Genomic DNA, 71,541 nt, shown 5'->3' with positions numbered 1-71,541 from the left:
ACGCCACCACGCCCTCCACGGCTAGCTTCCCACCGCCGCGCCCTCCACAGCTAGCTTCCCACCGTCGTGCTCTCGCTCTCTCGCCGTGGTCAACGCCGTGCTCTCTGTCGCCGTGGTCACCGCCGCTGTCGCCCGCTTATATAGCACACCCGCAACGGCTCTATGCTCAACGGCTCTCTGCTGGGTCCCGCAAGCCGCGCATGCAACGGTCTGAATAAAATTGGCCGTCTCTGCTGCCTGGTCCCACCTGTAAGGGCCGAGTCAAAATGTTGACCTGACGGAGACGCCAGAGTTCACAGAACGAGTCGGTGCGCACGGACTAGGGGCAAAACTGAGCATAATTTGCATCTGAGGGCAAAACTGAGCAGATGGACACCACTGAGGGCAAAAGGATAATTAACCCTATCAGAAATGCTAGAGATCTCCCACTCACTTTCTTGTAAATACAGGCTTCTCCAAAAGTCTGTATAAAACCATATGCTTTGATCACACTATCAAAGCGTTTATTCCAACTCCGAGAGGCTTGCACCAGTCCATAAATGGATCGCTGGAGCTTGCACACTTTGTTAGCACCTTTCGGATTGACAAAACCTTCTGGTTGCATCATATACAACTCTTCTTCCAGAAATCCTTTCAGGAATAAAGTTTTCACATCCATTGCCAAATTTCATAATCATAAAATGCGGTAATTGCTACATGATTCGAACAGACTTAAGCATCGCTACGGATGAGAAAGTCTCATCATAGTCAACCCCTTGAACTTGTCGAAAACCTTTCGCAACAAGTCGAGCTTTGTAGACAGTAACATTACCATCAGTGCCAGTCTTCTTCTTGAAGATCCATTTATTCTCGATGGCTTGCCGATCATCGGGCAAGTCAACCAAAGTCCACACTTTGTTCTCATACATGGATCCCATCTCAGATTTCATGGCCTCAAGCCATTTTTCGAAATCTGGGCTCATCATCGCTTCCTCATAGTTTGTAGGTTCACCATGGTCAAGTAACATAACCTCCAGAATAGGATTACCATACCACTCTAGTGCGGATCTTACTCCAGTTGACCTACGAGGTTCGGTAGTAACTTGATCTGAAGTTTCATGATCAATATCATTAGCTTCCTCACTAATTGGTGTAGGTGTCACAGGAACCGGTTTCTGTGATGAACTACTTTCCAATAAGGGAGCAGGTACAGTTACCTCATCAAGTTCTACTTTCCTCCCAATCACTTCTTTCGATAGAAACTCCTTCTCTAGAAAGGATCCATTCTTAGCAACGAATGTCTTGCCTTCGGATCTATGATAGAAGGTGTACCCAACAGTTTCCTTTGGGTATCCTATGAAGACACATTTCTCCGATTTGGGTTCGAGCTTATCAGGTTTAAGTTTTTTCACATAAGCATCGCAGCCCCAAACTTTAAGAAATGACAACTTTGGTTTCTTGCCAAACCATAGTTCATAAGGCGGCGTCTCAACGGATTTTAATGGTGCCCTATTTAACATGAATGCAGCCGTCTCTAAAGCATAACCCCAAAACGATAGCGGTAAACCAGTAAGAGACATCATAGATCGCACCATATCTAGTAAAGTATGATTACGACGTTCGGACACACCATTACGTTGTGGTGTTCCGGGTGGCTTGAGTTGCGAAACTAGTCCACATTGTTTCAAATGTAGACCAAACTCGTAACTCAAATATTCTCCTCCACGATCAGATCATAGAAAATTTATTTTCTTGTTACGATGATTTTCCACTTCACTCTGAAATTCTTTGAACTTTTCAAATGTTTTCAGACTTATGTTTCATTAAGTAGATATACCCATATCTGCTCAAATCATCTGTGAAGGTGAGAAAATAACGATACCCACCGCAAGCCTCAATATTCATCGGACCACATACATCAGTATGTATGATTTCCAACAAATCTGTTGCTCGCTCCATAGTTCCGGAGAACGGCGTTTTAGTCATCTTGCCCATGAGGCATGGTTCGCAAGTACCAAGATATTCATAATCAAGTGATTCCAAAAGTCCATCAGTATGGAGTTTCTTCATGCGCTTTACACCAATATGACCCAAACGGTAGTGCCACAAATAAGTTGCACTATCATTATCAACTCTGCATCTTTTGGCTTCAACATTATGAATATGTGTATCACTACTATCGAGATTCAACAAAAATAGACCACTCTTCAAGGGTGCATGACCATAAAAGATATTACTCATATAAATAGAACACCATTATTCTCATATTAAAATGAATAACCATCTCGCATCAAACAAGATCCAGATATAATGTTCATGCTCAACGTTGGCACCAAATAACAATTATTTAGGTCTAAAACTAATCTCGAAGGTAGATGTAGAGGTAGTGTGCCGACAGCGATCACATCGACTTTGGAACCATTTCCCACGCGCATCGTCACCTCGTCCTTAGCCAGTCTTCGCTTAATCTGTAGTCCCTGTTTCGAGTTGCAAATATTAGCAACAGAACCAGTATCAAATACCCAGGTGCTACTACGAGCTCTGGTAAGGTACACATCAATAACATGTATATCACATATACCTTTGTTCACCTTGCCATCCTTCTTATCCACCAAATACTTGGGGCAGTTCCGCTTCCAGTGACCAGTCTGCTTGTAGTAGAAGCACTCAGTCTCAGGCTTAGGTCCAGACTTGGGTTTCTTCTCTTGAGCAGCAACTTGTTTGCCGTTCTTCTTGAAGTTCCCCTTCTTCTTCCCTTTACCCTTTTTCTTGAAACTGGTGGTCTTATTGGCCATCAACATGTGATGCTCCTTTTTGATTTCTACCTCCGCAGCCTTTAGCATTGCGAAGAGCTCAGGAATTGTCTTGTTCATCCCTTGCATATTATAGTTCATCATGAAGCTCTTGTAGCTTGGTGGCAGTGATTGAAGAATTCTGTCAATGACACTATCATCCGTAAGGTTAACTCCCAGTTGAATCAAGTAATTGTTATACCCAGACATTTTGAGTATATGTTCACTGACAGAACTATTCTCCTCCATCTTACAGCTGTAGAACTTATTGGAGACTTCATATCTCTCAATCCGGGCATTTGCTTGAAATATTAACTTCAACTCCTGGAACATCTCATATGCTCCATGACGTTCAAAACATCGTTGAAGTCTCGATTCTAAGTCGTAAAGCATGGAACACTGAACTATCGAGTAGTCATCAGCTTTGCTCTGTCAGGCGTTCTTAACGTCGTCAGTTGCATCTACAGCAGGTCTGGCACCTAGCGGTGCTTCCAGGACGTAATTCTTCTGTGCAACAATGAGGATAATCCTCAAGTTACGGACCCAGTCTGTGTAATTGCTATCATCATCTTTCAACTTTGCTTTCTCAAGGAACGCATTAAAATGCAACGAAACAACAGCCACTGGCCACTATCTACACCAACATAGACAAGCAAAATACTATCAGGTACTAAGTTCATGATAAATTCAAGTTCAATTAATATATTACTTAAGAACTCCCACTTAGATAGACATCTCTCTAATCATCTAAGTGATCACGTGATCCAAATCAACTAAACCATAACTGATCATCACGTGAAATGGAGTAGTTTTCAATGGTGAACATCACTATGTTGATCATATCTACTATATGATTCATGCTCGACCTTTCGGTCTCAGTGTTCTAAGGCCATATCTGCATATGCTAGGCTCGTCAAGTTTAACCCGAGTATTCTGCGTGTGCAAAAACTGGCTGCACCCGTTGTAGATGAATGTAGTGCTTATCACACCCGATCATCACGTGGTGTCTTGGCACGACGAACTTTGGCAACAGTGCATACTCAGGGAGAACACTTTTTATCTTGAAATTTAGTGAGAGATCATCTTATAATGCTACCGTCAATCAAAGCAAAATAAGACGCATAAAAGATAAACATCACATGCAATCAATATAAGTGATATGATATGGCCATCATCATCGTGTGCTTGTGATCTCCATCTCCGAAGCACCGTCATGATCACCATCGTCACCGGCGCGACACCTTGATCTCCATCGTAGCATCATTGTCGTCTCGCCAACTATTGCTTCTACGACTATCGCTACCGCTTAGTGATAAAGTAAAGCAATTACAGGGCGATTGCATTGCATACAATAAAGCGACAACCATATGGCTCCTGCCAGTTGCCGATAACTTTGTTACAAAACATGATCATCTCATACAACAAAATTTAGAATCATATCTTGACCATATCACATCACAAACATGCCCTGCAAAAACAAGTTAGACGTCCTCTACTTTGTTGTTGCAAGTTTTACGTGGCTGCTATGGGCTGAGCAAGAACCGTTCTTACCTACGCATCAAAACCACAACGATAGTTCGTCAAGTTAGTGCTGTTTTAACCTTCTCAAGGACCGGGCCTAGGCACACTCGGTTCAACTAAAGTTGGAGAAACTAACACCCGCTAGCCACCTATGTGCAAAGCACGTCGGTAGAACCAGTCTCGCGTAAGCGTACGCGTAATGTCGGTCCGGGCCGCTTCATCCAACAATACCGCCGAACCAAAGTATGACATGTTGGTAAGAAGTATGACTTGTATTGCCCATAACTCACTTGTGTTCTACTCGTGCATATAACATCTACGCATAAAACCTGGCTCTGATACCACTATTGGCGAACATAGTAATTTCAAAAAAAATCCTACGCACATGCAAGATCATGGTGATGAATAGCAACGAGAGGGGAGAGTGTTGTCCATGTACCCTCGTAGACCGAAAGCGGAAGCGTTAGCACAATGCGGTTGATGTAGTCGTACGTCTTCATGATCCGACTGATCCAAGTACCGAACGTACGGCACCTCCGAGTTCAGCACACATTCAGCTCGATGACGTCCCACGAACTCTGATCCAGCAGAGCTTTGCGGGAGAGTTTCGTCAACACGACATCGTGATGATGGTGTCGATGATGCTACCAACGCAGGGCTTCGCCTAAGCACTACTACGATATTACCGAGGCGGAATATGGTGGAGGGGGGCACCACACACGGCTGGGAGAGATCAACAAATCAACTTGTGTCTAGAGGTACCCCCCCCCCTCCCCCGTATATAAAGGAGCAAGGGGGGAGGCGGTCGGCCAAGAGGAGGGAGCGCCAAGGGGGAGTCCTACTCCCACCGGGAGTAGGACTCCACCTTTCCTTGTTGGAGTAGGAGAGGGGAAGGAAGGGAGAGAGAGAGAGAGGAAGGAAAGGGGGCGCCCCCCCCCTCCTTGTCCAATTCGGACTAGAGGGGGAGGGGGCGCGCGGCCTGCCCTAGCCGCCCCTCCTCTTCTCCAGTAGGGCCCATGAGGTGGGGTTCCGGTAACCCCCCCCCCCCCCCCCCCGAGTACTCCGGTATATGTCTGAAACCTTCCGAAACCATTCCGGTGTCCGACATAGTCATCCAATATATCGATCTTTACGTCTCGACCATTTCGAGACTCCTCGTCATGTCCGTGATCATATCCGGGACTCCGAATGACCTTAGGTACATCAAAACACAAAAACTCATAATACGGATCGTCACCAAACTTTAAGCGTGCGGACCCTACGGGTTCGAGAACTATGTAGACATGATCGAGACACATCTCCGGTCAATAACCAATAGCGGAACCTGGATGCTCATATTAGTTCCCACATATTCTACGAAGATCTTTATCGGTCAAACCGCATAACTACATACGTTGTTCCCTTTGTCATCGGTATGTTACTTGCCCGAGATTCGATCGTCGGTATCTCAATACCTAGTTCAATCTTGTTACCAGAAAGTCTCTTTACTCGTTATGTAATGCATCATCCCGCAACTAACTCATTAGTCACATTGCTTGCAAGGCTTATAGTGATGTGCATTACCGAGAGGGCCCAGAGATACCTCTCCGACAATCAGAGTGACAAATCCTAATCTCGAAATACGTCAAATCAACAAGTACCTTCGGAGACACCTGTAGAGCACCTTTATAATTACCCAGTTACGTTGTGATGTTTGGTAGCACACAAAGTGTTCCTCCGATAAGCGGGAGTTACATAATCTCATAGTCATAGAAACATGTATAAGTCATGAAGAAAGCAATAGCAACATACTAAACGATGAAGTGCTAAGCTAATGGAATGGGTCAAGTCAATCACATCATTCTTCTAATTATGTGATCCCTTTGATCAAATGATAACTCATATCTATGGTTAGGAAACTCAACCATCTTTGATCAATGAGCTAGTCAAGTAGAGGCATACTATTGACACTATGTTTGTTTATGTATTCACACATGTATTATGTTTCAGGTTAATAGAATTCTAGCATGAATAATAAACATTTATCATGATATGAGGAAATAAATAATAACTTTACTATTGCCTCTAGGGCATATTTCCTTCAAGAAGTAGGTCGGTTGACGCTCGAGGGGCCCACGAGGGTGGGGGCGCGTCCACCCCTAGGGGGCGCCGGGCACCCTCGTGGTTGCCTCGTTTGTTGCTTGACGTCCACTCCAAGTCTCCAGGTTTGCATTTGTTCCAAAAAGATTGCTCTCGAAGGTTTCATCCCGTTTGGACTCCGTTTGATATTCCTTTTCTTTGAAACACTAAAATAGGCAAAAAAAATACTGCAATTCAGGCTGGGCCTCCGGTTAGTAGGTTAGTCCCAAAAATGATATATAAGTGTAAAGTAAAGCCCATAAACATCCAAAACGGGTAATATAATAGCATGGAACAATCAAAAATTATAGATACGTTGGAGACGTATCAAGCATCCCCAAGCGTAATTCCTGCTCGTCCTCGAGTAGGTAAATGATAAAAATAGAATTTTTGATGTGGAATGCTACCTAGCATAATTATCAATGTAATTTTCTTTATTGTGGCATGAATGTTCAGATCTAAATGATTCAAAATATAAGTTCATATTGACATAAGAAATAGTAACACTTCAAGCATACTAATAAAGCAATCATGTCTTCTCAAAATAGCATGGCTAAAGAAAGTTATCCCTACAAAATCATATAGTATGGCTATGCTCTATCTTCCTCACACAAAGTATTTAATCATGCACAACCCCGATGACAAGCCAAGCAATTGTTTCATACTTTAGTAATCTCAAACTTTTCAACTTTCACGCAATACATGAGCGTGAGCCATGGACATAGCACTGTATGTGGAATAGAATGGTGGTTGTGGAGAAGACAAAAAAGAGGAGAAGATAGTCTCACATCAACTAGGCGTATCAATGGGCTATGGAGATGCCCTTTAATAGATATCAATGTGAGTGAGTAGGGATTTCCATGCAACGGATGCACTAGAGCTATAAATGTATGAAAGCTCAACAAAAAACTAAGTGGGTGTGCATCCAACTTGCTTGCTCACGAAGACCTAGGGCATTTTGAGGAAGCCCATCATTGGAATATACAAGCCAAGTTCTATAATGAAAAATTCCCACTAGTATATGAAAGTGACAACATAGGAACTCTCTATCATGAAGACCATGGTGCTACTTTGAAGCACAAGTGTGGTAAAAAGGATAGTATCATTGTCCCTTCTCTCTTTTTCTCTCATTTTTTTATTTGGCCTTTCTCTTTTTTTGTAAAGTCCGAAGTCTGATCCCGACTTGCGGGGGAATCATAGTCTCCATCATCCTTTCCTCACTTGGGACAATGCTCTAATGATGAAGATCATCACACTTTTATTTATTTACAACTCAAGATTACAACTCTATACTTAGAACAAAATATGACTCTATATGAATGCCTCCGGCGGTGTACCGGGATATGCAATGAATCAAGAGTGACATGTATGGAATAATGAAGGTGGCTTTGCCACAAATACGATGTCAACTACATGATCATGCAAGAGCAATATGACAATGATGATGCATGTCATAATAAATGAAACGGTGGAAAGTTGCATGGCAATATATCTCGGAATGGCTATGGAAATGCCATAATAGGTAGGTATGGTGGTTGTTTTGAGGAAGGTATATGGTGGGTGTATGGTACCGGCGAAAGTTGCGCGGCACAAGAGAGGCTAGCAATGGTGGAAGGGTGAGAGTGCGTATAATCCATGGACTCAGCATTAGTCATAAAGAACTCATATACTTATTGCAAAAATCTACAAGTCATTGAAAACAAAGTATTACGTGCATGCTCCTAGGGGGATAGATTGGTAGGAAAAGACCATCGCTTGTGCCCGAGCGCCACTCATAAGGAAGACAATCAATAAATAAATTGTGCTCCGACTTCATCACAAAGCGGTTCACCATACGTGCATGCTACGGGAATCACAAACTTCAACACAAGTATTCTTCAAATTCATAATTACCCAACTAGCATGACTCTAATATCACCACCTCCATATCTCAAAACAATTATCAAGTATCAAATTGATCATAGCATCCAGTTCACTTCCTATGATAGTTTTTATTATACCCAACTTGGATGCCCATCATTCTAGGACAAATTTTATAACCATAGCAAATACCATGTTTTTCTAAAAGACTCTCAATATAATATAAGTGAAGCATGAGAGATCAACAATTTCTACAAAATTAAGCCACCGCCATGCTCTAAAAGATATAAGTGAAGCACTAGAGCAAAAATTATCTAGCTCAAAAGATATAAGTGAAGCACATAGAGTATTCTAATAAATTATAAATCATGTGGGCCTCTCCCAAAAGGTGTGTACAGCAAGGATGATTGTGGTAATAAAAAAATCAATGACTCATATCATACAAAACGCTCCAAACAAAACACATATCATGTGGCGAATAAAAATATAGCTCCAACTAAAGTTACCGATAGACGAAGACGAAAGAGGGCATGCCTTCCGGGGCATCCCCAAGCTTAGGCTTTTGGTTATCCTTGAATATCTTGGGGTGCCATGGGCATCCCCAAGCTTAGGCTCTTTCCACTCCTTATTCCATAGTCCATCAAATCTTTACCCAAAACTTGAAAACTTCACAACACAAAACTCAACAGGAAATCTCATAAGCTCCGTTAGTGCAAGAAAGAAAAACCACCACATAAGGTATTGTAATGAACTCATTCTTTATTTATATTGGTGTTAAACCTACTGTGTTCCAACTTCTCTATGGTTCATACCCCCCCCCCATACTAGCCATAGATGCATCAAAATAAGCAAACAACACACGAAAAACAGAATCTGTCAAAAATAGAACAGTCTATAGCAATCTGCAACTTTCGAATACTTTTGGAACTCTAAAAATCCTACCAAAATAGGAAGTCCTGGGAAATTTGTCTATTGATCTACATAAAAAATAATCAACGTGAAATCAGGTTTCTGTGGTTTACTAAAATTATTTTCATGCGCACAAAAGTTTATATTTTTCAGCAGAATCAAATTAACTATCACTGTAGGTTATCCTATAGGTTCTACTTGGCACAAACACTAATTAAAACATGAACACACATCTAAACATAAGCTAGATGAAATATTTATTACTATACAGAAGCAAAAAGTAAGAAACAAAAATAAAATTGGGTTGCCTCCCAACTAGCGATATCGTTTAACGCCCCTAGCTAGGCATAAAAGCGAGGATAGATCTAAGTAGTGCCATCTTTGGCATTCAATTCTTCAATAGAACACTTATAGCCCTTAGGAGTCTCTTTCTTTTTCGTAATGATTAAACTCCTCGGAAAGAAATCAAGAGATTCGTTTGCTGCAAAAGGTTCCTTAATGAAAGAGAAAAAGTTGGGATCAACACTTATTGATTTGAGATCCGCATTTCCTTTACTAGAAGATTCACCCTTATTTTTAGGAACATACATTAATTTGGAAATTTTAGTAGGCGGAGTGGGAGTATCTTTCATGGATGAAAAGGTAGCCCCTAAGTTGGTAATGATATCCTCAAGTTTACCGATTCTTGAAGAATTTTGATCTATTCTTTCGTTAACTATAGGTTCTTTATCCTTAAAACTTTTCAGAGTAACTCCAACCTTAGATCCAAATTGGGTGATTTGATTGTGGATCTTTTTATCCAAATTTTCAATTAACTCAACTGTGGCAACTTTATTTTCAATAATTTCAAGCCTTTGCATCACATGTTCTAGAGTTAAGATAGTTCCATTAACCAAGAGAGGTGGTGGACCAAACAAATCTAACATAGCGTTATAGGCATCGAAAGTGTGGCTACCCAAGAAATTCCTTCCGGTAATGGCATCAAGAATACATCTATTCCAAGGAGTAATGCCTACATAAAAATTGTGAAGAAGAACGGAAGTAGATTGCTTCCTAGTAGATCTATTTTGAGCATTGCAAATTCTATGCCAAGCATCTTTTAAATTTTCTCCCTCCCTTTGTTTAAAATTGAGAACTTCATGATCGGGAGTATTAACAATAATAGTAGGACTAGCCATAACAACAAAATAAACAATCTAACACACGAACACACAAAAGAGTCAAGAGAAAGAGAGAGGAGATTGGGAAAGAGAGGGCGAATAAAACGGCAAGGGTGAAGTGGGGGAGAGGAAAATGAGAGGCAAATGGCAAATAATGTAATGCGAGGGAGATGAGTTTGTGATGGGTACTTGGTATGTCTTGACTTGAGTGAAGACGTCCCCGGCAACGGCGCCAGAAATCCTCCTTGCTACCTCTTGAGCACTGCGTTGATTTTCCCTTGAAGAGGAAAGGGTGATGCAGCAAAGTAGCGTAAGTATTTCCCTTAGTTTTTGAGAACCAAGGTATCAATCCAGTAGGAGGCTCCTCAAAAGTCCCTCGTACATACACAAACAAACAAGAACCTCGCAACCAACGCGATAAAGGGGTTGTCAATCCCTTCACGGTAACTTGCGAAAGTGAGATTTGATAGAGATAATAAGATAAGATAAATATTTTTAGTATTTTCATGATATAGATTGGAAAGTAAAGATGCAAATAAAAGTAGATGGGAAACTTATATGATAAAAGATAGACCCGGGGGCCATAGGTTTCACTAGTGGCTTCTCTCAAGATAGCATAAGTATTATAGTGGGTGAACAAATTACTGTCGAGTAATTGATAGAAAAGTGCATAGTTATGAGATTATCTAGGCATGATCATGTATATAGGCATCACGTCCGTGACAAGTAGATTGAAACGATTCTGCATCTACTACTATTACTCCACACATCGACCGACTCCTGCCTGCATCTAGAGTATTAAGTTCATGAAGAACATAGTAACGCATTAAGAAAGATGACATGATGTAGAGGGATAAACTCATGCAATTGAAGGAAATATGCCCTAGAGGCAATAATAAAGTTATTATTTATTTCCTTATTTCATGATAATTGTTTATTATTCATGCTAGAATTGTATTAATCGGAAACATGATACATGTGTGAATACACAGACAAACAGAGTGTCACTAGTATGCCTCTACTTGACTAGCTCGTTAATCAAAGATGGTTATGTTTCCTAGCCATAGACATGAGTTGTCATTTGATTAACAGGATCACATTATTAGGAGAATGATGTGATTGACATGACCCATTCAGTTATCTTAGCACTCGATCGTTTAGTATGTTGCTATTGCTTTCTTCATGACTTATACATGTTCCTATGACTATGAGATTATGCAACTCCCGTTTACCGGAGGAACACTTTGTGTGCTATCAAACGTCACAACGTAACTGGGTGATTATAAAGGTGCTCTACAGGTGTCTCCGAAGGTACTTGTTGGGTTGGCATATTTCGAGATTAGGATTTGTCACTCCGAATGTCGGAGAGGTATCTCTGGGCCCTCTCGGTAATGCACATCACATAAGCCTTGCAAGCAATGCAACTAATGAGTTAGTTGCGAGATGATGTATTACGGAACGAGTAAAGAGACTTGCCGTTAACGAGATTGAACTAGGTATTGGATACCGACGATCGAATCTCGGGCAAGTAACATACCGATGACAAAGGGAACAACGTATGTTGTTATGCGGTCTGACCGATAAAGATCTTTATAGAATATGTAGGAACCAATATGAGCATCCAGGTTCCGCTATTGGTTATTGACCGGAGACGTGTCTCAGTCATGTATACATTGTTCTCGAACCGTAGGGTCCGCACGCTTAAGGTTTCGATGACAGTTATATTATGAGTTTATGAGTTTTGATGTACCGAAGGAGTTTGGAGTCCCGGATGAGATCGGGCACATTACGAGGAGTCTCGAAATGGTCGAGACGTAAAGATCGATATATTGGACGACTATATTCGGAGTTCGGAAAGGTTCCCAGTGATTCGGGTATTTTTCGGAGTACCGGAGAGTTACGGGAATTCGCCGGGGAGTATATGGGCCTTATTGGGCCATACGGGAATAGAGAAGAGAGGCCGAAAGGAAGGAGGCGCGCAGCCCCCCTCTGGTCCGAATTGGACAAGGCACTACTAGAAAAAGGCCTACTAATGGCGCACCGGTTTTGCCTACTAATGGCGCACTACCGGTGCGCCATTACTAGCACGCCACTAGTATTTTTTACTAATGGCGCACCACTGGTGCGTCATTAGTATCTGGTATACTAATGGCGCACCATGTAGTGCGCCATTAGTATAGCCCACGGTGCGCCATTAGTATCTGGTATACTAATGGTGCACCACATAGAAGTGCGCCATTAGTAACATTTTTTTCAAAAAAAAAAATTAAAACTTTTTTCAGAAATTTAAAAAAAAATCAATTTTTTTCAAAAAAAAAATTCAAATTTTTCTTAATCTCAGTTCACTATGGCTTAATCTCAGGTCAAATCGCACTCCATGGTCAAACTTCCCAAAAGGTCACCCATCCTCACACTACTCCCAGCCCAAGCACGCTTAACTTCAAAGTTCTATCCAACCCAAGCAACAGCTCACTTCACAGGCACTTGTTGATATATCTAGCATATCAATCCTGTTATACCTTGTTGATGTCTAGGACTTTGTTCATGTTCATGACTATGATGAAATTTTGAAAAATATTTCAAACTTCCCGATCATATTACGTATCATTTTTTGAAAAAAAATTCAAAAAAAAATTCAAAACCATTTTTTTTTCTGTTACTAGTGGTGCACCACATCCACGGTGCGCCACTAGTAAGTTTGAAATTTTTTGAATTTTTTTGCCGCTAGATCTTGAAAGCCCCATAACTTTTTTTCTGTTAGGTTTTTGGGGATTTTGAAAATGTTTAACGGGGTTCCCCCGATTAAATTTGGATGTAACTTTTCGAGTAGATGATTTTCATATAAAAAACTTTTTCATCCGAGTTAGTATGCAAAAGTTATGCCCATTTTACAAATTTCCAGAGAGATTTTGCAAAGAAAGTCGAAATTCATATTTGTAAATTTTCCTAAAAACTAGAGCACATATCACATGGGAAACATATTATCTTTTATTTTTTTGACATTTCCATCATTTTCTTTTATTTTTTTAAAACTGAAAAGGCGATCCACGGGGGGGGGGTGCATTCGGTGTTGGGGCAAGTTAGTAATGGCGCACCGTGGGGTGGTGCGCCATTACTAGTTTAACTAGTAATGGCGCACCACACCCACGGTGCGCCATTACTAGTTTTGAAAAAAAATTGATATTTTTTTTGATTTTTTTTTGAAAAAAACTTAGTAATGGCGCACCAGTGGAAAGTGCGCCATTACTAGTTAAAACTAGTAATGGCGCACCGAGACATGATGCGCCATTAGTAACAAAAAAAAATTATTTTTTTTTACTTTTTTTTTTAAACTACTAATGGCGCACGACGGATGTGGTGCGCCATTACTATGTCAATTAGTAATGGCGCACTATGCAACGGTGCGCCATTAGTAACAAAAAAAATTCTATGTTTTTTTTCAAAACTACTGATGGCGCACCACACACCAGGTGCGCCATTAGTAATATATTACTAATGGCGCACCGAGACATGGTGCGCCATTAGAATATAGTAATGGCGCACCACATCACAGGTGCGCCATTAGTGGCCATTCCATCTATAGCCCTTTTTGTAGTAGTGAGGGGTGCGGCCCCCCTTTCCTTCCTCCTCTCCCCCTCTTTCCCCCTTCTCCTACTCCAACAAGGAAGGAGGGAGGACTCCCCTTGGCGCGCCCCTCCTAGGCCGGCCGCCCCCTCCCCCCTTGCTCCTTTATATATGGGGGCAGTGGGGCACCTCTAGGCACAAGAACACAAGTTGATCTTCGTGATCGTTCCTTAGCCGTGTGCGGTGCCCCCCTCCATGATATTACACCTCGGTCATATTGTAGCGGTGCTTAGGCGAAGCCCTGCGACGGTTGAACATCAAGATCGTCACCACACCGTCGTGCTAACGGAACTCCTCCCTGAAGCTCTGCTGGATCGGAGCCCGGGGTGCGTCATCGAGTTGTACGTGTGTCAAGAACTCGGAGGTGCCGGAGTAACGGTGCTTGGATCAGTTGGACCGGGAAGACGTACGACTACTTCCTCTACATTGCGTCAACGCTTCCGCTTCGGTCTACGAGGGTACGTAGACAACACTCTCCCCTCTCGTTGCTATGCATCACCATGATCTTGCGTGTGCGTAGGAAATTTTTTGAAATTACTACGTTCCCCAACAGCAATATGATATAAACCCCATCTATTTATCCTCGACGGCAACAATACAATACGTGCCTTGTTGCCCCTGCTGTCACTGGGAAAGGACACCGCAAGATTGAACCCAAAGCTAAGCACTTCTCCCATTGCAAGAAAGATCAATCTAGTAGGCCAAACCAAACTGATAATTCGAAGAGACTTGCAAAGATAACAAATCATACATAAAAGAATTCAGAGGAGATTCAAATATTTCTCATAGATAAACTTGATCATAAACCCACAATTCATCGGATCTTGACAAACACACCGCAAAAAAGAGTTACATCAAATAGATCTCCAAGAAGATCGAGGAGAACTTTGTATTGAGATTCAAAGAGAGAGAAGCCATCTAGCTAATAACTATGGACCCAAAGGTCTGTGGTAAACTACTCACAACTCATCGGAGAGGCCTTGGAGATGATGTAGAGGCCCTCCATGGTCGGTTCCCCCTCCGGCGGAGCGCCGGCGAAGGCTCCAAGATGGGATCTCGCGGATACAGAAGGTTGCGGCGATGGAATTAGGTTTTCGTGGTGCTATACAATGTTTTCAGGGTACGGGAGTATATATAGGAGGAAGAAGTAGGTCGGTTGACGCTCGAGGGGCCCACGAGGGTGGGGGCGCGCCCACCCCCAGGGGGCGCGCCGGGCACCCTCGTGGCCGCCTCGTTTGTTGCTTGACGTCCACTCTAAGTCTCCAGGTTTGCATTTGTTCCAAAAAGATCGCTCCCGAAGGTTTCATCCCGTTTGGACTCCGTTTGATATTCCTTTTCTTCGAAACACTGAAATAGGCAAAAAAACAGCAATTCGGGCTGGGCCTCCAGTTAGTAGGTTAGTCCCAAAAATGATATAAAAGTGTAAAGTAAAGCCCATAAACATCCAAAATGGGTAATATAATAGCATGGAACAATCAAAAATTATAGATACGTTGGAGACGTATCAGTTCCAAACGCCATCGCGGAAAGGGGTTAAAAACCATTTGTATAGCACGTCGTTGTACCAATGTCTCTAGCTAGGGAAACGAGAACGACCCCAGCCCCCTCGCCCTGCCTGGGGAAGGCACCATCAAAGTGCATGACACAGCCGGTATGCGCCTCATCTCCAGGCAGGAGGGACTTGCTCTCCCGAGGCTCTTCCTCATAAGTATCCGTCCACTCTGCCATGAAATCGGCGAGGTCCGCACCCTTGATGACCCTGATGGTACAGAACTCCAGCTAGAAGGCATGCAACTCGATGTTCCACTTGGCTACTCGGCCAGTGGCATTGGGGCAACGCAGAACCTTTTCCAGGGGATACGCGGAGATGACCTTGATGGGGTGGCCTTGAAAGTAGTGGTGCAGCTTTCTGGAGGCAACCAGAAGGGTGAGGAGTAGTTTTGGTTGCATAGGGTAGCGCGCGCATCTCTCAGCACCGTGTTGACAAAGTACACGGGGTGCTCAACGAGGTGCGTGGTCGCGGTGGCGGCCTACTTTTGGAGTGGCACATGGGGCTCGGGAGGCTTGCGTGGCGCAGGAAGAGAGGTGGGCTCGGAGGCGCCGGCCTGGAGTGTGGGAGGCTCGCAAGGATCGGGGGGCTCGTGAGACTCGGACGGCTTGCGATGCTTGGAAGGCTCGGGGAGCTCAGGAGGCTCACGAGACTCAGAAAGTTGTCCTTTGGTATCAATTCGCTCGTCTCGAACTGCCACAAGTGCGGCGCTGCCTGTCTGCAGGGTGGCTGCCAAGTAGAGGAAGGGCTCGCTGGAGCGCAACGCAACCATGATGGGCGGGGTCATGAGGTATCTCTTGAGGTCTTCGAAGGTTGTGTCCACTTATGAGGTCCACTTGAAGGGGCCAGTTCTCTTCATGAGCTTGAAGAAGGGCAAGGCGCTCTCGCCGAACTTGGAGATGAAGCACCTTAGGGAAGCCATGCACCCTGCCAGCCGCTGCATTTCCTTGAGGGTCCGGGGAGCGCATCTTCTCGATGGCCTTGATCTTTTCGGGGTTGGCCTCGATCCCCCAACGGGAAACAAGGAAGCCGAGAAGCTTGCCAGAGGGAACTCCAAAGACACACTTGTCGGGGTTGAGCTTAAAGCTGACCTTTCATAGGTTGGTGAGTGTTTATTGCAAGTCCTCGATAAGTGTTCTGGCCTCGTGCGACTTGACCACAATGTCGTTGATGTAGGCCTCAATGTTCCACCCCAGCTGTGGCCCTAGCATGATGCGCATCAACTGTTGGAAGGTAGCGTCGGCACTCCAAAAGGCATGCAGGTGTAGCAGAACACACCACACGGGGAGATGAAGGTTGTCCTCTCCACATCTTCCACCGCCATCTTGATCTGGTGATAGCCCGACAAGGCATCCAGGAAGCACAGTAGGTCGCACTCGGCGGTGGAATCCATGATATGGTCGATGCACAGCAGCGGGAAGGGGTCCTGGGGGCAGGCCTTATTAAGGCTCGTGAAGTCGATGCACATGCACTCCTTCCCGCCTTTCATGGGCACGACGACTGGGTTGGTGAGCCACTCGGGATGGCGCACCTCTTGAATGACCCCAGCTTCCTGCAACTTGTGCACCCCCTGTATAATGCACGCCTGCTTATCCGGCGCTTGTCATCGCGCCTTCTGCTTGACGGGGCGGGCGTTGGGATGCACCGCCAGGTGGTGCTCGATCACCTCCCTTGGAATCCCGGAGAGGTCGAATGCCTTCCAAGCAAAGACGTCCGAGTTCGCCCGAAGGAAGGCGATGAGCGCGCCCTCCTACTCTGAAGGGAGCCCATCGTCGATGGTGAAGGTAGGGTCGGTGCCGCTACCATCAATTGATACTTTCTTCGTTTTTGCACAGTCCTGGGAGAATAATTGCTTCTTCCTGGCACGCACGGCCTTTGGGAACTCCGCCATGTCTTCGGTACCTGGGCGTGCGCCTGCCGCGGCCTTGTAGGCGCGCTTGAGGGCGCAGATCGCGTCCTCCCTGTGGTCGAAGATGGTGATAACGTCACTGCTGTCGGGCATCTTGATGACGTTCTAGCCAAGATGAGTCGTTGTCATGAACTTGGCGAGCGCGGGGTACCCCAGGATGGCGTTATACGGGAAGGAAATGTGGGCCATGTCAAAGTTGATGAGCTCAGTGTGGTAGTTGTTGAAGGAAATATGCCCTAGAGGCAATAATAAAGTTGTTATTTTATATTTCCTTATTCATGATAAAGGTTTATTATTCATGCTAGAATTGTATTGATCGGAAACCTAAATACATGTGTGAATACATAAACAAACACCGTGTCCCTAGTGAGCCTCTACTTGACTAGCTCGTTGATCAAAGATGGTTAAGGTTTCCTAACCATGGACATGAGTTGTCATTTGATAACGGGATCACATTATTAGGAGAATTATGTGATGGACAAGACCTATCCGTTAGCTTAGCATAATGATCGTTCAGTTTTATTGCTATTGCTTTCTTCATGTGAAATACATATTCCTTCCACTATGAGATTATGCAACTCCCGGATACCAGAGGAATGCCTTGTGTTCTATCAAACGTCACAACGTAACTAGGTGATTATAAAGATGCTCTACATGTATCTTTGAAGGTGTTTGTTGAGTTGACAAAGATCAAGATTAGGATTTGTCACTCCAAGTATCTGAGAGGTATCTCTGGGCCCTCTCGGTAATACACATCATAAGAAGCCTTGCATGCAAAGTGACTAATGAGTTAGTTGCAGAATGATGTATTACGGAACGAGTAAAGAGACTTGCCAGTAACGAGATTGAACTACGTATGAAGATACTGACAATTGAATCTCGGGCAAGTAACATACCGATGGACAAAGGGGACTACGTATGTTGTCATAAGGTTCAACCGATAAAGATCTTCGTAGAATATGTAGGAGCCAATAAGGGCAACCAGGTTCCGCTATTGGTTATTGACCGAAGAGGCATCTTAGTCATGTCTACATAGTTCTCGAACCCATAGGGTCTAGTATTATATGAGTTGTGTATGTTGGTGACCAAATGTTGTTCGGAGTCCCGAATGAGATCACGGACATGACGATGAGCTCCGGAATGGTCCGGAGGTAAAGATTGATATATAGGATAATAGTGTTTGGTCTCCGGAAGGGTTCCGGAGTTCACCGGAAGGGGTTCCGGATGTTTCCCGAAATGTTTGGGTATGAGAACACTTTATTTGGGCCAAAGGGCCCATGAGGCTTTTGGAAAGTGCAAAAGGGAGTTTTGCGGAGACCAGTGGCCAGACGCCAGGAACCCTGGTATCTAGTGGGTAGACGTCGAGAACCCTGGTGTCTAGCCCTGGAGTCCGAGAAGGACTCTTACCTTTTGGGAAAAACCGACTTTGAGGAGGCTTTTACTCCAAGTTTCGACCCCAGGGCTCAACATATAAATAGATGGGCAGGGCTAGCACCCAAGACACATCAAGATTCACCAAGCCGTGTGCCGGCAACCCCGTCCCCTCTAGTTTATCCTTCGCCTAGTTCCTGTAGTGCTTGGTCAAGCCCTCGGAGATAGTTCTTCATCACCAACCGTCACCACGCGGTCGTGCTGCCGGAATTCATCGACTACTTCGCCCGTCTTGCTGGATCAAGAAGGCGAGGACGTCATCGAGTTGAACGTGTGTTGAACGCGGAGGTACCGTACGTTTGGTACTTGATCAGGACAGATCGTGAAGTTGTACGACTACATCAACCGCGTTGATAAACGCTTTCGCTTTGCGATCTTCAAGGGTATGAAGATGCTCTCCCCCTCTCGTAGCTATGCATCTCCATGGATAGATCTTGCGTGTGCATAGAAAAAAATTTGTTTTCCATGCAACATTTCCCAACAGTTGTCGCAGGTGCTGAAGGTGACAGGGAGGCGCACCTACCCCAGGGGGATGGTAGACCCATCCGTCACCCCAGAGAAGGGCCTGGTCGGCACCAGCTGGTCATAGGGAACTTAGAGCATCTTGAATGTCGTGATGGTGATCACGTTGAGGCTAGCACCCCCATCAATGAAGGTCTTGGTGACAGCGATGTTGCTGATGGTGGGGGTGCACAGCATGGGAAGCGTGCCGGCAGCAGCTGCGGACTTGGGGTGGTCTCTGGAATCGAAGGTGATGGTGCACTAAGGCCACGCGCGGGCCCGCGGGGCCTCCGGCCTGGGCTGCGCGGTGTTCGCCCCATGGAAAAGCTGCTTGGAATGGCGGCTGGACGCGGGGGCCTGAGATCCGCTAAGGATGCATGCGACGGCATGGAGCCCCTGGAGGCCCCCGGCGCCAGCGCCAAGGGGCGTGAAACGCGCAATGAACCGGTCAAGGAGCTCACCCTAGGAGGAGACTAAAGCCTCAGAAGGCTGAAGAGCCAAGAGCGCGGGACACCTGTGAGAGCCATGGGTAGCCAATTCGCCATGGCATTGTGGTCATCGCCCGCCGCTAAAATGCTCTGATGTAGAGTAGGAGGAATCCTGTGGGGCCCGGAATGCCATCATAGCACGAGGGTAGTTCTGGCCTGAACTTCACCAACCAATCTACCCGACGCGGCTCGTCGGTGAAGGCTTGGCAACCTACGACACTCAGGGAGGCGCCGCTCGCATGGGGAGTCCATGCCAGCCATTACTGCTCAATGGGCCTCAGGCCGCGACTGAGGAGCTGGGGGAAGAAGCAGCAGTGGCACGGCCGCCCGCTCGCCTAAACGGGTGCCAGGAGGTGTCTTACCGCTTGTGGGCAGTGGGGTTGGTGGCAGCTGTTGCGGCCTCGGTGGAGTGGCGGCGGTTGCGGCGGCCTGCAGGCTCCGTCTGGGCGACGCGAGACGCATGACACTCAGCACAAACACGGTGAGCATCAGCCATGGAGTTGATGGAGCAGAGATCGGAGTGAGGCGGAAGAACAACAGCGCTCCCCTACCTAGCACGCCAAATGTAGAATCGGGGCTCCAACGACCCAAGAGGTTCAAACTCCGGGGTGCGCTCGCTGCCCCCGCCCTACTCTGTCTCACCACCTCACGGCGACGCCCGGCGAGCACGAACTAGATAATAAGAACAATAGACACAGGTGTTTACCCAGGTTTGGACCACCTTGCGGTGTAAAACCCTACTCCTGCTTTGTGGTTGGATTGCACTCGCGAGGGAGGATGTGAGTACAAGAGTTGTGGGGAGATGGAGTCGATCCTCTTATACGGCGGCACCCTGCCCTCTTTAATACTAGCCTTGGTCCTCTTCCCTTGAAAACACTTGGCGGGGAGGGTTGCCACAACGGCCATTTTGAAGGAGGACAGGGCTGCAACTTATCCTGACTAAAGGCAGTCTTCACCTGCAAAGCTACCGCCCATGATGCGCCGGTGGGCTCGGTGATGACCTCTGCCCTGGCGCGCCCATCGTCCCGGTCTTCTTACACCAAACTAGAAACCTTTGGGGATTGCCTCGGGAACTGGTGGATGGCATTCCTCCCTTAGCACAAAAGAGGAAAGCCTCCTCATCCGAGCCTATTGCCGCTCCTCTGGCCTCGCTTGTCGCCGCGCACGTCACCCACGTGAAGGCGCAGGGCAACACGACTCTACTGAACTTCTCTTGACTTGTACGCCTCCGCGAGGGGCCTCGTGAGGCAGCCTCGGGAAGATGCCTCACGAGAGGGCCTCGCGAGGCTCCTGGTGGCGCTTGTCGACATGTGCCTCACAAGGCAAGGGTCTCGCGAGGGTCTTCTCGTGAAGTCCTGGTGGTGGGCTAGCTTTGGGCTTCCTCGCAGGGCCGCACACTGGGCCGCAGGCAGACGGGCCTGGGTACCCCCAGTCCCACGGGCCCGATAGATAGGAGTACTCAGATGGTTTTTATCAGGTATGAGTCGAGATCAAAGGCATACCGCTTATATGATCCAGAGAACAAAAAACTAGTCGTGTCTCAGGATGTTGTGTTTGAAGAAAACAGACCTTGGGATTGGAACTCCTCGGGGTCAGTGGAAGATGATGATCGAGGTCCCTTTGTAGTTTACTATCCATAGCAGTAAGGTCGGGTGGAAACAGAAAGCATAGTAGAAAGTGCTGCAAAGGACAGGGATTCCGCTGCCATAGCACAGATGCGGGAAGAAATGCTACCATGGAAGAGAACACACCTAGCAAAACACCTGCCGTGGCACAAAAATTGACTTTCAGGGCATCGAATTCCGCTGCCATGGCAGAACCTCGGCAAGGCGGCAGAACCCGACACGCAAATGATGGGGCGATTATCCTGTGTGACCTAGAGGACTCTCTGGCGACACCTGGTCTAAGTTCTACAGCACTTGACACACCATACACTAAGCCATCATAGGGGCCACAAGATAAGCGCTTGCTCGAAGAGATCTACGAAGAAACTGTGGAGACCAAGAGGTCGAGGCTGGTTTGTGTCTATTCGGGTTGGAGGAACCCACGAACCACATTGAGGTAATAAGAGATTCATGTTGGCAGAAGGCAATGAAAGAAGAGCTGACATCGATTGAGGAGAACAAAACTTGGGAACTAGTTGACTTGCCAAGTGGACACCGGTCGATTGGACTGAAGTGGGTGTACAAGATCAAAAGGGACGCAATTGGGGAGATTGTCGAACACAAGGCGAGGCTAGTTGCAAAAGAGTATGTGCAGCGGCGGGGCATTGATTTCAATGAAGTTTTTGCCCCTGTTTCCCGCCTTGAGTCTGTTCTATTGCTCATTGCACTTGCAGCCCAATTCAGTTGGAAGATTCACCAAATGGATGTTAAATCTGTGTTCCTCAATGGGGATTTGAGTGAGTAGGTGTATGTCAGTCAACCTCCAGGCCACGATATATAAGGAAAGAGCAGCAAGGTCTATAGGCTGACAAAAGCATTATATGGTCTTCGACAAGCTCCTGGGGCTTGGAACTACAAGTTGGACTCAACCCTTGTAGAATTGGATTTTGAGAAGTGCCCTTATGAATCTGGTCTGTACAGGAAAAAGGAAAGGGATTCGGTTCTGATCGTTGGAGTATATGTGGACGATTTGGTTATAATCAGTGGCAGCAGACAACCTATTGTGGATTTCAAAAAGCAAATGAAGTCGAAATTTAGCATGTCTGATCTGGATATGTTGTCTTAGTATCTCAGCATTGAGGTGAAACAAGGATAGGAAGGGATCACCCTCTGCCAATCTGGTTATGCTCCCGTATACTTGAAAGAATGAGGATGTCAAACTACAATCCAACACACACTCCAATGGAACCTAGGCTGAAACTAAGCAAAGAAAGTAAGGCCGAGGAAGTTGATCCAACTGAATAACAAAGCGTGGTTGGAGGCTTGAGGTACCTACTGCACACAAGGCCTGATCTTAGCTTCTCTATCGGCTATGTCAGCAGGTTTATGGAGAGACCTACCAGGGAACATATGACAGCAGTGAAACACATTCTTAGTTATGTGAAACGGACTGTTAATCTTGGCTGCAGGTATAAAAGGGTCACAAGCAAGAGGGTTGTATGGATACTATGACAGTGATCATGCAGGTGATATTGATGATCGCAAAAGTACCACTTGAGTGTTGTACTAATTTGGTCATTGCCTTGTGTCCTGGACCTCACAAAAGTAGAAAATTGTGGCACAATCTTCATGCGAAACAGAGTAGGTGGCTACTGCCGCAGCAGCCTGTCAAGGGGTATGGTTGCCAAGGCTTATTGAGGAATTATTGGGCTGTGATGGTGACAAGTTCACAATCTGTATAGATAACCAGTCAGTAATTCAGTTATACAAGAATCATGTGTTTCATGAGAGGAGCAAACACATTGACGTGTGCTATCATTTTTTCAGAAATTACGTTGAAGAGGGCAAGATAGAAGTGGAGCATGTCAGAACTGATGAGCAGCATGCGGACATCCTGACGAGGCCAGTGGCTAGGCTTCGTTTTGAGTCACTGAAAGGGAAGATCGGCATGCAGGAGGTGGGCTCGGTTCATCAAGCTTAAGGAGGTGAAGTGTTGTGTTAATCTTACTGAACCTGAACCCGCCATGCTAGTGTTTTGTTTCCTGAACTTTCTGAATATAACGCCAGAGGCACGTTGTGTTCGTGTTGCGGCTGAGTAGGGCTAGCATTTACTTTTCCTATGAATCATGTAATCATTAGCTACGATCTCGTCTGTGGGATGGCGCGGGTAAAACGGATCGAGGCCGGCTTGTTAGGATCAGAAGGAATAAAAGGAAGAAACAGAAAAGACACAAACTTTACGCATCGCAAAATCTTTGTCTTTGTGTTCGCGTTCGCTCACTGAAACTCCACCGTGTGTGTGTCCACCTCACGTGTGTGTTCCTGTATTTGATCTAACAAGGCCATATTTTCGTCAAAAAGAAAAGAGAGTGTTGTAGTTATAAGAAGGGACTTACAGAACCCTAGAAGCCCGTATGCAAGTAAATTATACCGGTGATGCTTGAACTTGGCGCAAACGATCACTTCAGTGTTAGAATTTACGTTAACTATGGTAATGTGCCACCGCGTTTCCGGTTACACTACCAACATCATGTGGGTACATCATGTTAGGGTTGAAGTTATGGGGATGGTGCATCCCGGTTGTGCCGTATATTTGCAGCACCTAGAGCCATTTTATTGGGCTGCCCAAACAAAATCTATATCTATACCTAATAATAAAGGGGATATTCCGTCTAAGTCCCACAAGCGTAGAGCGACGGTTCCCAGAGGCGAAAAACAGGCGACGCGAGAGGGGTGGTTTCGGTGGGCCGTCGCCGCCGGTCTCCCTCGCCTCCGGCGGCCTCTTGGTGCCGGGAGGTGGGGGAGACCGTCGTCGACCGCACGGCCGTTGTACATTGGGTTGTTAGGGTAGTTTCTCCAAGCATTGGTGCTTGAGCGGGGACGACGCCAATGAGGTGGAATAAATTCCTCCAGCCTACTCTCCATCGTGGTGGCGCTTGCTCTGGCGACGCTGCGGGGCTTAGAGGCGGGGTATCACCGGGCCGGTGGTGTCAGTTGCGCGGTGGCAGTGTATAGGAGTCTGCGGCATCTGGATCGGTGATTCCAGATTCGTTTGTTGTAGGCTATTTGTGGCTGTGGTGATGTGGTGGGCGTGGTGGCTGGTGATGCTGCTCCTCATCGACGAAGGTCGATGGCTGTGGCGGATCTAAGGTGAGGGGAGCACAGTAATGTTTCCGGCCGATGCACCGGAACCCGACACTGGTTCCCGTCCACTGGGATGGGACCTATATGCGGCTCACAAAGCCTTTGTGGTGATGGTGCTCCTGCCCTTGCTTCTCGGCCGGCAACCCTCCTTTGCTCCGGCGACGACGAAGATTACGGCGGTTCATTGAAGGTTGAGGATGAACATGGACCCAATGACTTTTATGCGATTTTGGTGTTTATTTGGGTGCTCTTTGTGATGTGGTGAGACAACTGTATTGGTTGTACCTATGATGTATGTTTGCGTCTTTGTACTCGTATTTGTACAATCTTGCTTGTAGTTGAATGGAATACGAGTGCTTTTTCAATCAATCAAAAAAATAAAGGGACTATTGCTTCTTGTGATACGTCAAGGAAATTGCCCCTAAAGTTGCAAAATATTACCCACCAATGCCACTTATAAGTGATAAAAAGTGTTTAACACAGGAGAATCCCCCGTCTGGGCTGGCCCAGCAGTAGAGACCTCCTATATTGCACTCTGCATGCTGGGTGAAGACGCGGCTCGCCCGTTTGAGCCGGCCCATGTCCACGCGACCAGTTTTTTAAATTTCATTTTTTTATTCTTTCTTTTTCTTTTCCAATTTTTCATTTTTTTCTACTTTAAAAAATTTGAGACTTCAAAAAAATCCAGAAATTATAAACATAAAATCTTTGATAAAACATAAAATGTTTGTGTATTCAAAACATATTTGCGATTTTGCAAAAAATTGTTTGCTTATTTAAAAAATGTTTGACATTTTCAAAACAAATGTTTGGCAAATCAAAAAAAGTTCATGTATTAAAAGATATTAATGAAATTGAACAAAGTTTCGTCAATTCTAAAAAAGTTCAGGAATGGATAAAATTCCTAAAAATTCAAAAACAGTTGGTGACTTAGAAAATTGTTTATTCATTCATAAAATGTTCACTGATTTGAAAAATGATCATGTGTTTCAAAAAATGTTTGTTAAACCAAAAAAATCTTCGTTGAATCAGAAAAATGTTCATGAATTTCAAAAAGAATCCACCAATTTCCAAAACAATGTTCGTCCATTTTGGAAATGTTTGCCGATTCAACAAAATTGTTTAAAAAATGCACAACTTAAAAAAATGTTTGCAAATAGCATAAAATGTTCATGAATTCAAAAAAATGTTCTTGATTTTAGAAAGTGTTCAAAAATTTGTCAAAATTATCATGAATTTGAAAAATATTCACGATTTCAAATATGTTCATGAGTTTAAAAAATTCTTCATGATTTCACGAATTTGAGAATGGTAGTGTATCTCGGTGATGCAGCAAAATGTGATTGTGGTCATTGGAGATTATGGTTTATTTTTCTCCCATTGCAACGCAAGGGCCCTTTTGCTAGTTGTAGAAAAAATAGGATAGGGCCGCTGTTGAAAACCATTTTTCGCTCTCAAATGCCTAAAGAACATATACTACCCTTTTTTAGGGCTGCTATTGGAGATGCTCTTAGAGCATGTCTAGCAGACCCTGTAAATCTAGCAAACCCGCATAAGTCCGGCGAGTATACAGGCTCGGCCCAATTTTCTGGCCAGAACAGAGCCCGTATATCGTCCGGCCAGTAAAAAGATTTACTGTGGCCCGCAAACCGCCCACCAGAAGCGGTATGTCTACGGGTTTGCGGGAGGGGGGATATGGGTCGAAACCCTATCCCTCTGCCGCCGCGTTCCACCACGATTCCCTACTGCCCCCTCGCATTTCTCGCCGCCGACGAGCCCACATCTGCCTCGAAACGCCATGTGAAGCTCCGGCCGCAGCTTCGGCGGTCGCCGCGACCTCGAGCGCGATCGTTGTGTCTGCTCGGACGGCACGAGAAAGCGCGGGGCCAAGAAGTGGACAGACCGGGGCCTCTCGCCACCGTTGAGGTTCCTCCGTCGCGAGACGGAGGATCACGACCGTCAGCAGGTTGCGGGGTCCTCTATTGCGGGCTCCTCCGTCACGGGCTCGAGGTCTGCCGTGTGGCTCACCCGTGCAGTGAGCTCTTCCTCTTCCGGCGCGAGGCTTCTCCCCGTGAAGAGGGAGTGGTCGGAGGAGCCGCAGGAGCCCGAGGAGATCGTGCGCTGCGGCGGCGTCGGGCCCGAGGACTTCGTCGCCGTTGTCGATGCGGTCGTGGCCGCCATTGCCGACGCAGCTTGCGCAAGGAGGCGGAGCGCCGACGCCATGACAAGGAGCTCGAAGCCCTTGTGCTCCAGCAGGCGGTCGCGGCGAACCTTGCCCCCAAAGAGAAGGACGACGGGTGGCGGTGCATCCACGAGGAGCATAAGGAGAAGTACATCGACCTCGGTAGCTCTGACGAGGAGGATTGAGCTCCTCCACCGCGTCGTCCATGGCCGCGAGCTCGCCGCCGTGAGATCCCCCCCCCCCCTTCCCTAGTACTAGTAGTGAATGTAGTATGGTCGGTGTATGTGTTTGTAATGAATTAGTGTTTGATCATGTAGTATATGTAGTATGTGATGAACTATATGGTTGCAATTTCTCCCGTAAAACTTTTTTTCAAATTATGCAATTTCATATACGATTTTTGTTCTGCCGCGCACGTTTTCGACCCGCAAACGAGATCTTCGTCGAACTGTAAATGGCTTATGCGGGTTGGGATTTTGCGGGGTCTGCTAAAGATGCTTTTAGTTGTGCCTTGCTAGTACTGCGTTCAGGCTTCTGGCCTCGAAGCTGCTATGTAGCTTCGCCCACTTGACCCCTGGCGGCCGATCTTATTTGCTGCCCCCTGCCCCACTCTCTCCTTGGGCTCGGCCCATTAATTTTTTTTCCTTTTTGGGTCGCAAACATTTTGGCGCACATCGGCTAGTTTTCTGTTCAACGTTTTGTCATGCGCGTGTTTTTTTGGGAAGCGAACCCAGCCGGTTTTATGAAGTTTCTGACGATTTTTTTCTCTTTTCTTTTGAAGGTTTTCATGACGGTTTTATTTGTTTATTTATTTATTTTTCATTTTTTTAGATGCGTGAACTTTTTCTTTAATTCATGAACTTTTAGAAAAAATATTGTGAACATTTCTTCCTTGAATTCATGAACTTTTTCCAATTTTATGTAACTCTTTCCCTCAAAATCGTGAAGTTTTTCCCAAATCCCTGATACACGCGACCTTTTTCCAAATTTGTGAACTTTATTTTCACATTCATGAACTTTTTTAAATCCGCAAACTTTTTCTGAACTTGTGAATTTTTTTCAAGGTCGTGAACTTTTTATCAAATGTATGAACTTTTTCTGAATCCTGTGAACTTTTTTTAAACACATGAACTTTTTCAAGTTCTTGAACTTTTTTCAAATTCATTAACTTTTTTGAATCCCATAAAAAAATTGAACTCGTGAACTTTTTTGAGTTCGTGAATTATTATTTTTGAACCATGATTTTTTAAAATTTTCACAAACATTTTTTTGAATTCCTGATTTAAAAAAAAAACTTGAAAAGTCAATAGTGGACTGGTCAACCATGCCCAGCAAGCCAGGAAAACCGGAGCGTCCCAATCGAAATGCTCGCATCCTTGTGTGTGCCGGCCTGAATGTCAGAATGGAGAGTGCATGATTTGTTCTGCATATCACATCCCTCTTAATAATACATTTTCTCTCGCATCTAAAACTTTATAATTAATGAATTCAGTCTATGTTGGAAATGTCAATGCAAATTCTAATGCACGTCAACGGTCAGCTACATGCATGGTTATTTTCTTTATGAAGCTCATTCTTCATAGTGGAAAGGGTAGAGAAAATGGAATTGAGAAATGTTTTTATGGTGATAGCTCATAGTATATCGCAAGGCCGAACATTTGTGTCCCCCAAAAATTATGAAGCTCATTCCAATATGATTTCGCAGTTTCAGTCATTTATCTTAAAGTGTCAGGGTTTGAGGTCTTCAAGGCTGCAACTTTGCAAACCACAAGAGACTAGATCATTGAACAAATCATCAGATGCCAACAAAAGAACTATATTTGCTCCAAAGAAAACAAATACAAATCTACAAGTTTTCAAGATCTTGCATTTCATGCTAATGTCAAGAAAATGGTAGTATTATCTTCAGTTTACTGATCCTCTAAGAGGGCCTCTTCACAAGTTTAAGTATGCTACTGCTGCGCCTATGATGATCTGTATAACAGATTCCAAAACGACACATGGTAACACAGGTACATCGAATGGTTAGTGGAGAACTCGTTTATCTCAAACACAAACTGCATTCCCCGCTCGAGACTGCCAAAATCATCTCTACATGTTCAGATCAAGTCCAATGTTCATCCCGTTGTACGCAATCCGCGCGTACATCCACATTTCATCAGAGCTGAGGACCTGAAAATTGACAAGAGAAATTCGTCAGTCGCAATGTCCGCCATGGAACAATTTGTCTGATGTCGAAGCGAACTAAATTGAGCAACTGCTCACCTTGATCTGGAGTTGCAGGAATTTGACATGCTGGACTGCCTCTTCAAGCATGGTGCTCATATCTACCTGCAAGATCAATACAACAATATTGTTGATTTAGCCATTGGATCTTAGCATTTTTATTCATGTAGGCTATCAGTAGCATGAATGTTCAGAAGCATACTTTGGTTCCATTGGGCACAAGGGTCTGCAGTGTCTTCAGCCTCTCGTTGATCCTTTTCCTCCTTTTCTGCTCAAGCAAAGAACAGAGAATTAGTATTCACATTCAGTTGCAAAAGATAATTCCTTGAGATGCGAAAGAGATGATTATTGGCAGTACCCTTGCATAGAGGCTCTGGGGATCGGTTGCCGCCCCGCGTCCAGCCCGGGCCTTGCCTTTTGGAGTAACACCAGCATCTGCAGACTCTTGAGAAGCATTCGAGTCATTGTCAGAGGTGCAGCAGCTCGCTTCGGTTTGCTTCGCGTTCTTTGCTCGCTTTGGTGCAGCCTTCCTTGCGCATTTCCGACCCTGCAATTAATCAATTACAGTCAGTATCCACACTAACAGCATGAACATATATCATTCTAAAAGACATAGCCGGTGAACAGAATGATCAGTCATCCTCAGGACTTACTCTCGCTTGGCCATTGATTTCTTCTTCCACCGAATGCTTCCTCTTGTTAGTAGCACTGACCGAGTCGAGACCCTCGCAGCTTGACTCGCCCTTCCCGAACAAATCATGGGAAATGGTTGGGATCATATTCAGAAACTCGGTAGCACCTTGCTCCTGGACCAAGTTCAAGTCCTGTGGTACAGTGCAGGAGCTGATGCCCAGGGCCTCACTTGAATCACCCAAATAGTAGCCCATGCACTCGGATGGAACAGCAAAGCTACCATCATTGCTGTCACTACACGCACTTGTATGAACATCACTGTCATAGTAGGATGGATGGGAAGCCTGATACCAAGGCAGATCCTGCTGGGCTTCCTCGGCATGGGAGGGGAAGGTGCCAAGCAGCTGCGCCATGATATCGGACTCCTCGCCCTGCGGCGGGAAGTCAAACATGGTCCAGCCAGCCTCCGAAATCAGGCCTCCAGCCTCCATTTAGATGTGAATTTGGGACTTGGGAGCCTTGGAGGCGAAGGGTGGCCTGGGGAGTGTGGTTGGAGGCACTTGCTGTTGAGAGGGGTGAAGACAAATGCACAACAGTTCAGGTGCTTTTATACTGTTCAGAATTCTGAGAGGTTGCAGGGGACAACATCTGCAGAATAAAGAAAATGTGAGCATGAGTGAACAAAGGACAGTCAATGGGTGGCATGAAGTGTGTGGTGATAGGCTAGCGATTAGCAACAACCATGGTAATGTTGTGGTGATGTGGAGAGCTGAAGACGACAAGTTTAGAGAATTTCAACTGCTGGTTGGTGAGCAAGACAGTGACTTGTCCAAGATTACGGTTATGCGGCCTGTCTCCGAAGAAACCGCACAATGATTAGAGACATTTTACTAATCATTGGTCCATGATTCATCGAGGACAGGCAAAGGAAGTCTATGAGCTCTGAACCGGAATAGCAAGAGTTTACCTTGGAATAGAATAGAATAAGATCAAGACAACTATGTGCTCATGCTTTCTTTCTTGCAAAAATATGTGTACTGCTGTTGGTTAGAGATGGAATAAACAAAAGTAGGATATGCAAAGACATGCCTGCACGAACATGGTGGAAGGAATCTGAACATTCTTAAGAACTCAAAAAGAGGATATATGAAAGCACACCTCTATGGATATCAAGGTCTGGATCTGCAAATAATTCTCACACCCTGTGCCCGCAGCAGCAGCAGCATTGATGTTCAATACTTGCATGATTTTGGAGGTTGGTATCCTGAAAGATTTACCACATTGACATTTTACACACGATAACCGACATCAATCTAGTTAAACTTTCTATCCTGAACTAACATAGAAATAAGTTTCTGTCAACAGCATCAAACCAGAGAAATGCAGTGATGATGGACCAGCAAAATGTACTGAAAAAATGAACAGATCTGTATCATTCATTGTCATCAGTTGGTTTCTTCATTCTAACGTATCCGAAGGTCAACATGGTAACATTACAGCAACATTCCCAAAAAAACTGTGCTGAAACCCCAGTTAGATCTTAAATTCAGATTATGGCACGTTTCAACAATCAATGAGCATGTGCATCATCAGAATGGGTGCCACAATGTAGGTCTCCCTTTAAGGTGTCAAGTTTGTGCGACATCCGACATGGAGATCTGATCCTGCTATCCTCATGGGTAGGAAGTGATCTGCGTATATATCTAGTAATCAATAGCTGCACATGACTCAGATCCACCACAATGCATAAATCAGCTGTACTTCTGTCATGTTCTGAAAAAAGATTGCATGCCCCTCTTTGGTAAACAAGAACAGCTAAGATGCTGGCAAGGAGAATGATTCAAAGGAAACAATACGAGGTTAGTTTATGGCCCATGATCCCTACCCTTTAGCTGTATCAAAGAAGCAACGATGCCTCCGATGTTACGCGGCAAAATTGCATGCATATGCAATTATGCATTACAGAAGACCTAAACAGGCAAGCAGATATCATTAACAGAGTAGAATGAATAGCCTGACATGAGATCATTACTAAATATGCGGTTACGTTTATTTTCTGCTTCCTGGAAGGTCAACTAATAGCATGGGAAAGCCAAAATTGCTTGTGAGATTACTCCCTTTCGAATATCCTAAAAGACATTCTCTTGTTAGTGTTTCTTAGCTTTTAAATTATGTGCACAAACTGGCACGAATAAACTATGTTAGGAATAGTCTTCCCCTGCTATGATTTCTGTGAAGAACAATAGTTTTTTAAGATGAACATGGTAGCTTGAAAAGATAGCTAAACTTACAGATCTAAGAATATTTCTACATGTTCCTTTTTCACTTCCTCAAAGTCATATCATAATTTTAAGTTTCTGACATTATGATAAAATGGGAGGGTATTTTTATAAACAAATATTGTTTGTATAAATAGGAGTCCAATATTTTACAAAATATGTCAGTTAGTTTGTCTACCCGCTCATAGTAAATATCTGAACAATGAATTATGGGGACAAATATTGTTTGTATAAATAGGAATCAAATATTTTACAAAACATGTCAGTTAGTTTGTCTAATTGCTCATAGTAAATATCCGAGTAATGATTGTGGGGAGGCAGGAGCAATTTACCATGTCAACATTAAGTGATCACAATCGATGGGATTCTAAATCACTGAATATATTAGTACTAAATAAAGGCAGAAGTAAGAATATAAGAGTTGTGATATTTCTCTCATTTTCAGTTGACAAAAGTAATGCAATATTGTTTACGATTTCATTATTTGTGTTGATCGCACAAAACTCAATACGATAGTTTACTAAGAAACCAAGATCCTCAATGTATTTTCATAAGCTAATAGCAAAGGGGAAATTACGGCACTAACCAGTAAAACTTGTTCACATTGCCATCTAAACTACTCAAACACAGATATTGTGCTATGACTGAACTATGTAGGTTCCAAAAGAATTCATGCATCAATACCACAACATCAGATACAATTTCCATTCAGCTTAAACATATTCAATGAGAAAACATTTTATCAAATCATATACATATACATATGAAACTAAATTCAAAGGGAAAACAACATGCATATAAACTTCAGACCTGTGGAGTTTTCACTAGTGCCCTACTGCTAATAGCAACATACTGCTTGGTAATATTAGTTTCTATGTTAATGACAGAAGTATCTCTTGATCCATCCTCTATTTTAACTCAAACCGGAAAAGTGGCCATTTTTTGTCCAGTCAGCATGCTGAACTCCAAGAAAATAGAAGAGAAAAACAATCATATGTAAAGGGAGGTTACACAGCGATATATATAGGAGCCCCAGTACCATTAAAGCAAAGATGTATCAGGACTTGACCAAATTATAGCAACCTAAAAAGTATGCAGTCACCAATGTCAAAGTAATATATTTCTTTCTTCAGATATGAAGATTGATAGTAGTTACACAGCCCCTATCCCCAGAAACCACAAAGAAGAATTTTGGCATTCATCAGTTAATGCCAGGCAAGAGAAGTCAAAGTAAACAGATGAAACTTCAAAGAGCATGAAACAAAATAGAAGTCAGAGATTATACATAATAGTTCAACGTCAAAAGGTAATCATGAAACTATTCCCTGAATACATAAATAACTTGGAAGTCAAACAATACTCTAGCATCTTCGATTAGGACATCAGTGAAGGAAGCATCAGAATTAATTCACAAATTGTTGACTAAGGCTGCAAAAAAAGAAACACCCTAGCAAAACATTTTGGCCCTATAGTTTCGAGTTTCAACTTTCAAAAGCATAGCTCGGTTAAGCAATATTCCTATTCCTACTTAGTTAACAGAAATAGACCATGATACATGCTCAAAAAGAAATGAAATTCCAACTAGATGCATAACTACTGAAGTTCCCGTATCCTTTAAAAGTACCTTCTCAAAGTTAGGTAGGACAGTTCAATTAACAGAAATAGACCATGATACATGCTCAGAAAGAAATGAAATTCCAACTGGATGCATAACTACTTTAGTTCCGGTATCCTTTAAAATTACCTTCTCACAGTTATGTAGGACAGTTCAATTATAGCATGATGGTAACCCAAAAAATTCAAACAAGAACAGAATTATTGTTGGCAAAGATTCAAGATCCTGATCGACCTGAGCAACTAACTTTTATTCAAAGTGCAATTCTGTCGGGGGACTTTCCAACCATACAAGTGCATGGCCAGATGCAACATAATTTGACCGACACAAAGATGGTAAAATGTACATTTGAGTAGACACACATCAAACTACAAAAGCATAACCATAACCAAACATGGCGAATGGTCATGGAGGAAACACATCCATGAGTATACCAAGTACAGACACCACAAAAATCTCAGATAAATGCAGGAGATCTGCATACATCAACAAAAAATGGGTCGGCAATTTTCAGTCATGACAAGCACTAACAAAGCATGAAAGTAAATAATGCTAGCAAGTAGCAACAGAAACAAACTTCAGTACAGACTATCATCCTTCATTGACATGAATAATTTGCACTGTTTTTGACAGAAATAAGCCACGTATTACAGGGAACAACAATCAAGTCTCCATTCCCAAACAGTTCCAGAAGGACAAATTTAAAAATGAAACTTTTATTGAGCAGCTCCAGATAGGAACTAGCTAAGATTGTAACGGATATCTTTGCTGCTTCCAGTATAGTTCCAGAAGGGGAACATCATTGGAACAACTCAAGAGTCACAACTTGTTTCATACTGATTCGTCTGCCTGCACTAGGACAAAAACTGGCATGTCCCCCAACTTGTCCCGGCCCTGAAATACATGCCATGGTTAGGACATACATGCTGAAGGGAAACATCGTTGGAACAAAGCAAAGTTCTCATGATAAGCAACTATAAGTCATATCTAACTAGAATTCAGTTTTGCTCATAGATGAGAATTATGATTTATTAAGCTGTAAAATTCATGACCTTAGGCAGTTAATCAATTATTATTTCAAAAACTGTAGAAAAGAGTAGTCTAAGTGTTTCGTTGGTGAACTTCTGATAATGGCTTGCACATCTTTCCTTCCTTGTAGCGAGCCGCAAGTCATAAGGTGCATTCTCAGTCTGCTTATACCGATAGTGGACGGACCCCCTCCCCTCTCGCATCGCCCCCGCTGGATCTGGCCGCCGGGCGACGAGGGCTGCGGTGGCGCGGGTTGGAGGCCGTCGTTTGGCCGGCTGGCGGCGGCGGCTGAAGGTGGCGGTGGGTCCTGCTCGCTGGTGGTCACCCCTTTGGCCGCAGTGGGTGCGGACGGAGGTGCGGGCTGGTCCAGATCCGATGATGCAGCAGTTGTGGTCTGGCTGGTGGCGCGGGGCAGCGGCGTGGGGAACTTCCTTCTCCTGGGTTGGAGCCGGCGGCGTGCGGGGCTGTTGGCTGCGCGCACAACGGCGGCTCCCCTGACCTAGGGTTTGTGCTCGGGCGGGCTGGATTTGGGCCCGAGGCGGACCGGGGTGCTCTCCGGGTAGATGAGGTTTGGGACCGGCCCGGGATGTACCCGTGAGTGTGTCCTTGCGGGTGCGGTGTGCCGTGGTGGGTCCTGGCTCTGCGTTCTTGTCTTGCCGTGTGGCACTAATGATCTCGGATTTGGCGGCGGCCGTCGGCAGTCCTAGGGTCATGTCCCTGGGTCCACCGGGACTGGCTGGGGATGCAGGAGTCGGCGCCTCCTACGATGGAGGTGCTGACCCAGATCCGGGGATTGATGCCGGGCTAGGTGTTGAAGGACGGCCTTCCATCCTACCTGCTGGGTTTGGTGTGCCGTGTGGTGGATGGGTGGCGGGGACTTGGGGTAGGGATGCCGGGGCGGTGGTCCCCATGTTTGGCTCTCCGGCGGGCCTCATGGCGGCGGCGGTGGCTTTTCTTCTTGGTCGTGTGGGCGGCAAGAGGGCTAGCAGCTGGTGGCTCGGGTCCGTCATTGTTGGTGATGGCCGGATCCAAATATGGGAGCCGAAACACGTCGCGTATGCCCTGGGTATCTCCGTGTGACATGGGTGAGTTGCCGAGTGAAAGCTCCGCGCTTTGGCGCCGATGACGGCGACGCTTGCGGGCGCCGCTATCTTCCTGAAGACGTCATTGTGGTTCTTCTCTCTATGTCCGGGCTCCGGGTGAAGACCCTTGTCCATTCCGGACTCGGCAGCGGTGACGCTCTGCGCCGTTCCCCCTCCTGAGGGCGTTGTCGTGGAGTCTAGGTGTGCTAGGACGTGGCGTGGCGTTGTACTCTGACCTCCCCCTTGTTCTTCTCTGGTAGCGTAGTCTCTGCGTAGTACCGATATCCGAGGATCTGCTTTGTAAGAGGGCCACCCCTCCACTTTGTATCGTTCGGCCGTGTACTTTGGTTGTTGCTTTATCTATAAAGCAGGGCGCGAGCCTGTTTCGAGAGAGTCTGCTTATACCAATGGCAGTGTGGATGAGGCATTGCGTTATTCAACTGCACGAGGATAAAAGCACAGAGTACGAAACTGTCTAATCCTAGTATATTTAGGTGGATAACAAGTGGTATAATCCTCGATAGAACACATCAATGTGAAGTTCCTTTGTCCTTTATTCATGCAACTAATTCTCATAGTTGCATGCATTAACTACATGGAAGCAAAACCTCCCAATGATTACTTATCAAAAGCTAACCAAACAAAAAATACATGAATCGAAAATTGCTAATAAGAGCATGACAATAATTCTAACAATTAAGTATGAACAATGTTTTGTTCACATAAACAGTGAGATATGCATTGGAAGTAAAATGTACCTTCAGCTCTGGCAGTTCAATAACACAGGCACACTCAACCACCTTTGCTCCAACACGCTCTACAACATAGGACATCATTAAGATAAATGAATCAGCATATGATAAACAATAGGAAAGAAATGTAATAAGTGCAAATGGGGTAACCTTTAGGGAAACCCTCTTTAGTTCAAACAAATGAACTAGTTTTCTCTTTAGTTCAAACAAATGAACTGGTTTTCCAAAAGTGATGTGAGCAACCTAAGGGTTACCAATTCACACCTCTGCTATATGAGCATAATTGGACAGCATTCCATTCAGAACTTGGGAGGTATGTTACCATTTGAAACTGCATTCCATCCCAGTGGGTTTTGGTGACAAATAACAAGCCATTAAGGGGCTAACAATTTTCATGAGTGAAAGCTCCGATTTAGTCCCACGAAAGTGAAGTGAAACAGTATTAGTGTATCCCCGAACGGAGAAGTTAAAAGATGACAGCAAAACCAAGTAACCAACAGAACATTAGTTTCCCTAGGCTTAAGTGATCAAACTTACATTGGGTGTACATATGTAAGTCATACTGTGAAGGGGGGTTCCATGGAACGCTCACAAAATAGCTCAATGCACATTACTCGAACCTTGTCACCCAAAGACAAAATTCTTACCTATATGCAAACCAAATCTATACAAGTCATAGTATTTTGGTTGGAGCCAGACAGATCAAGCTTGTTTTCATCAAGCCAATACGAACCCCTCGGCCGAGAATGGACACGTTTGGGCTCCCCATAGAAGCCTTTGTGGCTCCCTATGATGAGCAGCCAAAGTGTCCCGGGTGGAAACCGAAGTCTCTAGATCTGACCCTGACTGTCCGGGTCTGGATTGATTGACCCAGTGTGAACATCTCGGCTGACCCTACACATACCTGCGCTACCTCGGGAAGCTTTTGTGGCTACCTATATTGGGCATACAGAGTTTCCGGGTGGAAGTCGAGTTGTCTAGAAACCAAGAGTCCATGTGAGAAGCAGTTGGTCGGTTGTGCGTGGTAGCTGCCACATCGGCCAAAGTGGTTGTTGGTTATTGAATCCAGAGTGCTGGATACGAGTTGGACAGTTAACTGTCAAGGTTTTCGCAGAAAAACCCTGACGGCTAGTTTTAGAAGGAACTATTTAAATACTTTTGGTGCATATGCAAGAATGTGGACATTTAATCTATGAAGGATTTTTGGTTTTATTTCAGATCAAAGTTCAAAGATGTCGGCTAGAGAGGAGGGTGAATAGGCAACTACCAAATTTTATTCCAAATTAGATATTTTCTTAGAACTGTGGAACTGAAATATTTTATGAATATGAATTGATTTTTCTTAAAAAGTTGAACCTTTTCAAATAATAGAAGAATTAAAAGGTCCTCTCACGCAAATCTAGGTAGAATAAACTAGGAGCTAAGGAACTAGTGGCCCTAGCAACCGAGGTAACAAGCTAGTAAAGTAGGCGGAAAGAGTAAACCAACGAGACAACAATTTGTTGTCGAAGTTTGGATCCTTGGGGGATCTTACGTGTTGAGGTGTCCGATGACATAGGTCCGGTCTGGCTCTCTATCTCTCAAGCTTATTCCTCTCGAGGGAGCCACATGCGTCTCCCTGATTTCCTTTCAAAGGTGAACCATAGCCTTTACAAACTTGGCGAGTCTATCGAAAAACTAGGAAGCTCTCACGGGACTCCAACCGTCTAGAAGACCCTACCAAAAGAAATAAGTTTGATGAATCTTTGGAGATGAACTCGATGCATTTCTCAGTGTAGATTTCAAATCTCAAACATGTCCTTGGTCTTCCTCTCAAGGATTATCACTAGGTACTTTGAGAGAGGTGGGAGAGCACTTGAGGATGAGGAACCAGGAAAATGGTTGGCAAAAAGCTCCATGTGGTTGGCAGCTATCTCAAGTTTGGGGTGGAGGTTATATATTTTGCAACTTGGAAGTCAAATGAACCTTGATTAACAAGGTTTTCCATTCACACATTTAAGATATTTTCTACACAGGAACAAAGCACGTTAAGAACTGAATATAGAAGCTCACCAATAAGTTTGGCAGCGGCACAAAGGGTTCCCCCTGTGGCAATTAGATCATCCACAATAAGGACTCGGTCATTGGGCTGCACAGCTCCTACGTGCATTTCGATTTTGTCAGTGCCATATTCCAGAGAATATTCTTCCGATATCACCTCACCTAGTATAGATATGCAACATTATTAGCTAATGCATCCAGTTCGAACCTGAAGTATACCTGTTCAATAAAAGCAGCTTCTACATATTAAGCACTGAAAGAACATACCAGGTAATTTTTTCGGCTTCCTTATTGGAACAAACTTTGCACCTATGGCTAATGCAATGGGAGGACCAAAAATGAATCCTCTGGCTTCAACACCTGATAATAATAGCAACAAATATGATAAATTAACACCAGAGAAATAAAAACCAAAATTTTATTTACAATTTTGGCCTTTAAATAATAGGAACATTTAAGACAAAAAGGCATTCCGCTTAATTTCACATTACCAGCAACTACAGTTATGTCTTTGTCCTTGTACCGCTCGACAAAGAGGTCAGTGGTGTCACGGAATGCCTGCGGATCGAGAAGCAAGGTTGTGATGTCCTGAAACAAAATCCCTGCATGAAGAAACAACGAGACACATGATTAAATAAAATAATTCTTATTCTTTGCATGTAACAATATAGAGCACACATGCTCCTGCTCTAAAGGTACACTTGCCATTTACCAACAGCTCAACACCACACAAACCAATAGTTCACATGTCGCCCATCATTACAGAAAAATCAGGGCGTGACCATAAGCAAATTCCTACCAGCCAGAATCAATTCCATGCGCCACAATTCATGTCCCTGTTCACTAGCCTGTAATGATAAGCAATTGTATAAATCTACTATTAAGAAATCTATAGCAGTCTGCTACATTGCTTTGCTTCCTACACAAGTTGTTGCAGCTGTTGGCAAATGGCAATGGCAATTGACACATCCTGCTTGTAACGACTATTAGTTCACCATAAAAACTCACTTGAATTTCTTACTTCATTAACCGCAGCAGCAATATGCTACAACACCAATTTACACTCTTTGGTTAGTTCTAACCTAGGAGATGTATGGTCTGTACCCTTGTGAGCTGAAGTTTATACCTTACCAAACTTTCACGATTGTCTTAGTAAAATATGGTTGTCGTTTGGTTCGATGCCATGATTTCGGTGAGATTTTATTTTCTCCAGAACTAGCTCAGTTATTTCGCAACACCTTATAATGGTCGCACTAAAATTTAGCGTGGTTTGCATCTGCTGCACTTGGGCAAAATCCACCAAACCGGCGTCCACCCGCTGCTACCCTGCGAGGTCTAAGAAATGATAACCCCAGGACAAAACCGCGTAAACCACAGGGACTAGCATAGCTTTAGCCGACTTCCTCGACACACCAGGTAGCAACCCGCCGCCGCCGCCGCCACTGGGCATCCACCAGATCGACCCACCCACCCGAGCGAGCAAGCGAACAGCTAGGGGTTCTAGAGGGGGGAGCGGGTAGAGGCATCGACGATGCGCGCTCACCTGGCTTGGGGAAGTTGGGGATGGCGCGGATGCTGGACGCGATCCGCTCCACGCGCCCGTCGGATGCCATCGCGACCGCCGCCGACCCTCGCCCGCGACGAAGCCGCACGCCTCCGGGGGATCCGAACCGCAGTGCGACCGAGCTCGGCGAGCGCGCGCCGCCGGGGGGTGTCGGAGTCGGAGTCGGGGCCGGCGCGGTGGGGCAGTGCGGGAGGAGCAGGAAGCGAGAAGGGAGCATGCCTCTTTAACCAGCTACGCCCTCGCCGCGAGCGCCGTCAATTATAACGGCGACAGCCCTGGGAGAGGTCAACCGGAGCTGACACGTGGGTCAATGTTGAGGGCCGGTCCCACCCGTCATTGTGATTGCCGTTCGTTGCGATTGCGTCGGCGTTGTTCTGGGTTTATTTTGATTCGCTCGCCGCCGCGGGGTGGCGGGCCCGAGGGGGGCGCGAGGTTCATGCGGCCTCCACCAACCGGGTACGGCTTCGATATGTGGGCCCTCACCGTGGAGTTGGACGGCTGACGTGTGGGCCCGCCGCTCCCAGACGAGACCGGTGCGACGGCCTTTCTCTTGCCGTCTCGCGTAAAGGAGATATTTCTGGATTTTTTTTTGTCTCAGAAAAATAATTCTGGAATTTTTTTAGAGGATATTTCTGGATTTTTGTAAGAGGTAAATGCATCACTTGTGCTTAACTTTGCCATGAATTATCAGTTTAGTGTGTGAACTTATGGTGAACAGATTAAGGGGGGGAGACGTGTGTGAGATCTCACATTAGGTGAGACATATGAGATCGTTTTTTTTTGAATGAAAAAAAAACATGTTCAAACATTCTCAATTTTTTGTAGACACTCATCAATATTTGATATACAATCTCGAAAACTTTCATCTCCTAATTCAACTTACATCAATAGAAACAAAAAAGACAAATTCGAATGTGAATAGTGTCAATGAATCTCTAAATGTACAACGAGTTTTGAGCTGGTTTTTTCGGAATTGTAGACATGCCCCACATGAATGTTGTCAAATAATTTCAGATTCTTTTGAAATGTCTAAATATGTTTTTTTGTTGGTGGTGGGGGGAGGGTTCATCTCATGATCTCACCTAAATATGAGATCTTACACGTCTCCCCACGGATGTCTCTCGGCTTCTCGCCCGAGTGGTGTCAGACGCTCCCCCTGACCCACCTTGTTTGTATAACTCTCAGCTGCTCCTCTCCTTCTGCCAACGCAGGTAGCTCCAGCGGTGCACGAATAAGTAAATTTACCAGAACCGGTATGTACCGGTGAAGCATCCGCCGATCATGTCAATCCACCGTTCATGCACACTGTCCCTTGACTAATAAACTAATAAGTCTTTTACGGGTTGAAATACATTTCTATACTAGTCTGACACCACCTGACCAATACATGAACATGCCCCCACAACCTTTCCATTTAGTCATGCATATGTAATCCCAGACCACTCAACCTATAATACTAACATTTTTACTTTCTTGTTAGCTATTAAATGATATCTTTCAAATAAGTGTTTTATTTTTAAATGTCTATATATATTTGAATTCCCAAAGACAAGATCTTTGAAACAAGACCAATATTCAATATATTTTAGCGTAGTTTAAATTTTACCATTTCAGTCGCTTTGGCATTTAAAAAACGGATTTAACTCATTTCAAAAAACTCATTTCACTTTGTTTAAAAAACTGATTTCACAATTAAGAAAAAATGAGTCATTTGAAAATACAGATTTAACTCATTCTAAAATAGGTTGAACTCATTTCGAAAAACTAATTTTATTCATTTTAAAACATTGATTTCACTCATATCAAAACACATATTTAAGTCATTTCAAAGAATCGGTTTCACTCACTTCGAAAAGGTGATTTCACTCATTTTGAAACGCTGATCTCATTTATTCCGAAACACATATTTCACTCATTTACAAAAACAGTTTCACCCATTTCGGAAAATAGATTATGGTCGTGTCAAAGAACAAATTTAACACAATTTAAACACCAATTTCACATATTTGGAAACACATATTTCATTCGTTTCAAAGAACTGGCTACACTAATTTCGTAAAACTGATTACACTCATTTAAGAAAAAACTCATTTCACTATGTTAAAAAATGATTTCACTCATCTGAAAAAACTAATGTCACTCATTTCAGAAAAATAATTTCACTAAGTTGAGAAAACAAATTTTACTCATTTTCATATTTCAGTTCGAAATGGATTCCAGTCAATGCGAGAAACTAATTTCACTCTTTAGAAATTGATTTCACTCAAAGCAAAACACTGATTCCAAATATTTCAAAAAACTTATTTGACTCAATTCAAAAAACAATTTCACTTGTTTCGTAAAACAGATTTCACTCATTAAAAAACGTTTGAAATAATTAGTTTCACATGTTTTACATGACTACATTCAAAATTCTGAAATAACAAGTTTCACGTATTTCACACCCAAAAATGTGTCATGTGTATGACAAACATATTTCACTCATTTAAAAAAATTGGTTTCACCCAATTGAAAGATCATATTTCACTTTTCTCATAAAGCTGATTTCACTCATTTCAAACGTTGAAATTTAAACGTGTTCGAATGTATTCAAGATTGATCTTGTTCTAAAGGTCTTGGCTCCGGGAGTTCAATTATATACAAAGATTCGAAAACAAAAATTTTGTTTTGAAGATATGAACAATCTAAATAGTGAAAAGGCAATTAAAAGTGATGGATTTAGATCAACTCCAACGAGGCGACCCATTTCGTCCGCTGGCGTCCTTTGGGTCGATGCAACATAAAAGTCGGCCCAACGCGCCGACCCAAAACGGACGCGCGTCCGCGTGGCGTCCGCCTACCGACCCATACCCAGCCCATTTTTGAGCCGGATTTGCGTTGGCGCGGACACAAGACGGACGCACGCGCGCCTCCTCCTCCCCCCGGGCTCGCTGGTCGGTGGCAGCCTCCACCATTTTCCTCCATTTCCCCAAAAAAAAACCTCCCCCCGCGCGCGCTCCCGCCCACCCCCGCGATGGACGACGACCTCGACGCCGCCGTCGGCCTCGCCTCGTCCGACGTGACGACCGCCCCTCCGGCAAAGGCAAGCCTCGTGCCCCCCGCAAGACCGCCGCTGCGCCCAAGCCGAAGAAGGCGATGACGCCCGAACAGCGGGAAAGGGAGTCGACCAAGTGGAAGGGCCGGAGGCACGTGGCGGACGCGAGGGATGAAGCCATCGCGGCGGCCGCCGTCGCCGCTGTTGCGCAGTAGGAGGTCACCAACGCTCGCATCGCGGCGGCAACAAGGGAGGCGCTCTATATGCTAGGGTTAAACCCTAGCCAGCACGGCCTCGTCAACGCCGTCGTGGCCGCGGCCAACACCGGCTCATCCATGTGTCCCTCGGATGGTGCTGCCCGACTCGCCCCATGCGTCGGCTTGCACCCCGATGCGGCACTTCCACGTCTACCCCGTAGGCCTCCCACTTCTCCGGGGAGTGCTCGCTTGAGGTGAGCGTGGTGGTGCCTTCCACGCCTGCGCCCGCGCCCATCGACCTCAATGCCACACCGGTGGTTGGTGGCTTATCATCCGGAGGCGCGAGGAAACGCGCGCGACAGATGCCAGCCGACATGCTACTGGGCGCACGCAACCTGTTCGGCAGAATGCCAGCCTCCGACGACGAGGACTACATACAGAACATGATCTTCGAGCGTGATACGCTAGCTGCTGGCTACGATCCCGATGAGACACAAAGCCAGGACGACCGAGGGGTGGTCACGCCGTCCACCTTTGATCAAGATCAGGCGGCCTTCATGCGTGATCAGGTCGGCCTGGACCTGGACGGCTTCCCACTCGACCACGAGTTTCCGGAGGACTACAAGCAAGAGTAAGAGGACGAGTGCGACATCGAAGGGGAGCCTTTGTTCGAGGACGAGCTCGCCAACCAAGCCGTCGGGGTGAAGCCGAAGCGTAAGAGCAAGCGGACCAAGGCATACACGGCGGCTGAGGACAAGCTTCTTTGCGAGTGTTAGAGAGACATTGGGCAAGACCCCAAGACGGGCGCCGAACAAAAGCTTTCAACTTTTTGGATTCGTGTCCACCGTGAGTTCCATGAGCGCAAGAAGTTTCCGCCGTACCAAATAGTAAGCACGCGCGGGGTGGGTGTCCATTTCGAAGCGATGGAGGGTGATCCAACAAGAGTGCAACAAGTTTTGTGCCACTCTTGAGAGCGTCAAGGCCTCCCCCGTGAGCGGCATCGCATGCAAGACATGGTATGCTAGCAAGCCGCCCTATTTTGTGTCATCAGGTTTATGCTTGTGTGTTCATTTGCATACCATTTGCCAATATGCTTGCATGAAATACATTTGTAGGCATTTCAAGCTTTGAAGGCATTCAAGGTCCAACACAATGGCAAGTGTTTTAACCTCTCCCATTGCTTTAGGGTCATCAAAGATGAGGAGAAGTTCAAGGCGCAATATGCCGCCCTCAAGTCGCGTGGGGGGAAGCAAGCCGTGGAGGAGGTTGGGGACGGCGAGAAGGCACGACCGCGGGGGAAGACCAACTCCAAGAAGGAGGACAAGCGGGATGCCTCGTCGAACGCCTTGATCGCAAGCGTGAAGGGCATGGTGAGCAAGAAGGACTCAAGGGAGGAGGAGCGCCGGCGTTACAATGAAGAGCAAATGAACGCCTTCATGGAGATCCAAAGGAGGAGGCTTGAGATGGATGCGGAGAAGCAAGCCAAGATGCTTGAGATGGAGGCGGAGAAGCAAGCCAAGATGCTAGAGATCGAGGCCGCCAACGCCAAGACCAAGGTGAAAGAAGTGGCTCTCGCGAGCATGATGACCGGGGTGAAGATCATGAAGGTGGATCTCAACACCGTGTCGCCAAGAAAGAGGTCGTGGTTCGAGAAGATGCAGGCCGACATGCTCAAGTTCGACGACGAGTGATCTATGGCGGCGAGCGCCGTCCTCTTTTTGTATGCCGACAAGTGTGCTGACATGACCACGGGGCCGCGATGGCGTGGTCGAACTCAAGTCCACCCATTTTTGTGTGCTAACATGTGTGCCGGCCGCTGGCGAGTGCGCCAACATGAACTGTGTGGTGATATTTTTAAAAGCCGGCATTGTATGCCGGGGCTGGCATGGTGCCGGCATGAGACATGGCCGCGGGCCTTTTTTAGAAATTGAGTGCGGACATGAAATGGATCGGAGCGTTGGGCGCACTGCCTACCATATCTAAAACAGGGCGGCCGCCGGGCGGCCGGCTGACCCAAACGAACAAAAAGCGGACAAAAGCGCCGTCCGTTTGGGTCGGCCCGTTGGAGTTGCTCTTAGAGATGGAGAGAGGAGAGATAATGTCAGAGACATGCATGTCATAGTCTGTATCATGAGCAGTAAAAAGAGAGAGGGAGGACCATGCATGCGTCCTTCGCATGTGCATAGTGGGCCCGATCTGATGAAATACAGTGACTTAAATAGAGAAAAGAGAGGAATACAAATGTATGCAGCTGGCAGCATGCATGCTATTGGTGAGAGAACCCTCGTTACATACCGGAACCGGTAAAAACACTTTGTGCAGCGGTGCATCCATGTACCGGCGACTCTGTGCACCTGCTCTGGATGATGCCTCTGTGCTGCGTGCGCGTCTTGTGTGGTACTGTTGCTCCTCTTGAACCCTTGTGGCGTGTGGTCTGTTTTGTGTGATGCGTGCGGGGTGGCCTCTGTTTGCTTGTGCCTGCCGACTTCTACTACTGCTACTGAGCGCGAAGAAGCAGTGTTGTCTCTGATGTGGCCAGGATGCACTTTGTGTAGATAGTTTCTAGATCCCAATCATGATACACGTGTGTGCAGCAATGTCATGATCGAAGTGGAAAGTTTGTTCATAACTACAACCGGATATGGTATTGGTGCTTCACTATAAAGTACTATTCTCTTCGTCTCAAAATAAGTGTCTCAACTTTACTAGTTATGATATCCTTCTTTCAGTGCCAGTTTTTACCCGAAATAACTAAAGTCTAATTGTTGCAGGAGATAACATATGTAGATGCTCAAAAGAATTTGAACATCTGGGTGCTCAGGGGCATGCCTTATCTGCATCAGTGACAAGCTATACCCCATCATGGCATCATCCACGGTGACTTAAAGCGAAAGCAAGAAGAGGAAATGGAGCATCTTGGTCTTCTATCTTCTCTTGCTTCATTTCGTGATTGCATGATGTTGTCAAGAATTTCATCCCACCCATTGCTTTGGAGATCATCTCTGGCTGCAGTAAAAGTGTGCAATCTAGGTCACGTGAGTTGAGTTGCACCATGTTCCATTATTACTCGATTACTGAAAGTGGTATCCCTAAATAGTAAGAACAGAGAAGATTTTTAGTGAGTTATTTCACATATTTTACTCTTATTATCTTCTAGACCTATCTTACCATTTAAGCGCAACCTATATTATAGTTCTTTATACTCCCTTCGTCCCATTATATAAGAGTATTTTCAACACTAGTGCAGTGTCAAAAACGCTCTTATATTATGAGACGGACGGAGTACCAGTTAAATTCATTATTCAACTATAAATTACTTTTCATTGAAATAAGAACCACGCAATGCTTACAATTTAATCTGGTCATCCGGACAACTAAATGGGTTAATGTTATGCATAGCATCTTTTGTTTACGGTGAATGAAATGAGTTAATGTTATGCATAGTATCCTTGTTTACGATGAATGATGCGCTCCACTCGGAAAATGTTTCAAGTGTTATTTGCCAATTTTCCTTGCATGTAGTTACTAAATTCGGTTCTCAGCATTACCTATTTGATAGGAAAAAACATTAACTAGAATGAATGTGTTCACTAGAGTGTTAGTCCGAGTAATCTTTTTATTACAACATTGTTAAACATCTTTATTGCCTCTCTTATGTTGATACATCATTATATTTTGTTCATATTATTGATATATTTTCCCCTAGAATGAATGGTTGATTGTGTTCACATGATAATACGTGTGTTGCACATGCACACTTAGAGCGCGAAGGATCTAACCCAACGACACGCCTGATGTATGACAAACATGTGCCACTAATGTTAACCAAAAAATAAAGTCAGAACCCAGTGGTGGGCAGGTTTGAAGCGTAAGCAAAATAAGCATAAAAGAATCACAGGATAAACACAAAACATTCTACTTCAACTGAGAGTTTTACAAGATAAACACAACTTCAACCGAGAGTTTTACAAAGTAACTATAAATATTTCCCCTAATAATAAAACTAAAGATGGATAAAGAACATAGACAATTGGGGTGACTATGCATCAACCGGGACGACCCAGAAGGGTTTCCGGACATCCAACACATTCTCAAACTGTTTGACAATTTCTGACGAGCCGTCCTGCAGGCCAAGAACATGCAGATCGCTATTCTTTTCGCTCAAGCTATTCACCCAGTAGACGCAGTTGGGCTTGAGCCCACATCCGCTGGCAGAGCAGGACGCTGCAAAATTGGATCTACCGAGGAGGAAAGCCCGATCGCCGATGCAGTCCGTCTTGCGCCAGGCCGGCGGCTCCGAGAAATCCATCTGATAGACGCGGAGCTCCCCTGGTTGGTCGACGCACATTCCGTGGAAGGGGATATGGACGAGGAAGAGGTCGTTGCAGGACTCGAGGACGTACGTGGCCGTAATGCCGAACGGGACCTCGACGCAGGGCACGGCGATGGCGCCCAGCCGCGCCTCCGGCTCCCCCGAGGCGTCGTCGGTGTGGAAGTCCAGCGTGCCGAGAGAGTCGTTGGACTCGCAGAAGAAGAACCTCCCATTGACGGCGGCAACGTCGACGAAGTGTCTCTTTATATTGATGGGGGGAGAGCCCGGGAGCGGGAGGTCGAAGCAGCCAATGTCGTAGCCGTGGCGCGACCACCGGAGATCCTGGCCGACGCGGCAGAACCACATCACCGGGCTCGCATGGTCGAAGACTAGGACGCTGCAGCCAGGCGCGGCCACGACGTTGGACAAGACGCACCTGCACGTCCACGGGACCTCGTCGTCCTTGAGAGTCGGAAGCTCGATTCTTGACCCGTCCTTAGGGTTCAGGAGATGGGTCCCTGCGTCGTCCGACGAGGAATCGGAGGAGCTCAGGACCAGGACCCAACCCTGCGGCGTCGCCAGGCATACCTTCTTGCTCGGCAAGAACGGAGGGACATCTTGAAGCTTCTGGTCGGGCAAGCTGAAGACCTTGTACGACGAACGATCTGAATCTGGCGGCGGCTCAAGCACCAGCAGCGGGAAAGCCGCGGACACGTTCGACTCCTCTGCCAAATCAGAGTCAGCCATGGCCTGGGTCGTAAGGGCTAGATCGCTTCGTTTGCTGGTTGACGACGACAAGCGGAACAAGGCTCTGCAACCACGGATATGTATGTGGAGAACAGGGCGTCGCGTGACACATCCAGAAATAAGAGAGGAGTGGATGCAGGAGGCTCCTCAGCGATTTGAGCCTCCTGGCCGTCGGATCAGCTCCTTGATGCGTTTCCGGCCTTCCGAACGCCCTTGACCGTTGGATAAAAACTGAGCGCTCGTTTCACTCCTGGCCTGCCACCGCACGTAATTTCAGTGCCCCCGAGGATATTTTCGTCATTTCACTTTCTAGGGGTATAAAAGGCGGCCACGTTCCTGGTGAAACCCTAGCCTCCTCCCTTGCCCGCCCCGCCCCGCTCTCCCGCGCGCCTCCTCTCCCTTCCCCTTCCGCCTCCTCTCCTCCCACCCACATCGCCGCCGCCGCCCGACCACCTTCTCCTCTTCCTCTTGCCCCTAGCGCCACCGCCCCTGCCTCCTTCCCCACCACCGCCCGGCCTCCTCCCCTCACGTCCTCCTCCTTCCACCCCCTTTGATCTGGCGCCGCCCAACCGCCCCTGCCTCCTTCCCCACCGCCGCCCGGCCTCCTACCCTCACGTCCTCCTCCTTCCACCCCTTCGATCTGGCGCCGCCCAAACCATGAAGAGCGGCCAAAGGAGCAACAACGGCCAGCCCCTGCCTCCTCTCCAGCACGTCCAGGGATCCATAGGTATGTGTCTATTTTGTTCTGTTATTGGTCATTGGCTGCTGCTAATCTTTGATTTTTGCTTTCTTTTTCATGCAGATTGGTCCACAATTACCTGATTCTCGTCCTTCTGGTCAAACCCCTGGTAGGCGCCTCCTTCGATGTGTGCGTGCACGTCATCTATTCACAGCCTCGCGCGTCTTCTTCCACGGATCTTCAGGTCAACCCCTCTTCTCCTCCTTTCCCCTCTTCTTTCCATACCTAGGTGTAGGATTGTATGGCAATATGCATTTTTGGCCTCGCCTCTGTTGTGATTGTCGGTCATGTATTTTCTGGTAAAAGCCAAAAGTATTTATGTCTTTGTGCATTGGATGTTGGTGGTTTCCTGTCTTCACTGCTTGTTTTTAGTGGAGTCTAAATATATGTCTTTTGTTCTTTGTCTGCATCCTGGTAGGGCCTATGATTGTTGGTCCTTTCACCTTTGTGCATCACCATCCTATGGAGCCATGAGATCTGAACCAATGAATACAGACAACATTAACTATGTTTGTGGATCACCACATGTTCTATTGGAACAAGGTGAGATCCTTTTTTCAGCACTCGTTTCAACATGTGTTTTTTGCTTTCTGAGTATAATTGAACATCTTCAGCATCCATGGTGTACTGTTCTATATACTTTTTACTTGCAAGTCTGCATCTCTATGTTTCATTGCTATTATAATTATGTACTTGTTAGAAAATTATAAGGGATTTTCTCACCGTGTCGTGTCATCAGGTGAGATATATAGTCTCTACATTTCCATCATGCACAGACTTTGTATGCATGATGCTTCCGTGGATTAGGAAATCATGGCTGGAGCGTAGAGGTTAGGGATGTGCAAATATTGATTAAAAGTATATTTATTTGTATTTACAACAACACACTGGATCACATCCGGTAAATATTTTTGTAGAATATCAGTCAAGTTTAGAACTTTTGACCACAACAGCTGAAAAACCGAAGTAAATCCATCATATATATTCAGTTCAGTAAAGTATATAATCAGGATGCTAATCTTTGACCTATATATTCAGCTGAAAAATTCCTGAATTAGTATGTCAATTCCATGTGCAGAGAAAAGGAGAAGAAGGGGATGGATGAGCAAGGACCAGAAGGACCAGAAGAAGAAGGGCAAGGGAGATGGGGCGATGTGCATGTCCATGGAGGTCTGCCCCCCCCCTCTCCTCATCTCTTCTCTTTTGGTCTTTCCTTGTACTACAGCAGCCCTTAATCCCCTTTGATTCGATTTGTTCACTTGTGTTACTTGTTGTCTCCTAAGAAAAACAAGAAAACCTAAAGAAAATTGTGTTGAAAGTGGTTGAATTTCCAGATTGTACACATTTTTGTTGTAGATTAGGTAGTCAGATTTAACAACTATTGGCCATACAGGTAGTTGAAAGTAGTACTTGAGCTGGACACAGGTTTCTTAGTTACACGGTTCCCATTAAGTACGGCCGAGGTCGTTCATGCTCTGTAGTCTATCGTCTGATGTGCTCATGAATTGTGTGTGCCGCAACTGGATAATTTGTGTGAGTTGGATGTATCGTTAGGTGACCAACCTGAATTGTTCTTATTGTTGTTGCATATGTGAAATGAAATTTCTTCTCTTGCTATGTGCTACCCTGCAATACATGATAAGCACACCTGTCACCATTGGTTCATGTTGTACTATTGAGACATACTGATTAATTTATGGTCTTCCACTCCATTATCCCCTTTTGATTGTTGGTTTGATGTACTCTGCTATGATGCTTCTTGGGTCTATTTAGTTAATTTTTGGTGCTCTTGCTTTATTTGCCTCTGCTATGATCTATGTTTTTTAGATATATTTGTTTAAACCCTTCTGATTGTCGCTCTTCTTTGTCTTTTGCAGGTGTTGTTGTTGTGGGTTGGTGTTGCTGCTGTTGCAGGGGCAGCAGTGTCTCCAAGCAAACATGTTGTTGTGTACCTACGACATATTTCTGTGCTCCTGGATGTGCTACATCACCTCATCCTCTCATTGGCCGCCTCGGTGCCCATGGCGTTCGTGCTCATCGGCGGGACGGTGCAAGGCGCAACTCCGATGCAGCGGCGTGGATGTGCGGTGTAGGCAGCGGTTCCTCGCCGGCTGGACGGCGTTCAGGCGCAACCCCGGCGCCCACTAAGTACTGCCTCGGCTACAACCTCCCTCGGTGAGCTCCATCTTCCTCCTGCTCTGCTTCAGCTACTGCATGGGACATGGCTAGGGCTATGATGATCAGTTATGGCTGATATAGGCATGCTCTCGAGCAATCGAGGCAATTGTTGTGGGTATTAATTTGGATCCCCCCTCATTTCTTTGAGCTATTTTGATCACGTTCTTATTTTAGTGGCCCTGTCCTTGGATGGTCATTTCTGATGAGTGATAACCAGGGCGGTTTCACCCTCATAAGAACATATTGATCTGGTGATCCATCCAGAAATAAGAGACGAGTGGATGCACAAGGCTCCTCAGCGATTTGAGCCTCCTGGCCGTCGGATCGGCTCCTTGATGCGTTTCCGGCCGTCCGATCCCCCTCCCGAACGCCCTCGACCGTTGGATAAAAACTGAGCGCTCGTTTCACTCCCGGCCTGCCACCGCACGTAATTCCAGTGCCCCGCCGGGGGCGTTCTCGCCATTTCGCTTTGTCTGTGGTGGTGGTGTTCGTGCTAGGGCGATGATGATTAATAAGTGTGCCTTTGAGCAATCAAGGCACCTGTGGGTATCAAGTTGGATCCTCCCTGTTGTCTCTAGAATCCTTTTTGATCCTTTGATACCTATTGATCTGTCCTTGGATGGTCATTCTTGTTGAGTGATAACCAGGGCAGCTCCATTGTGTAAACAGATTGATCTGGTGATAAGAGATGGCGGGGTAGGTTATATGATCGAGGAAAGGCGAATCTGAGCCCACTATGCAATGAACACTAAACCCTTTTTATTTTTATTTAAAGGTGTTGCTTATTTATGCTCCAGTGTTTATAGCCGTTTAAAGTAAAGTTTTCTTCTCTCTCGTACCTTTATTGTTTGTTGTTGTTCTTTGACTTAATCTAGTTAAAAGTAAGTTGCACTTTGTTATACTAGAAAGACTCACTCCCAGCAAGTTATCGGTTGAATGACTTGTTTTAATTCGTTGTGATACTATTACTTCTATTTTTTTTGCAAGTTACCAGTTGCAGCTATTTGTTCATGCTACAGAAATTAATACTACTGGATTTTTTTGGGATTTTTCTTGAGATAATGCTGGATTGTTCATGTAAAGAGCGACCGAGGTAGCGTGTCCCGTTTTGTATCCATAAACAATTTTTCGACTGATGTGATTAAGTTGCTTGGTTAATCCGAGCCATTGAGCGGACATTTCCTTTCGTTTTCTTTAGTTTGTTCTGAAGCTTTCCCCAATTCTGTACGTCACCACTCCATTTTTTTGGATCCTGCAGTTTAAACAAACTTCCAACTATAGAGTTTAAAATATGCTACCTACATAAAGAGGAGTTAAATAAGGATGAACTTACACAGCTTATCCTTATTTTAGCAATGAGAGTATTTTGTATATAGAGCTGATACTCTGAAACTTCTGTTTTTATTACTGTATTATATTATGAAGGTTCAAGTATTTGGGTTCTAGCTCCTACTTGGATATGGTAGATGCTTATTCATTTTCCTATTAGTCTAGCAGGATTACATCATTGATGTTACTTCCCAACCAATATTAAGCTGGCAGTTGTTTATTTTCTCTTTTGCCTAACACATCAAAATCTAGAGCAACACTTTTTGTTGATTGATATTTCTGACAGATACTGATTACTCCTCTTTATTTTATTGTATTGTTAGCCAATTAAAAAGGTTTTGTTGTAGGTGTCTATTTTTTCTGTATGGTATATATTATGCGAGTTATTTCTAATGCATCTTGATATTATCTTAGAATCATCTGACTAGAGTCTCGGTCCTTCGAGCATAGTTAACTAAAGCATCTTTTATATCTGATATCAAATTATCTAAACTTCTACTAAGATATTAATATATCTAACTAGATTTTCACTTCTTTAATGGAGTTTTTAGCACTCAGATTTATTTGAAATAGCTGCTCCTGTGTTTTTGTCAGTGCTTGCTGTACTTTCTTTAAATGTTTCTGCTTGGTAGGATCAGTTCTAAGTAGTGGATGTAAGCATGCCTTTTCAAGTTTAAGCATTTGATTTTTGGCGATATGGTGTTCTCTCCTTACAGATGACCTTCTGCTTTCTTATTTTGACAAAATAGACAAGTTGGATGCAGTTGCCGCCACTCATGTTGCTAGAGGGGGAGTGCGCTCAGGGGGGAGTGGCGGGTCAAGGTGAGCTCATCGGCACCGCTGCTGACCGGCAGATCCAGGCGTACCCTCTCGATGCACGCAGGGGGGTGATCTATGACGATCTCCTGGGCACGACACCGCTGGAGATGGTGATAAACACGCACTCCGTCCACCATCGGTCACCGGCAGTAGCAGGACGAACCATCGCCGTAGCCGCCAGGTGTTTATATTCTCTAGCTGGTTAATGTTTTCTTTCTTGGTTGTAGTGTATTTGGCATTTGAGGTGATCACAAATAGGAGTTGGGGCAGAAAAATGTCGTTTTATTTCCTCTCATGTGACTAGCCAGTTTTGCCTTCATGCCCAGAGTCTTGCAAGTTGTACCCGTGTCGAGATTTGCTATGGTTTCTTATGTCTTTGTTTCATGTTTATTTCAGGTTTTGCTTTGTGGCCTCAAGTCCAGCGTATCCTTGGTTTTATATTGAATAAATGCCTGCAGTTTGCACTCATTTCTGTAACATAGAAGTTTATCCTGCTCCTCTTCATCTTATGCTTTGTAGTGGACTTGATACGTATGTTTAGTGTCTATGCCAATACCTGTGGTTCTGAAGTGTATTTGAGATGTATTTTCCTTCTGGAAAGGCCACGCTATTCCTTCCAAGTATATTCATAGTAAATGAGAATGCATGTGTTTCCTATATGTAATAGTGCGGCACACACGCATTCTTATTTACAAATTGAATCATGCTACTCTGACATCAGAGAGTTGTAGGTTTAGTTTTTAGTTAAAGCAGTATCTACTAGGTATTGTATATGCAGCACCACATTTTGAATCATTCAATAGAAGTTAGGTTCAAGTTCAGATTGTTTAAGTAGCAGGTTGTAACATATGCACACCCCTAAGGTATAGTAGCCAGTGTTTGTTAGTATGGCAACGTGTGTCGTAGTTGTTAGGAGCCGCTGGTGAGCTCATCTTCTCTTTGTTTTTCCACTCCATTCTTTTAACACTTAATTTTGTTGTCCTTTCTTACAAATATTCATTGTTTCTTCTTTTTATATGTTCAAACTGTAATGGAGATGAAATGCACATGTATATCCTTGATAAAGATCTCTGTAATTTTTAAATGTGCCGACAAGGACAGTGCTATTGCATTTGAATCAACAAGTTGTTGAATAATATGGTCTTCTTGTGCTTACCTGCAAATCTGTCGTATCTTATATTTGTTGGATAAACAAAAAGGACCGGTGGTTGATTGTCTCAACCATCAGTTGAGAACATATAGATTTTCAGTTTACAAGTTAAGGGGTTTGGCTCCTGTGCCTTCTTTATTCCTTTGTGCGTGTGTTTAACCTTTTTTTGGCGCATGTGGTGGTCCTGCCCGACTGTTGTGACTATTGTTTCTGATTCAGGAAAGCAAGAGCTTGACTGTATTATGAAGACCATAAATAGACAAGTACAGATTGTTTGCAAGTAAGTCAGGATTATATGAGGTGATTTATCATTTTTTAGAGTTTTATTAGTATATCCATAAAGGGATTCATAGCATACTAATTGTGTTGAGGTTTATTTCACACTATAAGAGAAATTATTCATGTACCCGTGAAGCGGATATTATTATATTTTATAACTGGGACAACAAAGCTACATATTGGTCCTTGGAGCTCCAATCATTTCTTTCATTTGTGATGAGCTAACTTATGGTTACCTGTTGCTGTCAATTATCAGAACTGCTACTTTCCGTTTCCTTATATTGAAAGTGACTGGAATGCATTCCTTAATCGCCCTCATTGTGTACACAAGGAGTTGCTATTACATGTATTAAATAGATTGATATATATTTGTTCTCTAAAAATATGTTCCTATTTTCGTTAAGAACACACCACTTCATCATTTCTGTTGTATAGCTTTCCTAGGTTTATTAGCCCATTGTAATGATTTTTTAGAGGTTTCACAGTATCCTTAGGAAAATGAAGCCCGAGGATGCTACATATCCTTTGCTTTCAAGTATCCGTCACTACAAGCTGCATTAGCTTCTCCTTGGAACATGGAAACAGGAAGTAGGAGTTCTCATTGATGATCATCTAAAAGCACAGTACACGTTCTTTGATTAATAACGAAGACAAAGGCCCTACCACTATCTATGTTTGGATGGCATCGCTTCCAACTGCTCAACCAAAATGTTGGGACCGGCACCCTCGCGCCAAGGCGCGCTCCCCATCTAGTATATAAAGGGGGGGGGGGGGCTGGCTTTCCCCGATTCCAGATTGAAAAGAGACGGCTGTGTTCAAGTCGAAACCGGACTCCGACAGCTATACGTTTGCTCCTAATTTTTGGATGCCAAATCAAGGAATCCGGGTTGGAGACAAGTTCGAATCATGGCTGAGCCGACCTCGCGTTGCACGGTCAGATGAGATTGCGATTCAGCTGTACACGGACGCTCTCTCTTGTTTTTTTTTGTTTTTTTTTACGATGGGGGAAGGCATTATGACTGGCTTTATTAATTTTGAACACAAATAACATTGTCCACTAATTTGTTGACAACGAAACCCAAAGGTTCATCAAACTTATAGCTAGCTCATAAGCTACAAATTAGATTGACGCAAACAATGCCTTTTTTTGCGAGAAAAACTTCCAATCTATTTATTTTCAATCATGGTAGTACAACAAACACTAAAAATAATAAAAATTACGTCCAGATCCTTAGACCACCTAGCGACGACTACAAGCACTGAAGCGAGCCGAAGGCGCGCCGCTGTCATCGCCCCTCCCCTCGCCGGAGCCGGGCAAACCTTGTTGTAGTAGACAGTCGGGAAGTCGTCGTGCTAAGGTTACATAGAACCAACGCACCAGAACAGCAACCGCCGTGGATGAAGAGTGTAGATCAAAACGATCCAACCTAAAAACATATGAACCAAGACGAACGACAAACAGATCCGAGCAAATCCACCAAAGACAGATCTGCCGGAGACACACCTCCACACGTCCACCGATGATGCTAGACGCATCACCGGAACGGGGGCTAGGCGGTGAGACCTTTATTCCATCTTTAGAGAGCCGCCACCGTCTCACCTTCCTGAGCAGAACACAAACCCTAACAAAGCTCGAAAAAGATCTAAAAATGGAGCCCTCCCACCGGCAAGGACAGAGATCCACTCTGCCTCCATGGCCCTAAGGCCACCGAAGACGGGACGGACCAGCGCTGGTGCCGGCGGGAGCCGTGAGGCAGAGAACGCTGGCTTTTTTAGAGGCGGCGGCTGGCTAGGTCATGGAGGTCTAGTCTACTTATGTTTATGTTTGTGTTTGTGTACAGATAAAGATAACCTTCCCAATCGTTGCGTTTTCTTAATGCATAATTCAGTTACATTCGTAGAATTTGATTTGGCCTCGTCCCGATTCAACCTCATGTCATTACTCCTCTAAAGGATGCTGGAGTACCTTCCTTCTAGGAGCTTGGCCGCGAGAGAGTCATAATTCAATAACATTCGTAGAATCTGATTCGTTCTCATCCCGATTCAACCCCGTGTCATTAGTCCTCTAAAGGATGCTGGAGTACCTTCCTTCTAGGAGCATGGCCGCGAGAGAGTGCCCTCCGTTGCACACTGGGCTCGCGAGGCTGGCTCCCTGACATGCTCCACCACGCCGTCCGATCTCCACAGATGCCCACACCTGGATGTTATACTCGGGGGTCCATTATGTGTGGGCAGCGGGCGCAATCGGGGCCACCTCTCTATGGTGTTTTCAGTCACGCCTGCGTGAGCCAGTTCGCGCGCTTGTCCGCGCATGCTGGGCGAGGCCGGGTCGCCCTGTTCGCGGATGCCAACATAGTCCTGCTCGAGCCATTCCGGGTGTTCCCATAACTCTCTCTTGTCGCGGTCTCCTTTCTCTCGCCGGGCACAGGTCAGGGTGGGAACGTTCGCCATGACATGGAAGATGGGGGTGGTTCTGCTGGCGGGTGCTGCTTAGTGCGGCTAAGAGGGGCCCATTGATGAAGCCACATACCTAGGGTAGGGTCATGGACCTGTCCAAGGTACCCTCCCCAAGGACGTCTCTAGAATAAACTGCCTTTCAGTCGACCTGGAAGGATTCCACTCGACAGACTCGAAGACACTCGACCATGAAGCCTCACTCGACCATCAGGAGATCAGGAGTCACTCTGTACCCAAACGATCTGTTATTAAGTAGTCTTTATGGTCATGATAGCACTTTATGTAGGGCATTACCAGTAACGTCAGGCCTTAATGTACTTTAAACCTCGCATAACTGAGGGCCGGAGGGGTCTGGCAGACTCTATATAAGCCACCCCCCTCCTCAATGTAAAGGGTTCGCACCCCTGTAACTCATACGCACATAATCCAGTAGACCGCCTCCGGGCTTCGAGACGTAGGGCTATTACTTCCTCCGAGAAGGGCCTGAACTCGTAAACATCTTGTGTATACAACTACTCCATAGCTAGGATCTTGCCTCTCCATACCTACCCCCCTATTCTACTGTCAGGCTTAGAACCACGACAGTTGGCGCCCACCGTGGGGCAGGTGTCTTAGCGACTTATTGGAGAAGTTGCAATTGTTCCGATCGCCTTCACCATGGTTTCTGGCGGAGTTTTAGTTGAGGGCCGCGAGATCCGTCTCGGCGCGCTCACGTTCATCGCCGACAACTCCGCTTGGCTCCGCTTGGCTCCACTCATGTCACGCCCAATATGTGACCCTATCCAAAAGGAACTCAAAGGTCCCACCAAGGATAGACCCGCATATTGAAACGCTTTTGCAAGGTGGATATCATTACATCAACATTACATAATAGATGGGGAAACATACAAAAGGCATACAATGCCACACAAATACAACATCATCTTACGTAAGAGCAACATCCGACTATGGATGAAACACAAACAGAAACTCAAACGACATCCACCCTGCTAGCCCAGGCTGCCGACCTGGAACCTATCCCCTGATCAAAGAAGAAGCAGAAGAACTCCAAAACAAGCAAACATCGCTCTTGCGTCATGATCGTCGCACAACCTGAACCTGCAACTGTTGTTGTAGTAATCTGTGAGCCACGAGGACTCAACAATCCCATTACCATGGGTATCAAGACTAACAAAGCTTAAAGGGAAAGGAAGGGGTAAAGTGGTGAGGTTGCAACAGCGGCTAAGCAAGTATGGTGGCTAACATACGCAAATAAGAGCGAGAAGAGAAGCAAAGGAATGGTCGTGAAGCTAGCAATGATCAAGAGGTGATCCTGAACTCCTACTTACGTCAATCATAACACAGAAACCATGTTCACTTCCCGGACTCCGCCGAAAAGAGACCATCACGGCTACACACTCGGATGATGCGTTTTAATTCGGATCAGGTGTCAAGTTATCTACAACCGGACATTAACAAATTCCCATCTGCCACATAACCGCGGGCACAGCTCTCGAAAGTTTAAACCCTGTAGGGGTGTCCCAACTTAGCCCATGATAAGCTCTCGCGATCAACGAAGGATATACCTTCTCCCAGGAAGACCCGACCAGTCTCGGAATCCCGGTTTACAAGACATTTCGACAATGGTAAAACAAGACCAGTAAAGACCGCCCGCTGTGCCAACAAATCCCGATAGGAGCTGCACATATCTCGTTCTCAGGGCACACCGGATGAGAAAGACGTCGGGTTGGCATAGACCCTGGTTGCCCAGGGGGCGCCGGACATCGCTCGGTTTGGACCAACACTTAGACAAGCATTGGCCCGGGGGGGCTAAAATAAAGATGACCCTCGAGAGAGCGACTCCCAAGGGAAAAGTAGGTGGTGGTGAGGCAAATGGTAAAACCAAGGTTGGGCCTTGCTGGAGGAGTTTTATTCAAAGCGAACTATCAAGGGGGTCCCATAAATCACCCGACCGCGTAAGGAACGCAAAATCCGAGAACATAACACCGGTATGACGGAAACTAGGGCGGCAAGAGTGGAACAAAACACTAGGCATAAGGCCGGGCCTTCCACCCTTTATCAAATATATAGATGCATTAACAATATAAAAGAGATATTGTGATATCCCAATATAACCCTGTCCACCATGGAGCAATCTTCAACTTCACCTGCAGCTAGCAACGCTATAAGAGGGGCTGAGCAAAAGCGGTAACATAGCCAAGCAATGGTTTGCTAGGAAGGGTGCAAAAGGTTAGAGGTTCATGGCAATTTGGGAGGCTTGAAGAACAAGTTATAGGAAGCGCAGCAGAGCGATAGAACGAAGCAACTAGCATAGCAATGATAGTAGTGAGATCCAGGGTAGCGGCCATCTTGCCTAAAATCCCGCTAGGAAGAAGAACGAGTCCATGAAGAAGATGAAGCCACAAAGACGAACCAAGCGTAGACGAACGAATCCTCACGATCGCAACGAAAACGGGAACTATCGAGAAGAAGCACACAACATGGTAAACACACCACCCATAGACAAAACATGATGCATAACAAGCATGATGCATGACAAAGGCTACATGAAGCTACTCATGGCAAGAGATGATGCATACACGAGCAACACATCAAAGCAAGGTTAAATGAGGTCGGAAACAACATATAACAATTCCGGTAAATCCTCATATGCAAATTTCGAAGTTGGTCCAGATCTGAATAAATCTTATGTTCAAGTGGTTAAACATCAAGTTAAGATGCACCAAGATGATCTACACGAGATTCTAGTCAAGTTACATATAAAGTTCATTAGATTTGGAGCAACGGCCTAGAAGATATGATCAAAACAAGTTAAACATGGCATTGATGCAAAATGCATACAAATATCAAGCAAACACCTCAAAACAAGGATGCAACATGATAATATGAAGCTACATGCAAAATCAAGCAAGTTTCATATAGATCACACTCAAAACGGAGCAACGGTTCAACACATACACTCTATACAAGTCATAACAACAATCAACCCAAAACAACAACTAGGCATATTGCAAGCATCAAAACAACATGCTACAGTACCACAATATAAGAACAAAAGGCATGGACATGAAGTACAGGTAAAGCATGACAAAACATGAACACTGAGCTATCTCCAGAAACTACTAGAACATGCTCAAAATGACATGGCAAGATTGCAAATAATAACAGTTTACAGACTTAGCAGGAATAACAACAGGTTGCAATGTTTAGAGCTACCAAACAACATGTTACAGGAACTTATCATGACAAACGAAGGCATGGCATTAATCTACTAATTGCATAGAACAAAAGTCCCTTACTGACCATGAGCCAAAAGGGCACAGAAAATATGATGGCACCCATGTAAACATGGCAAAAGATGACAGATTCACACATGGCAGGAACAACAATAAGTAGGCATGTTGGTGAGCTTGAACCACTCACCACAGAGCAATAAATGGCATGGCAAGGCAAGCAACAGTAAGAAGACATGTTTATGAAGCTAATAATGGCAAGAACAAGTTCATAGGGTACATGGATCACTAGAAGAACACATGGCCAAAACTGAACTTAATGTCAATAGGCTGACAACAACATTATTTAGCAACTTAGGAGCAATATGACAACAAGTTACAACAGGCTATAAATGCAACCAGGGGCATGAGTGGATAGAGAAAGACATGTATAACAAATCATCCTTAGTGAACATCTCCAGATTATGCACGAAATGACTTGTAGCAGCAGGTTTACATAGCAACAAAATATAACAGAATCAGCCTAGCAAAACAGCAACAGCAAGTACCCTACTTCATGAGCTCGATGCACTCAGCACACAACTCACAAAAATACATGGATAGCACCTCTAGAAAGATGGCATGGCATAAATCAAAACACATGTAGACATCAACCTCATAGGATGCACACATCAAACATGGCAAAAATGACAAATGAACATGTTATAACAGTTTCAGCAGATTAACATCAACATGCACTCTTGCAACAATGATTCAGGCACCAAGATGAACTCAAATGAACATGATGCAATGGAATGAAATGAAGTACTCGTTGAGGCGAACAATTTGACATATTACACGCACGAAACGGAGCAGTATGCAGGGAGTTATGGCATGTCAAACATGGCACCAGAATGCTGAGAATCTCAGGGACTTGGTGAAAATTATACCTCCGCAAAAGTCAACGCGGGACGGAGGCGTGCGGGACGAGGAGATCCGGGATCGGGGGCGCCGTTTGGTTGGACTCCCGGTGGATCTCATCCACCTGGAGTGGATCTGACCGGATTCGACTCCAGCGAGGGCGGGCGGCTCCGGCGAGGTCGGAGGCGGTGATGGCGGCCACGGCGGGGGCGGCAGCGACGGGGATGCGCGGGCGCCGGAGGGGCGGGGCGGCGCCGGCTGGGAGGCGCGGCTCCCGGGCGGCGGCGCGGGGCGCCTCAGCGGCGGCGGGGCCGGGGCTCGCGGCGGCGGGGCGAGGTGCCGGAGGCGGGGCGCGGCGGCTCCGGCGAGCGGGAGCAGGCGGCGGGGTCAAGGCCGGGCGATGAGAGGAGGCGGCGGCGAGCTCGGGGCGTGGGAGGCGTGGGCGGAGGCGGCTCCCGGCGGGCGCGGGTGGCGACGCCGGTGAGGTCGCCGGGCGGCGAGGGGAGGCGCCGGCGGAGGTCGCCGACGGGGAGCGGCGCCGGCACTGGTGGCGGACGGCGGCGGGGCTGGAGCGGGCTTCGGCGGCGGTTGGGCCCGTGCGGGCCCGCGATGGGCTCCGCGGGCCGGTGGCACGGAGGAGAGAGAGAGGGCCAGCGGCGGTGACATGGCGAGGTGCGATTGGACGGGGGGAGCGGGGCGGACATGTCCGGGCGGCGGGTGGACGTGTCCGTCGGCAGGAGGAGAAAGAAGCTAGGGTTTCATCCGCGAAAATGGACGGGGAGGACGTTTTTATAGGTAGAGGGAGCTAGGGGAGTCCAAATGAGGTGCGGTTTTCACCCACACGATCGTGATCGAACGACCGAGAGCATGGAGGGGAGTTAGATGGGTTTTGGGCCACTTTGGAGGGGGTGTTGGGCTGCAACAAAAGAGGCTTTTGCGGTTACCCGGTTAACCGTTGGAGTATCAAACGACCTTTAAATGGCACGAAACTTGACAGGCGGTGTACCGGTGGTGTACCAAGGCCGCTTGACAAACCTCGGTCCATTCCGAGAATGTTTAACACCCGCTCACAACGAGAGACAAAACGGGGACGCCGGGGGAACATAGGAGTGCCGGATTGCAAAACGGACAACGAGGAAAATGCTTGGATGCATGAAACGAACATGTATGCAAAATGAAATGCACATGATGACATGGCAAAATGCAACACGCAAGCAAATGACATGGCAACGATGGCGAATAACTGGCAGACACCTGGCGCATCGGAACCGGGGCGTTACGACTCGACATCGACGCGCTCCCAGTCCGCGCGGCGATGCACTTTCGCGCGTGTGTCCGCGGCGTTCTGCTGCGGCAACCGTCGGCCCCGTATCGGTCGGCCCCTGCGTCGTCCTCCCTCCCTGTCTCCCGCCAGCGCAAGCGCTCTGGTCGGTCGAGGCTTCAGTGGTGGGTGAGGCACGCAGCGGCTCGCCAGTCAGCCACCCCCCAAGTCCAGGCGATCGAGCCCGACGAATCTCTCTACGGCCTATTCGATCTGTCGACTGGCTCCATAGAGACGGCATCCGAGTGCGACAGCAGTGATCCAGCGGCCGAGGTCCTGATGGTCAATGGACCGCGTAGTCCTCCCGGCTTCCCCCGCACCAACGGGGGAGATGGCGGAGGCGACCCAGCACAAGTCCACGAGGAGTATCAGCCCGAGCCACTCACTTTGCTGCAAAGGTAAGATCTACGCCGCCGGAACATGGATGCTCTGCATACTCCTATCATAGGAGAAACCCCCAAGGCTCGTGCCTTGGAGGACGCGCGTTTGGCCAACTTGGCTAAGCACACTCGACTGGAGAACCTCCAGCGAGCACTCGACGAGCGCGCGCGGCAACGCGTTCCAGACTCCAGTCGACGTCAACTGTTTCCACCACCGACTCAGGTATATCGAACTCCGATTCAGAATTTAGCGGCTGCAGACCGAATAGCAGAGTCGATTCAGCCCTCCCAGTCAGAGGCCGGCAGAGGCTTGATGCAGATCAGAGATTTGCTCCGGGCAGCAGGAGATCAGAATTCAGCTGTATCGCAGTCGCAAAACCGGATTCATAGCAGATCTGTCGCTGCGAATACAGTCCAGTCGGCCCATAGCCCAAGACCGCCTCCGCGGCGTGAGGGACGTGGAGGTCGACGTGATCAGTATGATGACCGATTCGATCGCGATGATCAGCGTCGAGTGCCTGCTCCTTCCCTAAGGGGTGGGTCGTATGCCCCTTGATAGCAAGAAGACAGACGCCAGCACAGTGTTGGGCGAAGGGTTCCAGTCGACCCCCGAGAACCAGGCTTTGATGCGAGATCCATTATCGTTCAAGGTTTGGTCGACCGGAACAGAGCTCACCGAGAAGGCCATGACAGAGATGTGCCCACCAGCAGCAGAGTTCATGTCTCAGGACTAGAGTGTTTTAGCAGAGTCATCAGGGCCGCGGTGATTCCTCCCAACTTCAGGTTGGCGACTGGAGTTAGTAAGTTCACTGGTGAGTCCAAGCCCGATACTTGGCTTGAGGACTACCGAGTGGCTGTCCAGATTGGCGGCGGCAATGATGAGGTGGCCATGAAACACCTACCTCTTATGTTGGAGGGCTCGGCCAGAGCATGGCTGAATTAGTTGGCCCCTAGCAGCATTTACACTTGGGAAGATCTTGCCCGAGTGTTTGTCAGGACCTTTGAAGGAACTTGCAAGCGACTAGCAGGGTTGACAGAGCTGCAGGTTTGTGTGCAAAAGTCGAATGAGACTCTGAGGGATTACATCCAGAGGTGGATCAGATTGCATCACACGGTGGAGAATGTATCTGATCACCAAGCAGTCTGTGCCTTCAAGGAAGGCATTAAGAATAGGGAGTTAAGTTTGAAGTTCAGACGAACCGGAGATGCCTGGTCCCAAGGGTGTGATCACCATCACTGGCAATCGGAAAAGGCAGAAGAGTGCTTTCAGAAGGGCTCAAAGATTGCCGATGCTCAGATAACAGTGGTGGAGCTGCAGGAATACCAGAAAAATGCAGATCCGAGTGATTTATTGCGGGCCAAGAAGCCCGCCATGGAGTTAGCGTTCCAATCGTCTGGTGAGACGAAGCCCGTTCACATTCACCCGACCGACCCCAGTGCTTCTCCGACTCATATCTCCACAACACTCGACTCTAAATAGGAAGAAGCGCTCATCCAGTTCCTCCATGAGAACTGGAACATCTTCGCATGGAAGCCTGCTGACATGCCGGGTGTTCCCAGGGGGCTGGCTGAGCATTGTTTACGAGTCGATTCAAAAGCAAAACCTGTCAAAGAACATCTTCGACGGTCCGCCGTCCAGAAAAGAAAGGCCATTGGTGAAGAGGTGGCTCGGCTCCTGGCAGCAGAGTTCATCCAAGAAATTTATCACTCCAAGTGGCTCGCCAATGTTGTCATGGTCCCCAAGAAGGACAAGTCACTTCGCATGTGCATTGATTTCAAACATATCAATCGGGCCTGCCCGAAAGATCATTTTCCTCTCCCCCGCATCTACCAAATAGTCGACTCAACTGCAGGATGTGAGCGCTTCTCTTTTTTAGACGCTTATTCCGGTTACCATCAGATCCGTCTGTATGGACCAAGACGAGATCAAAACAGCTTTCATCATTCCATTCGGGTGCTTCTGCTATGTCACCATGCCATTGGGCCTCAAGAATGCCGGAGCCACGTTCATGAGGATGATTCAGAAGTGTTTACTCACTCAAATCAGTCGGAACATGGAAGCATACATGGATGATATTGTGGTCAAATCACGGAAGGGTTCCGACCTGTTGACTGACCTCGCTGAAACATTTGCCAATCTCAGGAGGTATGATATCGAGCTTAATCCATCAAAGTGCACATTCAGAGTTCCTGGCGGAAAGTTACTCGGTTTTCTCGTTTCCGAACAAGGAATCGACGCCAACCCAGAAAAAGTTGGCACTATACTCCGAATGAAATGCCCCGTACGTGTGCATGATGTCCAGAAGCTTACTGGATGCTTGGCCGTGTTAAGTTGATTCATCTCTCGCCTCGGTGAAAAGGCGTTGCCTCTTTACCGATTGATGAAGAAGTCAGACAAGTTCGAGTGGACTCCAGAAGCCGACGCAGCGTTTGCAGAGCTCAAAGCTTTGCTCTCCACCCAGCCGGTGCTTGATGCTCCAATTAGCAAAGAGCCTTTGTTGCTTTACATTGCAGCCACAGGACAAGTCGTCAGTACAGTACTTATGGTCGAGCGGGAAGAAGAAGGGAAAGCCTTCAAAGGTCAGCGCCCAGTGTATTATCTTTCCAAAGTATTGACCCCATCGAAGCAAATATACCCTCATTATCAGAAGCTTGTATATGGGATTTACATGACCACGAAGAAGGTTGCTCATTATTTCTCTGATCATTCCATTACAGTCGTCAGCGACGCCCCATTGTCAGAGATTTTGCACAATAGAGATGCAACTGGTCGAGTGGCAAAATGGGCGATTGAACTCCTTCCCCTTGATATCAAGTTTGAGGCAAAGAAAGCCATTAAGTCCCAAGCAGTAGCAGACTTCATTGCCGAGTGGATTGAACAGCAGCTACCGACTCAAGTTCATTCGGAGCACTGGACCATGTTCTTTGACGGTTCTAAGATGTTGAATGGTTCCGGTGCTGGGGTAGTATTGGTTTCCCCCCGAGGAGATAAGCTCAGATATGTGCTCCAGATCCACTTTGATTCCTCCAACAATGAAGCAGAATACGAAGCACTTTTGTATGGGTTGCGCATGGCCATTTCACTCGGCGTCCGTCGCCTTATGGTTTATGGCGACTCGGATTTGGTGGTCAATCAGGTGATGAAGGAGTGGGACGTTAGAAGCCCAGCCATGACTGGTTACTGCAATGCAGTAAGAAAGCTTGAGAAGAAATTTGAAGGGTTAGAGCTCCATCATATACCCCGACTGAAGAATCAAGCGGCTGATGATTTGGCAAAGATAGGTTCCAAGAGAGAAGCCATTCCCAGTAATGTGTTCTTGGAACATATCCATACTCCATCAGTTCAGGAAGATCCTTTTACCGAAGAAGCTCTGCAACCAAAAAGTGTCACAGATCTAACTGAAGTTGAAGTTCCAGCGGTGGTCGACCTGATCATGGAAGCGTTGGTCATCACTCCCGACTGGACAGTGTCATACATCGGGCACATCTTAAGGAAAGAGCTCCCAGAGGATGAAGAAGAGGCTCGACAGATCGTCCGCCGATCCAAAGCCTTTACCGTGATAAAGGGACAGTTGTACAGAGAAAGCACGACTGGAGTCGGTCAGAAATGTATAACGCCAGAAGAAGGTCGGATAATCCTTGACGATATCCACTCGGGGACCTGTGGCCATCATGCGTCCTCTCGGACCATTGTGGCTAAAGCATACCGAGCGGGATTTTATTGGCCGAGAGCAAACAAAATGGCAAAGGAGATAGTCAACAAGTGTGAAGGATGTCAATTTTACTCCAATATGTCACACAAGCCCGCCTCAGCCTTGAAGACCATTCCACTCGTTTGACCTTTCGCTGTATGGGGATTAGATATGGTTGGACCATTGAGAACAGGCAGAAGCGGCTTCACCCATGTGCTGGTGGCAGTCGACAAGTTCACTAAGTGGATTGAAGCTAAACCCATCAAGAATCTGGATGCCGGCACTGCTGTCAGCTTCATCAGAGAGTTGATATTCAGATATGGAGTTCCACATAGCATCATCACTGATAATGGGTCAAACTTCGATTCTGAGGAATTCAGAGCCTTTTGCACATCTCAGGGCACACAAGTCGACTACGCTTCAGTCGCTCACCCCCAGTCGAATGGACAGGCAGAACGAGCAAACCGTTTAATTCTCAAAGGGTTGAAACCCCGTCCGATGCGCGATCTCAAGCATGTGGCTGGTGCATGGGTCGACGAGCTCCCGTCAGTACTTTGGGGATTAAGGACCACACCTAATCGGTCGACTGGGAGAACTCCATTCTTCTTGGTCTACGGAGCTGAAGCAGTCTTGCCAAGTGACCTGCTTCACAACGCACCTCGAGTCGAACTCTACACTGAAGATGAAGCAGAGCAAGCCCGATAGGATGTAGTCGACCTTATAGAAGAAGAAAGAGAGATGGCAATGATCCGATCGACCATTTATCAGCAGGACTTATGTCGCTTCCATGCCAAAAACGTGAAGAGTCGAGCCTTTCAGAGGGAGATTCGGTTCTCCGAGTGGATTAGTAGAAGCCACACAAGCTTTCTCCTACTTGGGAAGGCCCCTTCATCATCACCCAAGTTCTCCACAACGGAGCGTACTACCTTTACAATGTCGGTCACCAGATTGACGAGCCCCGAGCTTGGAACGCGGAGCTGCTCCGCCCCTTTTATACTTAAGTATTTACTCGGAAGAGATGTAATAAAAGTACTTCTGTAGTTTATTTATCAAAGACAAGAGTGTTATAATTTTCCCAGTGATTGTTGTTACTTTTGTTTAAATGAACAGTCCCCCAGTGGGTGGCTTAGCTGCGAATCCGTTTTGCCTAAGTTTGTAAAAAAAATCCTTGCCGAGTGGTGAGCCAGTCTCCCACTCGGGGGCTTAGCTGCGAATCTGTTTCGCCTAAGTACTTTCAAATCCTACCGAGTGGTGAGCCAGCCTCCCACTCGGAGGCTTAGCTGCAGTCCAAGTACTTGCCTAAGTTTAACAAAAACCTGTCGGGTGGTGAGCCAGCCTCCCACTCGAAGGCTTAGCTGCAGTCCAAGTACTCGCCTAAGTTTAACAAAATCCTGCCGAGTGGTGAGCCAGCCTCCCACTCGGGGGCTTAGCTGCAGCCCAGTGCTCGCCTAAGTACAAATACAATGTGCGCTCCGCAAGGAGGACGAAGTGCGGGTCGACTGCTACCTTTTTCCTTCCGAGCTACGCCACAAATACAATGTGCGGTCCACAAGAAGGACGAGGTACAAGTCGACTGCTACCTTTTCCTTCCGAGCTATGCCACAAATATAACATGCGCTCTGCAAGGAGGACAAGGTGCAAGTCGACTGCTACCCTTTCCTTCTGAGCTATGCCACAAATACAATGTGCGCTCCGCAACACCACAAAAAATCCTACTGAGTGGAGAGCAAACCTCCCACTCGGGGGCTTAGATGCAGCTCAGTGCTCGCCTAAGTTTTTGAAAATCCTACCGAGTGGAGAGCAAACCTCCCACTCGGAGGCTTAGCTGCAGCCCAGTGCTTGCCTAAGTTTTTGAAAATCCTACCGAGTGGAGAGCAAACCTCCCACTCGGGGGCTTAGCTGCAGCTCAGTGCTCGCCTAAGTTTTTGAAAATCCTACCGAGTGGAGAGCAAACCTTCCACTCAGAGGCTTAGCTACAGCCCAGTGCTCACCTAAGTTTTTGAAAATCCTACCGAGTGGAGAGCAAACCTCCCACTCAGGGGCTTAGCTGCAGCTTAGTGCTTGCTTAAGTTTTTGAAAATCCTACCGAGTGGAGAGCAAACCTCCCACTCGGGAGGCTTAGCTGCAGCCCAGTGCTCGCCTAAGTTTTTGAAAATCCTACCGAGTGGAGAGCAAACCTCCCACTCGGGGGCTTAGCTGCAGCCCAGTGCTAGCCTAAGTATGAGAACCATTCCGCTCCATCCGGATTCGCAAGAGCGCAAGTCGAGTGCAATCTGAGCTTCATTCCTACCTGCAAGGGTGCATCACAAGCACTAGCATATATTCCGAGCAAATAACAATGCTCATTTGAAGACAAATGTAAACGTATTCAACGGCAAACCCAAGTTCAGATAGCATCCTACGGATCCAGAAGTGCTCAGGCACCAAGCCTGTTAAAGTTTACCGGTTACAAAAACCACTCGGCATTCCAAGGCAAATTTAAGGCATCAAGCATAGAAGTTTTTTACTCCTCCTGTGGAGGACTGGAAGGTGCGACAAACTCATCCAGGTCGATTCCATCTGCAATCCGAGTGGCAGCAGCAATGAAGGTCTCCATGAAAGACCAGAAGTCATGCTTCTTGGTATTGTCCACCTTGAGAGACGCCAGTTTGTCCTCTCGCGCGTCCTTGTAGTGCACACGGACCAGAGACAGAGCAACATCAGCACCACACCTGGCAGAAGACTTCTTCCATTCTTGCACTCGACTTGGAACTTCGTTCAGTCGAGTCATCAGAGACTCGAGGTCATTCTGAAGTGTTTCCCCCGGCCAGAGTGTTGTGTCGATGCGCGACGTTGCAACCTTCAATCTAGCAAGATAGTCGACCACAGCAGCAACGCGAGACTCGAGTCGGAGCACGTTCATGACGGCTTCATCCTTCACAGGAGAGTTGATGGGATCCAGGCTTGTCTCCACTTGACCAGTTTCTTCCTCAAAGTTTTGGCAGAATTCTGAAAACACAACCCAAAGATAAGCCTGCAATTTTGTGGTAAGTCCATAATTACAAACCAATCAGGTATAAGAGATTACCTTCAAGCATGAGGAATAGCTTTTTGGCGAGTCCTCCTAGATAAATTCGGATCCCGCTAAATCCGCGAATAGCAGAGCAACTTGCCAGACCGGAGATTTCTTCCGATCCATCGTTCGGAAGTCTCCAAGCACAGAAAAGTCACTCGACAGATACAAAGAATAGATCAAGGCGACTGAAAAAGAAGTTGATGCCACCACTTGAAGTCGTTGATCCGGAACAAGACATACTCATAGCATGAAAAATGGGTCGGAAGAATTTTCAACTCCCTCCTCACTCAAACCTCGATCCATTCGGGGGCTAATGATGAAGCCACGTACCTAGGGTAGGGTCATGGACCTGTCCAAGGTACCCTCCCCAAGGACGTCTCTAGAAGAAACTACCTTTTAGTCGACCCGGAAGGATTCCACTCGACAAACTCGAAGACACTCGACCATGAAGCCTCACTCGACCACCAGGAGATCAAGAGTCACTCTGTACCCAAACGGTCTGTTATTAAGTAGTCTTTATGGTCATGATAGCACTTTATGTAGGGCGTTACCAGTAATGCCAGACCTTAATGTACTTTAAACCCCGCATAACTGAGGGTCGGAGGGGTCTGGCAGACTCTATATAAGCCACCCCCCTCCTCAGTGTAAAGGGTTCGCACCCCTGTAACTCATACACACATAATCCAGTCGACCGCCTCCGGGCTCCGAGATGTAGGGCTGTTACTTCCTCCGAGAAGGGCCTGAACTCGTAAACATCTTGCGTATACAACTACTCCATAGCTAGGATCTTGCCTCTCCATACCTACCCCCCTATTCTACTGTCAGGCTTAGAACCACGACACCCATCGAATGTGTGTGTCCCGGTGAGGAATGGAGGAGGGTTTAGCGCGCGTCGGTTGGAAGTGGGTGAGAAACTAATTGATTTTCTTTCCGGTATGGCCCATGTGTGGGCATGCGGGTTCGTCTCCCTTGCTCGGTGGTGGGTGGTAAGATCATTGGGGAGCCATCATTCAATATATGGGAGTTGTCTAAAGTTCATGGAAGTGGCCTTATAGGGTGGTTGTCTTGTGTAGTCGGTTCTTTCTAATACAATAGTTCTTGAAGAAGAAACTCGCATGGAAATGATACATATTTCAAGAAATGTTCTAAGGGAGGCTATGTTCGAGAGGATCTGACTTTCACGACCGCGTTACTTTTGTCATATGCTTCAAAATAGTAAGTGTGCTGCAACTATTGAGCTTTTCCCCACGGTAGGGGATCGGCAAAGTGGGGTGTTACGGTCAAGCCACTAGCTAGATGGAATGTCAGTTGTGAGAAGAGCATGGAGATCTGTGAGCGAGATACGAAGATTAAAGACATGAGTTGAGATTGGGTATAATTGTTGATACACATTATGCTTATTGTAGGGTACATGCTCAAGGGCACTTGCGACACAAGGGAGTAGGAGACCGCACCCTTTTTTAGTTCAGAGGTGGCGTGGCAAAAATAGATATAACCTCAACCTCGAGTTGGTGGAGGATCTGAAGACGAGGAGACTTTTTACCTAGGTTCTCACCACATTGTGCGTAATACCCTGCTCCTATTTGTTTGGTGGATGAGTACAATATGAGTGTGCTGCAAGTACCGGGAAGGGAGCTAGTAGATTCTTCTCCTATCTAATCCTATAGATTTGGACCTAGCTCCTCTCCCACAATACCATAGCTTGGGCCTCATTTTATATTCCAAGAG

At 46.2% G+C, this 71,541-nt stretch overlaps 3 protein-coding genes across 4 annotated transcripts; 1 reads left to right on the top strand and 2 right to left on the bottom strand.

Moving 5' to 3' along the window:
• Window positions 1–28,577: 28,577 nt before the first annotated feature.
• Window positions 28,578–33,626, bottom strand: LOC123110561 (transcription factor RSL3). The gene is made up of 5 exons (XM_044531114.1): window positions 29,651–33,626; window positions 29,356–29,544; window positions 29,200–29,265; window positions 29,037–29,102; window positions 28,578–28,943 (listed from the first exon to the last, which is right to left on the bottom strand). Exons 1-5 carry the CDS (start codon window positions 30,119–30,121, stop codon window positions 28,863–28,865), a joined length of 873 nt encoding a protein of 290 aa, XP_044387049.1. The 5' UTR covers window positions 30,122–33,626; the 3' UTR covers window positions 28,578–28,862.
• Window positions 33,627–34,024: 398 nt separating this feature from the next.
• LOC543227 (adenine phosphoribosyltransferase 1-like) lies at window positions 34,025–40,317 on the bottom strand. The gene is made up of 6 exons (NM_001427961.1): window positions 39,971–40,317; window positions 38,919–39,029; window positions 38,695–38,787; window positions 38,440–38,589; window positions 36,394–36,452; window positions 34,025–34,418 (listed from the first exon to the last, which is right to left on the bottom strand). Exons 1-6 carry the CDS (start codon window positions 40,206–40,208, stop codon window positions 34,356–34,358), a joined length of 714 nt encoding a protein of 237 aa, NP_001414890.1. The 5' UTR covers window positions 40,209–40,317; the 3' UTR covers window positions 34,025–34,355.
• Window positions 40,318–48,654: 8,337 nt separating this feature from the next.
• LOC123110559 (uncharacterized) lies at window positions 48,655–55,031 on the top strand. 2 transcript variants are annotated; one of them, XR_006453466.1, is made up of 7 exons: window positions 48,655–49,008; window positions 49,084–49,204; window positions 49,439–49,563; window positions 50,099–50,190; window positions 50,898–51,195; window positions 53,277–53,527; window positions 53,743–55,031. XR_006453466.1 is itself a non-coding variant. In XM_044531113.1 (5 exons), the coding sequence occupies exons 2-5, from the start codon at window positions 49,146–49,148 to the stop codon at window positions 51,111–51,113; spliced, it is 492 nt and encodes a 163-aa protein (XP_044387048.1). In that variant the 5' UTR covers window positions 48,655–49,008; window positions 49,084–49,145; the 3' UTR covers window positions 51,114–51,789. The 2 variants fall into 2 exon arrangements, 1 of the variants encoding a protein (XP_044387048.1); XM_044531113.1 differs by lacking the exons at window positions 53,277–53,527; window positions 53,743–55,031 and having other exon boundaries at window positions 50,898–51,789.
• The last annotated feature ends 16,510 nt before the right edge of the window (window positions 55,032–71,541 follow it).

Source organism: Triticum aestivum, chromosome 5B (genome assembly GCF_018294505.1).
Source record: "Triticum aestivum cultivar Chinese Spring chromosome 5B, IWGSC CS RefSeq v2.1, whole genome shotgun sequence".
Classification (NCBI taxonomy): Eukaryota; Viridiplantae; Streptophyta; class Magnoliopsida; order Poales; family Poaceae; genus Triticum; species Triticum aestivum.
The sequence above is the reverse complement of the archived record's forward strand: the minus strand, read 5'-3'. Positions and strand labels throughout refer to the sequence as shown.

Coding starts and splice junctions, on each gene's coding strand:
- LOC123110561 (XM_044531114.1), bottom strand. CDS start 30,121: ATGGAGGCTGGAGGCCTGATTTCGGAGGCTGGCTGGACCATGTTTGAC. Junction 29,545..29,650: donor AAATCAATGGCCAAGCGAGA/GTAAGTCCTGAG, acceptor GATTAATTGCAG/GGTCGGAAATGCGCAAGGAA. Junction 29,266..29,355: donor CCCAGAGCCTCTATGCAAGG/GTACTGCCAATA, acceptor TTGCTTGAGCAG/AAAAGGAGGAAAAGGATCAA.
- LOC123110559 (XM_044531113.1), top strand. CDS start 49,146: ATGTGTGCGTGCACGTCATCTATTCACAGCCTCGCGCGTCTTCTTCCA. Junction 49,205..49,438: donor CTTCTTCCACGGATCTTCAG/GTCAACCCCTCT, acceptor GCATCCTGGTAG/GGCCTATGATTGTTGGTCCT. Junction 49,564..50,098: donor ACATGTTCTATTGGAACAAG/GTGAGATCCTTT, acceptor TTCCATGTGCAG/AGAAAAGGAGAAGAAGGGGA.
- LOC543227 (NM_001427961.1), bottom strand. CDS start 40,208: ATGCTCCCTTCTCGCTTCCTGCTCCTCCCGCACTGCCCCACCGCGCCG. Junction 39,030..39,970: donor CCCCAACTTCCCCAAGCCAG/GTGAGCGCGCAT, acceptor TTCTTCATGCAG/GGATTTTGTTTCAGGACATC. Junction 38,590..38,694: donor GAAGCCGAAAAAATTACCTG/GTATGTTCTTTC, acceptor TATCTATACTAG/GTGAGGTGATATCGGAAGAA.